The 72,089-nt window shown below is 46.6% G+C and overlaps 1 protein-coding gene across 1 annotated transcript; it reads left to right on the forward strand.

Annotated features, from left to right (window-relative positions):
- Positions 1-24,948: 24,948 nt before the first annotated feature.
- CUNH5orf15 (chromosome unknown C5orf15 homolog) lies at positions 24,949-52,728 on the forward strand. The gene is made up of 3 exons (XM_088478331.1): positions 24,949-25,145; positions 45,679-46,301; positions 49,220-52,728. The coding sequence occupies exons 1-3, from the start codon at positions 25,025-25,027 to the stop codon at positions 49,349-49,351; spliced, it is 876 nt and encodes a 291-aa protein (XP_088334457.1). The 5' UTR covers positions 24,949-25,024; the 3' UTR covers positions 49,352-52,728.
- Positions 52,729-72,089: the final 19,361 nt, after the last annotated feature.

Below are 72,089 nucleotides of genomic sequence, written 5' to 3' on the forward strand. Positions count from 1 at the left end.
TCATTCACTTTTTCAAGGGAAAATTTTAATGAAAATCGTTAACGAAAAATCGTTGGTTACTAACATTGTTACGTGTGTATGCAACTTTACTCTGTGATATGCTCTATTCATACAAAGAACACGGATATATCTTGACATTACTAATATGCTATCAATGGCTTGGTATGTGCTCAAGAATCTATGTCAGGGGTATTCGACATGCAGCCCTCCAGCTGCTGTGGAACTACACATCCCAGCAGCGGCGGGTTTAAGGGAGGAGTCGGCCGTGTGGTGCAGTAGACTGGCATTGTGCCAGAGTTATATATATATATATATATACAGTATATTTTAAACTTTCTATCGTCTGAGGGGTACCCCGTGCATACACCATATAATAAAATACATTCTTAAATAAACCATATGAAATAAAGACTCGGAGACATGAGATTTGGCATGATAATTTGTTTGCTTTTTATTAAAATGATATAATGAATATTAAATTGATCTTCACTGATAGAAAGTATGGTGGCAAAGAAAGGACTGCAAAAATCGGCCTATTCCAACCTTGCAGAGCACAGACATACATAGCCAGCGGACTAGTGTGCAGGGGTATAGACGGTGGTAGAGCAGAGCCTGGCACTTTAAATAATTTAGAAGTGTGACTGGCTCCTCCCACTCTATGCCCCATCAGCCCCAGTTTAAGAACTGAGCCCGAGAGGAGACAGAGGACAACAGAAAAATGAGGAAAAGGAGAAGGCCACAGAACGGAACAAGACCAACTGAAGGAGAACAGAGGAACCCACTGCAGGGAACACATGCAGTCACACAACCATAGAAGATGTTAGATTATACATATAAAAACGGTCTGCTAGTGTAAGTATCCTTACATAAATATTTATAATGCTGAAGTGCGTATTATGACCACCAATCTAATACAACCCAGGCCTGACCCTGCCTATATCGACGGGTGGCCCTAGGCCTTCATGATATGAATTGTACGTAAGGGCCCTTTAGAGGCTCATTTTATTGAGATATGCGACAATAATATGGAGTACCGGAATCGATACTGAGAAGGGTACCTGTACTTAGACATAGAACGCGTTGGCCATCCCAAGTAAAGAAGGGTGATATCAGTAGTGATAACCCCAGTTAGGGTTAAACAAAAAAACTGTTTTTTTCCAATTATTATGAAATATTCATACAAGGAATGGGTGTCTAATAAGTTTGCTACAAAGTGCACCACTGTAAATGATAATAGGTCCCCCGAAACGGAGCGCCATAGATATAGACTGAGGGGAACCGAACTATAACCCCAGGAGGGTGTAAGTACATATCTTTATATACATGTGTGGACATACAAGAAGGCCCCAGAACATGTATAGGGTCCATGCTAGAAGCAATGCCTTAGGGAATTGTGACTATCCCTATGTAAGCTGCAGCACATGACTGTAGTTTATAGAGCAACCATATAATATATATGGACATAGCCTACAGCTTATGGTAATCCCAAGCGACTTCCCATCCGTAGAATTATAGGTAAACATAATGATTGTGGAAGTATAGGCATCCTACACATATATACTGCATATATATATATATATATATATATATTTATATATATACACACACACACAAACCCAATCCCCGGGGAGAGATAGTGTAAAGTGGAGTTATTGTACCAACTACCGCATCAGCAGAGTTGAGCCTCCAATCGCAAGGTGCACAGCAACCAAGAACTAAACAACTGTCAACAATAGGTATCCATTCAACCCTCTAACATGATTACCTAGGGAGATGACGCTGTCCCCGGCAGGGTGATCCAGCGAACTGACAAGTCAACGAAGGTGAGTGCACCCAAAGACTATAATACTAAAAACTGAAACAAATTTGCACCCTAAGTGACGACCTGCCGTTCTTTCCCGCCAAAGCGAGAGTCTGGTTAAGGAACCAACACACCACCACCATACCACCACTAAAGCACAGAAGAAATAACCTGGAACAAATCCTCAACAAAAAGCAACAGCCCCTCCTCCATCAAATGAACACCATCTGTCTTATAAAGATTGGAATAACGGAAACGGATCCTGGCATGCCCAACCACAGTACCACCAATGGCCAACACATGTTTCGCAACTGCTGCATTCACCTTCTTTCTGGCTTCATCAATCGCCATTATGCTGGACACCACGCCAAACCAGCCGAGGCACAATAAATGACCATATGATCTAGAAGGCCAAGCTGACAAAATCCTAGCAATATCGTCTACAATGGAGCTCCTCAATTCCAAACCAGTCATTTTACCAAGATCATTACCACCTAAATGAATAACTATGGCCTCGGGAGTACCAAAATGTTTGGCAGCATCCAAAAGCTTAGGGCACAAAGCCTGCCACGACATCCCTCTCACACCAATCCACCGCACACATTAGACCACTGAAATGAAGGAGCACCACTGGAAGCCATGAACTTAGCAGCCCAAAAAACATATGAGTGGTCAACAACCCATACTTTAAAAGCGTCAAGCTTGACACCTAAGGAGGGAGAAAAAGAATAAAAGTATTAAATGAACTTGCAATTAAACTTAATGAAAAAAAGGATCTGCCAAAAAGAACAATATTTGTGTAACCAGCTGCCAGGCTGAAATTAGACAAGCTGCAGTGTCAATTTGAAGCAACATAAAGAGGATGAGGGAGTAAGCAGGGAAACACAAATGACTCAGCCGGAGGTAAAACCAAAAAAACCTGCTGAGGGTCATATGAATTATAATTATTGCTGCCAGTAAGCCGAATTAGATCCGTCAGTTCAGGCAAAAAAACAACAGCGACAAGTAGCTATCCCCGAGTAGGGTACACAAGACACACAAGACCACAAATTTAAGGTAAACAACGAAAAAACAGACAAATAACACCAAAGGCAAACATTGTTAACTCAATCAATGCAGAGGCCGAATGTAGCTCTTGTAACTGGATGATTGCCACCGGCATAAAGCCTTGATTTCAGATACGGAGAATCCAGCCGAAGCGGCCAAAGTTGAAGCCCAGATCCAAAACGAATGCGTACCGAAATCCTGGGGAGAGAGGCTGACATAAGAGACACAGAGTTTCAAAACCCATCCAAACTGGTATTTCGTCAAAGAAGAGCTATCACTATGTAAAAGCCAGGAGCCCAAAGTAGCAGGCCTGATTTCCAAATAATGTTTGGCCAGGGCAATGGGGCAAATTTGCAAGTCCTCGGAAGGCACCAGAGAAATTCAATGGCCCCTACCAAGCTGATCAGTTTTGGAGCGCCTAAGCCTACAAAGCAATGGCCTCTCTCCCACCAGGACATCCGTCCAAAGTAGAGCGGCATCGGCCCATTTGGAAGCTGCCACCAACTCCGAAATACAAAAAGCCCCAAGAAAAGCCATCGAAAAAGCTAATTTAAACAAAATAGTCTCAAATATGAATCTGTCACAGCCGCGAGGATTAAAGGAAGGAGGGAAACATCAATAGGACGCCTCTTGTCAGGTGCAACCAGAACCACACGACCCCAACCTTTCAAGGTCTTCTGAATCAGAAAACTCTTACAGAAAAACGAAATGCCAGCTAAAAAACGAGATACCACAGCTCTGGATCTGCCAGAGACATAGAGATGCCAAAAAAAAGAAAGCATCAACTGATGCCTGCTCTTACCTCCATGACTGTGGCTACGGGAATATTCTTCCCACTCTTCCCAAGCTTGGCGTTAAACTCTCAGAGTGCCCGGGGCAGGAGACCTCTCTGCTAAGCCCTTCATGCCGGCAGGGCCAGCAACAGAAATCTTGGGGCCCAGTACACTCATGTTTTTGGGACCCTCTATTTCCTCTCCTAGCCCTTATCCTAGTCCGTCACACCTCCCCCTCTTCCCCAGCACTTGTGTCGGTCATACACACCTCTTCCCCAGCCCGTGTCTGTCACACACACCCTCTTCCGCAGCCCCTGTGTCTATCACCCCCTCTTCCCCCAGCCCGTGTCTGTCACACCCACCCTCTTCCCCAGCCCGTGTCTGTCACACACACCCTCTTCCCCAGCACCTGTTCTGTATCACTTCCCCTCCCCCAGCACCTGTGTCTGTAACCTCCTCCTCTTCCTCAGCCCGTCTGTAACCCCCCTCTTCCCCAGCACCTGTGTCTGTCACACCTCCCCCTCTTCCCCAGCACCTGTGTCTGCCCCCCCCCCCCTCTTCCCCAGCCCTGGCCAACACTCACCTCCTGCGTTGTCTGTGTTCTTCAGACTTCCCCGGCGGGCGGCTCCTCTCTGATTCAGCGGAGCGATGTCATGCACGCTGCGCCGGCCTGGCCTCCCTGTCACTGCCGGGACTTGGGAGGCTCTAGCCGCAAGCCTGCAATTGTCCTGCTGGGTGCCCTGCTTACACAGCAGGTGGCAGAGGCAAGGGAGGGTTCAGGGCCCCTTGGAATCTTGGGGCCCGGTACAAGTGTCCTCTTTGCAGCCCCCTGATGCCGGGCCTGCATGCCGGGTTGATGACCTGACAAACATAAGAGGGGTATAGCACACCAGTAGCATCAGCCTCAAGGGCCAAAGACAGAAATCTAGGCCACTGAATCCGAAACAACGCATCAGTTATTCGTTCTCTACCCCGGGAACATGCTGCGCCCTAAATGAAATTTTGCAGCGAGAAGGGGGGCCTGGCTGGACACAGAAGAGGGCCTGGCTGGATACACAGAGAAGGGGGGCTGGTTGGACATACAAGGGGGGCCTTGCTGGACATACACATAAGGGGGCTGGCCGGACACATAAAGGGGGTTGGCTGGACACACAGATAAGGGGACCTGGCTGGACACCCAAGAGGACCTGGCTGGACACACAGAAGGGGGGCTGGTTGGACACACATAAGGGAGGCTGGTTGGACACATAAGGGGGGCTGGCTAGACACATAAGGGGGCCTGGATGGACACATAAGGGGGGCTGGCTAGACACATAAGGGGGGCTGGATGGATGCACATAAGGGGGGCTGGTTGGACAGACAAGGGGAGGGGCTGGCTGGACACAGGAGAGGGCAGGCTTGATATTTTCTGGTCAAATTTTTTCCCGTAGGAATAAGGTAGCAGGGAAGGGGGAAGTGGCTGCCGATTTTGTCAGTCCTGGGCCCCACAATTTCTGATGGCAGCCCTGGGTGTACACACCCGCTGATGCACTCATAATGTATCTAACTAATGATTTATTGACAAGTGTTTACCCACTGCCCAGCATAAGCACATAAATACAATTTCATCTACTATGCCACCTCTGGTGAAAAAAATAAGGTGGACCATTACTGTGGGCACTATATAAGAGGCACTACTGGGGGCACTGTATAAGGGGAACTACTGGGGAGCTGCATAAGGGGGGCCACTACTGGGGCCAATGCATAGGTAGGACTGTATAAGGTTCACTGCATCAAGGTGCATTTTGAGTGACCACGCCCCTTTTTCGCATGGCGGGCTCAATTTTTCAATTTGCCCTGGGCTCCAACTACACTAGTTACGCCACTGGCGTGTAGTGGCCATTTCGTGGGGCGTGTCACCACCTGCGTCTGCGATCCGTATGCAAGAAAAATGTCTAACGACCGTAGGGTTACTCAGAACTGCGATAGCCGAATAATCTGCAACCGATGCTGCGGCTTTGTAGACAGATGCATGGATTTGCAAGGCCCCAGGTGGGCGTCTCTGTACATTCCTCGTCGTCTGCGACATTTGAATATTTTCACACTTCCAGTACGTACGCAGCATTGGCGGCACTAGCATACAACTCCTTATTAGGCCCTTAGTCTCATTATCTGTATGCTACATATAAAGGTTTTGTATCTGTATAATGCATATAAAGGCTCTGTATGTATCTGTGTCATATTTGCCTGGTCAAGTCTCCCGGCCGGCTTCCCCTCCCCCTAACCATCCACTTGCCCCCCGCAGGCGCCCACTTTTAGAATATAAGTGGGCAGTCTGGGGGAAGCCGATGATTTGCGCTGAATTGTGTTATAGTGGCTCCACCCCTCCTGCAGGGGCGGGGCTGCGGACACGCAGTCACATTCCCACTCTGCCCCGAACTAGCATCACGTTCCCTTGCCAAGCCCCCCACTGTGCCGACCTGGCCGCTTTCTCCCAGAAAGGGCAGCCAAATTGTCGCCAAGTATGACCTGTAGGCTGCATATTAAGACTGTGTATATATATATATATATATACACTGCATATAAAGGCTCTGTATACTACATGTAAAGGCACTGTATCTGTATACTGCAAATAAAGACTCTGACCCTCATTCAGAGGCGGTCGCAAGAAGCGACCGCACGTTCTGAACGAGAGCGGCCGCTTGTATTTTTTAGTGCGGCCTCCTGGTCGCTAGCTAAGCTGTGGGTTACCATCGGGGCTTGCGACGAGACCCTAAGGTTGGGCCTCGGCAACCGCAAGCCCCAGGGAGCTTCCTGCTCTGATCGAGCAGGAAGCTCCCCACTGACATCACTGCTGATGTCAGTGCGGCCACCCACAAAATGGCAGGCGTTCCGTTTGTGTAGCCACCCCCCCGTCCCGACTACAAAACGGGGCGAGCTGTCGATCAACATCGACAGCCGCCCCTTTTGTAGTGAGCTCTGGAGCGAGAGAATTTCTCTCTCGCTCCGGGGATTGCGACCGGGTCTGAATGAGACCCTCTGTATCTATATACTGCATATACAGTCTTTGTATCTGTAAACTACAGGCCTGAATGTGACCAAGCTTCTGTACCAAGTGAAATACGTGTAATTCAAGCTGACCCCGCATTTGGAGTCAGACGCCTCACACTACCCACTCTATTACGCGCGCTACCAAGGACTAACCGGGATGGGGGACAGAGGCCTTGCTGGTGATCACAAGTACGTTTTAAAGCAGACGGCTCTAGGATCATACAGTGAAATCATGCCTAACACCTGGGGCCAGACTTCCCACAACCCCACCAACGGACACTACACCAATTTCTATAGGTATATATTCTTCTCACCACTAAAACGCGCTACCCCCTGCAATGCTTACAGCAACAAGGCAGAGGCTGGAACATTAGCAAACAGCAGAAGCGTCTCTTTTCTTCTCTCATCAGCCATCCTCTGCACTAGCAAACACCTGAGAGCTAATGACATCCTTGTTTAGCAAGTTCTGCAAGTAATAATATCAGTTCACTCTTTGGAGAAACATCCACGTACTTTATGTGTACAGAACCTCTGTGCTCACATGATAATGTCATTCATTGCTCTTGGTGATGCTTGCTAAATATGAATCCTACCATATTACTAATTTTTCATTGTTGCATGTTTTTCTGCTTAGCGCGGCTCTAACAGCCACGCGCCCGGCACTTTGGTCAGAGAATGCCGGTTACCGAACCTAAACACCCTTGTGCATTCACCGACCACACAGCGCACTGAATTGAATAGCTCCAGGAGCTCCCTCCCGGCGCTATTCAATTTGCATTGAATTGAATCACCCCCATAGTGTTCACTGTAGGTCCAGCCCCGGACAGGGAGCTGGACCTAGAGAAAGTGTCAAATCTATCACATATTGTGTATAGTGTTCACTGTAGGCCCAGCGCCGAATAGGGAGTTGTGTACTCCTGCGCGAGCCGAAGGGGGCGTGACCATGAGAAAAGTTACGGACATGCCGGGCTGCCCACAAGCGCTGCTGCCTTTGTGAATAGTTGCTGGGCGCATCCATTCACCATCTGTGACTGATGCACCGGTATTTTTCCCACCCGTGAGACCCTGCGGCCTGCGGATGGGGACGGCACCCAGCCGCTAAAATAGCCTGGCGGGAACATTATATGTATATATAATCTAGAGTTGCAGGGGCAGGGCGTCTGTTAATGAAAAGTGGCGTGTCCACTCAACAGGGGGCATGGTTTGAGACACTCTCCCCTTTTCATTTTCCACAGCGCTTTACAGATAATATTTGGCCATTCAGATCAGTCCCTGTCCCAGTGGAGCTCACAATCTATATTCCCTACCACATGCACAGAGACGTAGGGAGGGTGGAGCAACTGGAGCTTGAGCTCCGGGCACTTGCTGGGGTGGAGGGCGCTGCCTGGCAGGGCTGTATTATCCAGAAAGTGGAACTTAGATTCCACCAGACTGACAGTCAGAGGGTGTGTGGTGATAAGCACTGTTCTAGAAGGATAGTGAGGGTATGGGTGGAGTTAGAGCTTAGGGCAGCAATAGTGTCAGGGACAGGACCGGCTCCAGGGGTTGGAGCACCCTGTGCCGGCTGTTAATAGCGACCGAAAATGGAGGCGTGGCCTAATCACCATAGACCACATCCCCTAAGTGACGTTATTTGGAGGCGTGCCCGCATCAGGCTGGGGGTAAGCCCAGCACTCCGTCACCAGCTGGGCTTGCCCCAGCCCTCTCCCGCCACTGAATGGATGCCGCGCGAATGCGCGTAGCATCCATTCAGCTACTCCGGGATCTGACACAGCTGCGGTGGTGGGGGTCCCCGACCTCGCGATTTGACCACCCGCGGGCCACTTCGGCCCATGGGTGGAACAGCGGGACAGTACTGAAATCGGGATGTTGGGGAGGGGAGCACCCTCTATGGGGTGGTGCACCTGTTTGACCGCACTGGTCGAACACCCCAAGAGTCGGTACTGGTCAGGAAGTAGAAGGGAAGCTGGCTGCTGCTGGTCCCCGGAGATTTTTCCGTGCTGATACCTAAGATACAGGCCGAGTGGCGCAGAGGGGGAGGAGTGAGGCACTGAACGATGCAGCGGCGCAGAGGGAGAGGAGTGAGGCACTGAACGATGCACAACAGGGGTGGGGACTCTGAAAAGGCTGCTGTTGCTGCACTACTAATTATATATATATATATACATATATATATAGAGAGAGAGAGAGAGATATATAGATATATATATATATCTATATATCAAAGAATGCTCTTCAATTTGCGCTAAATGCAATATTGCGGTTGAATTAGAGCAAAAATTAATAATATTTTAGAGCGCCCTCTCTTTCTTTGTTTCTATAATATATATATATATATATATATATATATATATACAGAAAATAGAATAGAACTATGGCGCGGCCCCTTAAGTTCTTCAACCACACGGGGCAGTGATACGGTTCAGGAAGTCTGTTTCCTCCTTAGATGTTACGTCACACTGTACTATTTTTTCCAAATAAGTGGCTGCTTCATCCTTGAGAGAACCGATTGGTAGATCAGATAAATCTAAGAAAAAAGGGGGGACAAAGACCAGCAGTAATTGGTTAAACCATGAAAATTCATAAAGTGATATTCATATGCCCGTACCGTGTATATACTTGTATATTAAGCACCCTCTGCTCTGTTGGAATTCTATTAGGAAATATATATTCACTTATATTTATGCTGTTTAAAAGTTGCACTAGTCCGGTCGGTGAATTCCTGGACTTTGTGGGGAGGAGAGCTAAAAGCTGAAGGCTACGTCCAGTGTGGGATCCTATGACTGCTATCTAAAGAGTGTTGTGATATGCTTAATATACATACGGTACGTATACATACGGTAGTATACATACGGTATGCGCATATATATATATATATATATATTAGGGATGTGCAGGCTCGGTTCTACTCGGTTCCGTTCGGTTCTTTTTACCGGATCTTATTGGGTTTCAGCTGTCACGAGTTTTGGATAGCCAATAAGATTCGGTAAAAAGAACCGAACGGAACCGAGTAGAACCGAGCCTGCACATCCCTAATATATATATATATATATATATATATATTAGGGGTGAGCGGGTTCGGATTTCTGAAATCCGAACCCCCCCGAGCCCCCCCGATCCGAGGCCGATCCGAGTCAGGCTCGACTTTTCCCGCCTGATTCGGATCTGAAATCGAGGCAAAACATCATCATCCCGCCTTCCAGGTCTCGCGGGTTTTGGATCCTATATAAGGTACCCGCGTCGGCGCCATTTTCTCACTCGGCTGTGGACAGTAAAGAGGGAGGGTGGGAGTTAGGGCTGGCTGGGCTGTGTAGTGTAGTGTAGTGTTGTAGTGTAGTGTAGTGTAGTGTAGTGTAGTGTAGTGCAGTGTAGTGTTGTGCTGTGCTGTGCTGCGCTGTGCTGCTGTTGTCCATAGGGGCTGTGTCCACTACTTCAAAGTCCATAGGGGCTGGCTGGACTGTGTTGTGCAGTCAGTTGTCCATAGGGGCTGTGTCCACTCCAAAGTACTGTGCAGTGTCCCAGTCCTAAAGGGGTGCTGTAGTGTTGTCCAGGGGGTGCTCTGTCCGTCAGGGGTGCTCCCCCCAAGTGCTAAAAAGAAAAATATTTTTTCTGTGTTTGTGAATTGTGTGTACTGTGGCTGCACGTGCATCAACAAAGGAGCAGCGCCAAGCCTGCGCCTGTGTCCCATAAGTAAAAGGTCGGCTGGCTTGTCCGTTAAAGGGTGCTGTAACCCCCAAAGGGCACTCCAAACAAAATAAAAAAATATATTTTTTTGTGTTTGTGAATTGTGTGCGCAGTAGCCGCACGTGCATCAACAAATTAGTGCCAAGCGTGCGCCTGTGTCCCATAAATAAAGGGCCGGCTGGATTGACCGCTAAAGGGTGCCGTAACCCCCAAAGGGCACGCCAAACAAAATAAAAAAATATATTTTTTTGTGTTTGTGAATTGTGTGCGCAGTAGCCGCACGTGCATGAACAAAGTAGTGCCAAGCGTGCGCCTGTGTCCCATAAATAAAGGGCCGGCTGGCTCATTTCTTAAAGGGTGGTGTAACCCACAAAGTGCACTACTCTCCAGCAAAAATAAAAAAATATTTTCTGTGTTTGTGTGTGCCTTAGCCGCATGTATATATCAATATAACATAAATGGAGGACCAAACTTTCTCCGATAAAAATAAAATAGGGAAAGATCAAGAACCACTTCCTCCTAGTGCTGTTGCTGCTGCTGGGAGTTGTTCATCATCCCAGAGAGGAAGTAGGAACACCACTACTTTTACTAAACAATTGACCCAACAGTCCCTAGCGAGGAGGATGAAGTACGACAGCAGTCATCCTGAAGCAAAACATATAACTGAGGCCCTGACTGCTATGTTGGTGTTAGACGTGCGTACGGTATCCGCCATTAGTGCAGTGGGATTTAGACAATTGATGGAGGTAGTGTGTCCCCGGTTCTATATCCCGTCTAGATTCCACCTACATCCTCAAAGCAGCAGCGACAAGCGTGCGTCTGTCTGTTTAAGGGTGGTGTAACACTCAAAGTGCGCTCCACAAACAATAAAAAAAGTCTTCTTTTTTTTTCTGTCTTTGTGAAATGTGTGGGCTGTAGCCGCATCTGCATCCTTAAAGTAGCAGCGACAAGCGTGCGTCTGTCTGTTAAAGGGTGGTGTAACCCTCAAAGTGCGCTCCACAAACAATAAAAAAATTCTTCTTTTTTTTCTGTCTTTGTGAAATGAGTGGGCTGTAGCCGCACCTGCATCCTTAAAGCAGCAGCGACAAGCGTGCGTCTGTCTGTTAAAGGGTGGTGTAACCCTCAAAGTGCGCTCCACAAACAATAAGAAAATTCTTCTTTTTTTTCTGTCTTTGTGAATTGTGTGGGCTGTAGCCGCACCTGCATCCTCAAAGCAGCAGCGACAAGCGTGCGTCTGTCTGTTAAAGGGTGGTGTAACCCTCAAAGTGCGCTCCACAAACAGTAAAAAAATTCTTCTTTTTTTTTCTGTCTTTGTGAATTGTGTGGGCTGTAGCCGCACCTGCATCCTCAAAGCAGCAGCGACAAGCATGCGTCTGTCTGTTAAAGGGTGGTGTAACCCTCAAAGTGCGCTCCACAAACAATAAAAAATTCTTTTTTTTCTGTCTTTGTGAATTGTGTGGGCTGGAGCCGCACCAGCATCCTCAAAGCAGCAGCGACAAGTGTGCGTCTGTCTGTTAAAGGGTGGTGTTACCCCCAAAGTGCGCTCCAACAAAATAAAATAATCTTATTTTTTTCTGTGTTTGTGTGTGAAATGTATGCGCAGTAGCCGCACCTGCATCCTCAAAGCAGCAGCAACAAGCGTGCGTCTGTCTGTTAAAGGGTGGTGTAACCCTCAAAGTGCGCTCCACAAAAAATAAAAAATTCTTCTTTTTTTTCTCTTTGTGAATTGTGTGGGCTGTAGCCGCACCTGCATCCTCAAAGCAGCAGCGACAAGCATGCGTCTGTCTGTTAAAGGATTACATCAGTGACAGCATCCAAGTAGGCATGTCAGACAGTCCGTACCTGTACTGGCAGGAAAAAGAGGCAATTTGGAGGTCCCTGTACAAACTGGCTCTATTTTACCTGAGTTGCCCCCCCTCCAGTGTGTACTCCGAAAGAGTGTTTAGTGCAGCCGGGAACCTTGTCAGCGAAAGGCGTAGGAGGTTGCTTCCACAAAATGTGGAGAAGATGATGTTCATAAAATGAATTATCAACTCTTCCAGGGAGACCAGCCTCCAGAATGTACAGAGGGACCTGTGGTTGTGGATTCCAGTGGGGAAAAATTAATACTCTGTGAGGATGAGGATGTACACAACACTGAAGAGGGTGAGGAATCGGTGGATGAGGAGGATGAGGACGACATCTTGCCTCCGTAGAGCCAGTTTGTGCAGGGACAGATTAATTGCCAGCTTGTTTTGTGGGGGCCCAAACGAACCAATCATTTCAGCCACAGTCGTGTGGCAGACCCTGGCGCTGAAATGTTTGGTTTGTTAAAGTGTGCATATCCTGTTTATACAACATTTCCCAAGGACAATTCCATCTTGCACCTCTTTTTTTTCTTTGAATTATTTACTGTTTGGGGCCTAGTTTTTCAAACTGCCATCCTGTCTGCCACTGCAGTGTCACTCCTAGATGGACCACGTGTTTGTGCCGCCCACTCGTATCTCTTAGCATAGTCATCCAGCTACCTCGGTGCAACCTTTTGGATATAAAAACACTATTGTGAGGTGTGAGGTGTTCAGAATAGACTGGAAATGAGTGGAAATTAAGGTTATTGAGGTTAATAATAGCATAGGAGCAGAAAAACACACAAATTCTGTGATTTTAGCTGTTTTTATGCTTTTTTTAAAAAAATACAGATCCAAAACACAAAACCCAGAACCCAAAACACGGAAGGGTGGTTTTGGCAAAACCAATCCAGATCCAAAACACGAAGAAAGATCCAAATCCAAACCCAAAACACAAAACACGAAAAGTGGCCGGTGCACACCCCTAATATATATATATATATATATATATATATATATATATATATATATATATATATATATATATATATATATATATATACAGGTTTAGTCTCCCATATCCAAATATTCCGAAATACGGAATTTTTGTAGCATAACTGAGAAAGTGAAATATTTATTTTTCGATGGATTAATGTACATAAACTTTTAAAATATTGTATTAAAATATTGTATTAAAATACCTTCAAACTGTGTTTATAAGGTGTATATGAAACATAAATGAATTTCATCTATGTATACAAACTTTGTTTGAGCCACAAAATTATTGAAAATATTATATAAAATTACCTGCAGGCTGTATGCATAAGGTGTATATAATACATAAATGCATCCTTGGTATAGATTTGGGTCCTATTCCCAAGATATTTAAATATAGTATGCAAATATTCCAAAATAAGGAAAATTCCGATATCCAAAATACCCCTGGTCCCAAGCATTTTGGATATGGGAGACTCAACCTGTATATATAAAATGTAGTTTTATTTGTTTACCTTAGCACATTTGCTTACCTGAGTATGTTTTGAATATTTTGAACAATAGTAATATAGTGATATTAAGTCAGCAAAACGTTAATGCAATAAAGAAACTGGGAAACAAGATGATAGAATGGATGAACAGACAGCAGACAGACATATATATATCAGTGTTCCCCCTAGAAAAAATTTCCAACCGGGTAGAATCAATAAGTAGCTGGGTGGGGGCCTTTTCACAATAATGAAATATTGAAATCTTGATCTTTCAGGCGCAACATTATGCGAGCTCTGTTATAATGTATATATTGCATACTACATTTAAAAGTTCTGTATCTGTCTAGTTAGTATATATTGTATACTAGATATAAAGCTTATGTATACTATAGTGTATATATATTGTGTACTACATATAAAGCTTATGTATAGCATATATTGTATACTACATATAAAGCTTATTTATAGTACAGCCATGGCCAAAGGTTTTGAAAATGACACAAGTATTGGTTTTCACAAAGTTTGCTGCTTCAGTGTTTTCAGACCTTTTTGTCAGATGTTAGTATGGTGTACTGAAGTCTCAAAGGCTTTTATTGGCAATATTTGCAGTGTTGACCCTTGTTTTTCAAGACCTCTGCAATTCGCCCTGGCATGCTGTCAATAAACTTCTGGGCCACATACTGACTAATGGCCGTCCATTCTTTCCTAATCAATGCTTGGAGTTTGTCAGAATTTGTGGGTTTTTGTTTGTCCACCCGCCTCTTGAGGATTGACCACAAGTTCTCAATGGGATAAAGCTATGGGGAGTTTCCTGGCCATGGACCCAAAATTTCGATGTTTTGTTCCCCGAGCCACTTAGTTATCACTTTTGCCTTATGGCAAGGTGCTCCATCATGAAGGAAAAGGCATTGTTCGTCACCAAACTGTTCTTGGATGGTTGGAAGAAGTTGCTCTTGGAGGATGTTTTGGTACCATTCTTTATTCATGGCTGTGTTCTTAGGTAAAATTGTGAGTGAGCCCACTCCCTTGGCTGAGAAACAACTCCACACATGAATGGTCTCAGGATGCTTTACTGCTGGCATGATACAGGACTGATGATAGCGCTCACCTTTCCTTAGCCGGACAAGCATTTTGTCCAGATGCCGCAAACAATCTGAAAGGAGATTCATCAGAGAAAATAACTTTACCCCAGTCCTGAGCAGTCCAATTCCTGTACCTTTTGCAGAATATCAATCTGTCCCTGATTTTTTTCCTGGAGAGAAGTGGCTTCTTTGCTGCCCTTCTTGACACCAGGCCATTCTCCAAAAGTCTTTACCTCACTGTGCATGAAGATGCACTCACACCTGCCTGCTGCCATTTCTGAGAAGCTCTGCAATGGTGGTGCCCCGATCCCTCAGCTGAATCAACTTTAGGAGACAGTCCTCACGCTTGCTGGACATTCTTGGGCGCCCTGAAGCCTTCTTCACAACTATTGAACCTCTCTCCTTGAAGTTCTTGATGATCCGATAAATGGTTGAATTAGGTGCAATCTTACTAGCAACAATATCCTTGCATGTGAAGACCTTTTTGTGCAAAGCAATGATGACTGCACGTGTTTCCTTGTAGGTAACCATGGTTAACAGAGGAAGAACAATGATTTCAAGCTCCACCCTCCTTTTAAAGATTCCAGTCTGTTATTCTAACTCAATCAGCATGACAGAGTGATCTCCAGCCTTGTCCTCATCAACACAATCACCTGCGTTAATGAATCACTGACATGATGTCAGCTGGTCCTTTTGTGGCAGGGCTGAAATGCAGTGGAAATGTTTTTGGGATTAAGTCATGGCAAAGAGGGACTTTGCAATTAATTGCAATTCATCTGATCACTCTTCATGACATTCTGGAGCAGGGGCGGGCTGGGCCGGGGGGCAGGGTGTCACCTGCCCCCCGGGCCGGTACAACTGTGCAGCATTAGGGCCGCCCGGTCCTCTGCCGGGCTCCCTGTCTGGCCGACTCACATCAGCCGGCAGGACAGGCTCACATCTGCGGCTGTGCGCTTCCAGGATTTGCATTCCAACCGGAAGCTGTGGTATGCTCCGAATAGCGGGCACTTCAGATGCCAGAAGGAACCACCGGGGACAGCTGCAGCGGCTGCCGGGCGGTACTAGTGGTCATGATATGGCAAGTCAGTGCCAATGACCGGACTGTTATGTACCTTCCCAGTAGTACTGTGCGCACCTTGTCGCTGCGGAGCTACTGGGTCTCGCGAGTGTATCTATCTCCGGGTGACAGGCCTGGAATGAACAGGCAGAGTGGGACTGGCCGGGTGATCTTCCAGTTCAGTGAAGGCTTGTCCGTTCGGTACAAGGGAAGAGCACACTGAGTGAGTAACAAAGTCATTGTTGTGATAAATTCTATATATACATACTTCCCCATAGTGTGTACATGCTGATAACCCATATACCCAAGACTGATATATTTACAGTAGATATATATTATATATGTGTGTATGCATAACTATATATAGTGTGTGTATATATATATATATATATATATATATATATAGATGTATAGATATATTTACTTACAGTATATATACAGTATAAATCTCTATATAATTCAGTGTTCTCCCCATGCTTAATTCCCCTACTGCCCGGCACTTTGAAACATCACAGTGTGCTGAAATTTCATATAGAAACATCAGCACAACTTATTGGTCGTGTCAGTGGCCTCATCATAGCTCCCGGAAGGCATTAAATTGGAGGGCAGAGCAGATCCCTCCTCCAGTGGGCAACATTGTTAAAGTAAACAATGAAGAGGAAAGCAACTAGATCCCCTTCCGTAGATTTGACAATTACGTCATCAGCCAGTGTCCAACATTATGCCCTACCATCCAAGTGGGCACAGAGGGGGAATATAGCGAGCGTAGCGAGCCACCGTACCCGAAGCGCGGCTAGCGAAGCAAGCCCGCGAGGGGTTAACTTTCTTTTTTTGGTGGACTGTGTGGGCACGAAACTACACTTCCGCCCTCAGGGTCTCATTCAGACCCGCTCGCGAGCGCTGTACGCTCACAAGCGGGTCGATGTTACCCAAATGCGCACGACGGAGGCGCCTCCGTCGTGCGCATGCGCGAGACCCGGCGAGCGACGGGGGAGCCATCGCTCGGGGTCTCGCACCAAAGGGGGCGTGCTGTCGATGGTGTCGATGGTGAGTGACAGCACGCCCCCTTTGGTGGGCATGCCGGGGGCGTGGCTGCCCAGACGGAGGCGTTCCCATGGGAACGCCTACCGTCTGGGTCCGGCCCCACTGACATCACTAGTGATGTCAGTGGGAGTGTTTTTGGCTCTGATAGAGCCAAAAGCACTCCGGGCTTGCGGCAGACGAGACCCTACCACAAGGGTCTCGTCGCAAGCCCGATGGTCGCGATGGTCTTGACCATCGCGACCATCTTTTTGGCCGCTCGCATAAGCTGTGGGTGGTCACCCACAGCGATGCGAGCGGCCAGGAGGCCGCTCCATTTTAAGCTAGGCCGGCCCTGATTCAGAGCGAGCGCTCTGGTCAGAGCATCCGGCTGTGAATCAGGCCCTCAGTCCACGTCACTTCCAGGTACAGAATCTGAAGTGGAAATAGTCTCTATCCAATGAAGAGAGTGGATAGACAGCCTGCGTCCACTCTCTTCATTTTAGTGGACACGTGTTGCATGTTACTGAGTATGTGTGGCCAGTAAGTGGTGCATATTTCTGGCCGCTGTTAAAAAATGTATTTGTGTCCAAAAAAACATTGGGCAATACCTGGGGCATTCTTAAAAAAAAAAAGTATTTGTGTAAACAGCGAGTGAGCAGTATCTTGTCAGCTCTTAAAAAATATATTTGTGTCCAAAAAAGGTTGGAGAGAGATAAAATTAGAGATAAATAGCACCAACTAAATTAGCTCCTAAGTGTCATTTTTCAAACACAGCCTGTAAAGTGACAGTTAGGAGCTGATTGGTTGGTGCTATTTATCTCCAATTTTCTCTCTCTCCAAGCTTTATTAAATCTCCCCCTAAGAGACTTTTCTACACTAAAATGAATTAAAACCTGTTTTAAGTAATGACATGAAGAAGAGCACACTATATAATCTAGATAGTGTATAGATCCCCTTCTGTAAATATACATGGAAGTGATGTTGAGTGAGGGCAGAAGTGCGGTTCCATGCCCATAAAGGCCACTTGCCACGCTTCGGGCATGGTGGCTTGTTTCGCTTGCTACAGGTTTATATCCCCCCTCTATGTGCACGTGGATAGTAACTAATGACGTTGGACAGTAACTGATTGTCACAAGCCGTGGCAGCGGCTTGTTTCCCACCGGCTCGGGACCTACACTGACTCAGAATCCGGTTCCGCTGATTACCAAGCACCGGGGATGCTGCAGAGAGTGACTCATACTCCATATGCTGCTGATTGGCTGCTCCTCCTATTTGTAGCTTCCAGATTCATTCCCCCTCGCTGGTTATAGAGTTTCCTCCTACAGCTCGGTCTGGTTGTTCCAGCTATCCTCCGTGATTGTCTACACTTCAGCCGCTGCTTCTATTTACCACTTTACATCTCCCTCCACGCTGCCTTCCAGGCTTCAGCAGGTAGCTCAATTATTCAAGACTGTTGTTCCACTCTGCTCTGAATGCTGTTAGCTTGCTGTCTGTTTTCACCATCCACGTGCTCTGCTCAGTGTATGCAGGCCCAAGCCTTTGGGTCCGTGCTTCCTCTGTATAATCAGCAGCTACAGCTTTCTCAGCCCTACTGTGTGTAATCAAACTGTACATTTACACCTGAACTATTCACCATCCACATGCTGTGCTCAGTGTATGCAGGCCGAAGCCTTTGGGTCCATGCTTCCTCTGTATAATCAGCAGCTGCAGTTTTCTCAGCCCTACTGTGAGTAATCAAACTGTACATTTACACCTGAACTATTTTCAGCCTGTGTTATCCTGCCCTCCTGGTAGTCAACTCATCTAGCCAAGAAATCCTGCCCTCCTGGCAGGCAACTCATCTAGCCAAGAAATCCTGCCCTCCTGGCAGGCAACTCATCTAGCCAAGAAATCCTGCCCTCCTGGCAGGCAACTCATCTAGCCAAGAAATCCTGCCCTCCCGGCAGGCAACTCATCTAGCCAAGTAATCCTGCTCTCCCGGCAGGCAACTCATCTAGCCAAGAAATCCTGCCCTCCCGGCAGGCAACTCATCTAGCCAAGAAATCCTGCCCTCCTGGCAGGCAACTCATCTAGCCAAGAAATCCTGCCCTCCTGGCAGGCAACTCATCTAGCCAAGAAATCCTGCCCTCCTGGCAGGCAACTCATCTAGCCAAGAAATCCTGCCCTCCTGGCAGGCAACTCATCTAACCAAGTTATCCTGCCCTCCTCGCAGGCTACTCTACAAATCAAGTTTTCCTTCCTTATCTGGTGAGACACTTTTCCATAACATTATAACCGGCCAACTTTGTATTTAAGTCTGTGCATTCCGTGTCCTTCATTATGGAGCAGGCTCAAAACCCTGCACAAATCCTTGCCGCACAGATCCAAGTGTTTACCCAAAAAGTTCAGGAGCTCTCTATAAGATTTGAGGATGTTCGGGCATCCACTCCTGGAGCCGTTCCCAAGGAATCTAAAATGAATCTCCCTGATATGTTTTCTGGAGACCGTACTCAGTTCCTGAACTTCCGTGAGAGTTGTAAACTCTATTTTCGTCTCCGACCTTTATCTTCTGGATCCGAGACTCAGCGGGTAGGATTTGTGATCTCGCTCTTACAAGGAGATCCACAGACTTGGGCATTTCGTCTCGCTTCAACACATTCTGCGCTTTTATCAGTAGATGTCTTTTTTAATGCTCTTGGATTATTATATGCAGATCCTGACCGTAGCTCTTTGGCCGAATCCAAGCTGCGGGCTCTTCGGCAGGGAAAGAATCCCGCAGAGGATTATTCCTCAGAGTTTCGGAGATGGGCAGTGGATTCAGGATGGAACGACCCGGCATTGCGTAGCCAATTCCGCTTGGGTCTTTCGGATGCCATCAAGGACATTTTGGTCCAAGATCCATCACCTGAGTCCCTTGACGACTTAGTCTCTTCAGCCATCCGTATTGACCGTCGCCTCCGAGAACACAAACGAGAACGCAGTCTTTCTGTACAGTCGCCTCAGTCACCTTCCTGGCTGCTGGCGGAGGACTCTGAGGAACCCATGCAACTGGGAGCTTTCTGGCTATCGCCCAGGGAGAGACAAAGGCGACGATCTCAAGGCCTCTGCCTATATTGTGGAGCTAGAGGTCATCCGCTGAAATCTTGCCCACATAGGCCAGTAAAAGATCGGGTCTGAATGTAAAAGAGGAGTTACATTTAGGCCTGGCATCTGTTTCCTCCAAAAATTTGTTGCTAGTTCCTGCGGTGGTACATTTGTCGCAATCCGTCCATTCCGTATCGGCATTTGTGGACAGCGGTGCTGCTGGGAACTTCATGGACTTATCATTTTTTCATTCCTTAGTTTTAGCTGCAGTTCCTTCACCTCAAGAGGTTCCTATTTGTGGGTTAGATGGTGGTCTGGTGGCTAATGGTCTTATCAAATTCAAGACACCACCTCTTCGTCTCTCAGTTGGAATTTTGCATTCGGAGATGAATTCTTTTTTGCTACTCCAGTGTCCTTTTGCTCCCGTCATTTTGGGGTTTCCATGGTTAATGACCCATAATCCTGTCATTGATTGGATTACGGGGGATATTGTCAAATGGAGTCCAGCATGTCAAAATTGCTGTTTATCTACACCCACCCGGATGGCTATCTCTGCTGTATCAGAGTCTCTTCCAGGACTTCCTGCTCAATATCATCTTTTTGCAGATGTTTTTTCTAAATCAAAGGCCAATTCTCTACCACCTCATCATCCGTATGATTGCGCCATACAGCTGTTACCAGGAGCCAAGTTACCCAAGGGTCGTCTCTATTCTCTTTCTATACCTGAGAATAAGGCCATGGAGGAGTATATTGCGGATGCCTTGGCTAAAGGATTCATCCGTCCTTCTAAATCTCCGGTTGGGGCTGGTTTCTTCTTCGTCCAGAAGAAGGATGGGTCATTACGTCCTTGCATTGACTTTAGGGCATTGAACGAAATCACCATCAAAAACTCGTACCCTTTGCCCTTGATCTCGGTACTTTTTGATCAGCTCCGGCAAGCTTCCATTTTTTCCAAAATTGATCTCCGTGGAGCTTATAATTTGATCCGGATCAAGACCGGAGATGAATGGAAAACGGTGTTCAATACGCATACGGGGCACTATGAAAATGTAGATATGCCGTTTGGATTGGCTAATGCTCCAGCAGTCTTTCAAGACTTTATCAACGATGTACTCAGGGAGTTTCTTGGCATTTTTGTGGTTGTTTATCTCGATGACATCCTCATTTACTCACACTCCATGCACCAGCATGTCCAGCATGTCAGGCAACTCATCTAGCCAAGAAATCCTGCCCTCCTGGCAGGCAACTCATCTGGCCAAGAAATCCTGCCCTCCCGGCAGGCAACTCATCTAGCCAAGTAATCCTGCCCTCCCGGCAGGCAACTCATCTAGCCAAGAAATCCTGCCCTCCCGGCAGGCAACTCATCTAGCCAAGAAATCCTGCCCTCCTGGCATTCTGCTGCTTCGCGTTGCTAGGTAACGCCACCTTCAGGTGGCGTTACCCAATAGAAGCCTGCTTAATACATAAGGGGAATGCGGTAAAACCCCCAAAAACTGCATTTTCGGGGGTTTTACCGCATTTTCGCCGATGATACATCCCCCCGTGTCTCTATTTGGGAGGGGGAGGAGGAGTGATTGCTGCCCAACACTGCTGGTGACACCAGGTACTCACCTCCCACCTCAGTGCCTTATACCTCCCACATGACTGCCTTACACCTTACACCTGGTTGCCTCACACCTAACCCCCTGCTCACTGCACCTAGGGTCCAATTTATTCTCCCACGCTGCCTTTACCTGTTTATATACAGTGTTTGTGTGTATATATATATATATATATATATATATAGATGCAATGATGGCGGCACTCAGCAGACTGGATGTTAGTAAGTATAAAAGTCCCTGTAACGGTGCCGCTGTCGGACGGCGGCGTCCAGGTGAGTCCAATGATTATGTCTTTGTTGTCATGTGATTTATGCTATATATGTGTTTGATTTTTACTTGAATGTTTGTACTGTCTGTCCCTGAAGACGGGGGATTAACCCCGAAATGGCGTTGGAATAAAGGACTTTTATACTTACTATCATCCAGTCTGCTGAGTCCCACCATCATTGCATCTCTATTTTCGGGTGTCATCACCCTGGGAGAGCACCGCAGCATTACTATATTCGCCTTGGAGTGCCGGGCTTCTTCTATGTTGTGTGTGTGTGTATGTATATATATATATATACACTGTAAATGTGCATATAGGTGTTTATATATGTGTGTGTATATATATATATATATATATATATATATAAATATATATATATATGTGTGTGTGAATATATATATATATAAAATATATATATATGATTGTGTATATGTATATACACCTTACGCCTGGTTGCCTCACACCTAACCCCCTGCTCACTGCACCTAGGGGCCCATTTCACCACACTGCCTTTACCTGTTTATATACAGTACATGTATATACATGTGTGTGTGTGTGTGTGTGTGTGTATATATATATATATATATATATATATATATATATATTTATATACATACAATCAAAGGTATACACAATGTACAACCACAGCTCCAAGAACTGGCTGTACATTGTGTATACCTTTGATTGTTGCTACTGTTGATATATGCTGTTGGCTTGAAAAAGGTCTGGATATGAACGTCGCCATTTCGGCCTCTGATATAACACTGGAATAAATAATTTTGGCTACATCTGACTGGTGAGTGCCTCTATTGTGACTGATATAGTTGCCTGCTATCTGATATACGGACCGGTGTGGCTGGAGTGCACACCTACGCTGGAGACTAATGTAGGTGTGAGTGCAGGACTTGGAGAAATATATATATATATATATATATATATATACTTGTTCCCTCGCAGGCTCACTTCTCGCACCACACCACAGGATTATATTCCCCCTCGATGTCCAAGTGGGTAGTAGGGAATGACATTGGACAGTAACTGAAGACGTCAGGGTACAGCTACGGAGGAGGATCTATCCGCTACTCTTGTCCTATCTGCCCCTTTGTCTTTCTCCTTCACCCACTCTCCTCTCTATCCTTCTGTCAATGTCCCTCCTTTTCCTTGCTCCTGTATTACCCCCTTCCTACCTCCCCCTTTCCCTTCAATCCTATCTCTTCCCTGCCACATCTATTCCCCCACTACACATTTTCCACCTCCGCCCTACAAATCCCTTCCTCCACCCCACACATGCTCCCTCCTCTCCACTACACCTTTACTCTTCTCCCCACTACAAATCCACCTTCTTCCTCCCTACACCTCCTCCCCCATACACATCCATTCTTCACGTTCAGCACCACAAAACTGAACCTAAGGATGGCAGGTCTATTACTAAGGGGTCTATTCATGAAGCAGTGAATAGAATGGAGAAGTTGCCCATGGCAACCAATCAGCTTTGAGGTTTAATTTATCAAGTACATTCTGTAAAATAATAGGTAGGAGCTGATTGGTTGCCATGGGCAACTTCTCCACTGGCTTACTTCTCCACTCTTTTCACTGCTTCATGAATAGACCCCTGAGAGACTTATTTATCACAATACATATTCGCAATGTGTTCATATTTTCAAGCAAATTTACTAAAATCTTCTTGCCAGGAGGTGGGCTCCGATAAGTCCTGCCCTGAGGTAGAGCTGGAAGCAGTGCGATAGTGTAACGCCATCACACTGCTTTCTGGTTCAGGTCCTCAGCACACACTGTGCATGAGCGGCTCTCAAGGGCCAAAAGAGAGGGATCCGGAGCACCCCTCTCCAGAAGAATAGTAGCCCATAGGCTACTATAGGGTAACACCATCTGCAGATGGTGTTACCCTATTGGGGCCAAGCTCCACAATGTGCTGGTAGAAAAGCCAGGGCCACTTGCTTGTGTTTGACCCCCAGGCTAAAAGGTGCCAGCCAGCCCCTGTTCTGGAGTATATGCTTGGCCTCATAAAAACTGAAGCAGCAGGCTTTGTGAAAACCAATACTTGTGTAATTCTCAGAACTTTTGGCCATGGCTGTATTTAGTGTGTATATTGCATACTACATATAAAGCTTATGTATACAATATATAGTGTATATATTGTATACTGCATATAAAGCTTATTTATAGTATATATTGTATACTACATAAGCTTATGTATAGTATATATAGTATACTACATATAAAGCTTATGTATAGTATATATAGTATACTACATATAAAGCTTATGTATAGTATAGTGTATATATTGTATACTACATATAAAGCTTATGTATAGTATATAGTCTATATATTGTATACTAGATATAAAGCTTATGTATACAATATATAGTGTATAGATATTGTATACTACATATAAAGCTTATGTATAGTATAGTGTATATATTGTATACTAGATATAAAGCTTATTTATACATTAGTGTATTTATATTGTATACTACATATAAAGCTTATGTATACAATATTTAGTGTATATATATTGCATACTAGATATAAAGCTTATGCATAATATATAATGTATATATTGTACAATGTATACTAGATACACAGCTTATGTATACAATATAATGTATATATAGTATACTACATATAAAGCGTATGTATAGTATAGTGTATATATTGTATACTAAAGATAAAGCTTATTTATACAATAGTGTATATATATATTGTATACTACATATAAAGCGTATGTATAGTAGTGTATATATTGTATACTAGATATAAAGCTTATTTATACAATAGTGTATATATTGTATACTATATATAAAGCTTATGTATAGTATAGTGTATATATTGTATACTAGCTATAAAGGTTATTTATACAATAGTGTATATATATTGTATACTACATACAATATTTAGTGTATATTAGTGCATACTAGTGTATATATTGTATACTACATGTAAAGCTTATGTATAGCATATATAGTGTAACTAGACTACATAAAAGTCCTGTATCTGCATAGTACATAATAAGGTGAGCACTGTGTGACTAAGCGCCCAGGGGCGGGGTCTGGCCACCACACAGCTTCCCCTGAGAAGGGCAGATTCCTTTATTGCGCGCTGTGATTGGTGTAAAGTCGCTAAAGGGGTGGGGTCGAGGTTATAAATAAATGCAGCAACACTATTCCCATTCATTCCGTTACAGTACACGCACGCTGACAGCTGCACGGCGGAGTCCCGTGACGTCACACATCCTGGTATCTGCCAGCACCTCCCTTCCCTGACATGGCCGCCTGCGAGACAAGGAGGAAGCCCCGGAGCGCCGGGCTGCTGCTTCTCCTCCTCCCGCTGCTGCTGATCGCGTCCCCCGGGAGAGCGGACGACGAGGTATCACCGAAAACTGAAGGTATACACAGCACACGGGGGCACCGCACACTCCCGGGGAGCAGTACTACGTCTCAGTGACACAGTGATTCCTGGGGCGGGGCCCTGTAGGTGGGAGGAAACTGTGACCGGACTACATTTCCCATCATGCCTGGAATACCCCCAGCTGAGTCTGAACTTGTAAAACGTCCAGTAGTAAAGGTCGCTTTCGATGTAAATCGGCCGATCTAAATTGTGTCCTTCCCTTTCAATTAGTTATTTGGGTGAACCTGATATACGAGTCCCTGTAAAGCTGTGACTTATGGGCTGTTTAAAGAACTTTTGTTGCATTCATGTAGCGATCTGTAGTGCTACATTTGGTGCTAGTCAGGGAAAATACATTGGGCGGGTAGATGTTCCATTCTGATCTGCGTTTGCTCTGTACCAGCCTACCTGTGTAGTGTACTGAGATGTTTTACTCATTGCTGTCGCTTAATGGTTAGAGCAAAACCACAAATGTACCCAAATAGGTTAATGGAATCTGTATTTCTGCCGGTAGAAGAGCCGACAACAATTGTTAGCTCTTCTGCTTAGTGCAGAGGTTCCGAAACCCCGTCCTCAAGACACCCTGATGGTCCAGGTTGTAAGGATAACCATGCTTAGGCACAGGTGACTTATACCCCTTTCACACTGCCAGCAAATAATAATTGCACATGAACGTGCAGCAACCCGGGTTACTGCGCAGTGTGAAAGGGCCCAGTTGAAATAACCCGGGTTGAGCAACCTGGCATTTTAACTCTAAGAACATGAAGGGTAGAACACGAGTCGAGGCGACCCGGGTCCCGTTCACTGCATAGGGAGAGTCGGCGCTCGGAAATGAGAGAATCTCCAAATGCCGGTTCAGCAGTGATGGCGGTGACGTCATTGCTCTTTCATTATTGTCAATTAGTCCCTCCCTCAGGCCCCCATTTGACAACGAAGCATAACCCCTTTATCGCTAGCTAATCTGGTTATGCCACCTTTCTGGATTTGACAAATAGTTGTAATCTAACATTACTGCTGTTTGTCAAGCATTGATTTCACCATCTTTTAGATGGCAAGAGCGATGCGCTCCCCATTGCTGGCAATGGAGACCCGGCGGTGCCTTTCTGGCTTCAGCGAAGCCTTCCAGGCACTGCTGGATCCCCCTCTCGTGCACAGATGGACCGGCGCGTATGCGCATTACACCGGTGTTGGCAGCGTTGGGCTGTCAGCAGGTGAGCGGAGGACCCTGCTGACGAGGAGGACTTCGCCGGAGGGGTAAGTATTGATAAATACTAGTGGCATTTTCGTTTGTATCACAGTGATGCTCAATGAAAATTGCCGCTGATATTTTCATTTGGTTATAAATGGGGCTCTCAGTCTTTTGATTTAAAAATCTGTGCTCAACCATGGATATCCTTTAAACCCTGGGCCATCAAGGTACTTGAGAACCGAGTTTGGGAACCTCTGGCTTAGAGGCTTATGCATGTATCTGCTGCAGGCGCCATGTTACGTTTATTCATTGTATATCATTGGCATTACAAGGTGCCGCGAAGCTCTGGAGCACTGGACAGCCGGTATAGCACATCATATAAAAATTAAAATCCTTCATAGAACCAGAACAAGGGCATGAAACTTTAATGCAGAAGGTGGAGACATGAGATGGGGTGATTTCTCACTGTCCATAGTATCAGTTCTGCAAAATCTTCTCACATTGTAATCAGTTTCGTGTTTTTCCTTTTGTTTACTGTTAAATAAATAAATTGGATATGCATCTGTTTGTTCTAATTAGTTTACAGCAGCTTCTGATAATCTTGCAGTGCTGCTAAATATTTTTGTAAATTACCTTGCAGAGTGTATTCATTCAATGATCACCTATTGAGGTCAGCAGTAGTTGATTTCCCTGTTATGCTAAATACGTTCTGACTAATAGAAAAGTAAACGTCTCACCTAGGGGGTAGCAGACATGTAATGTCATTAAATACTTGGTGACCTGATGCCCAGGCTAAATTTAGTTTCTTTTGAATTGTACTCAAATTAATTCATTTTCTCCTAGCTCATTGTAATAATCTATTTGAAGGCTTATTTGCAGTTCACTCTGTATATGAGTGGAGGTTTAGAAATAGTAAATACAAATAATCTAAGAAAACATAAGTGTTCTGTGAGTTACGGTTTTCAGTCTAGGTCCTGAAATTTACACCATCATCTGCCAAATTCTCGTACATAGAGGAAAGCCAGCTACACACTGGAACCATGTCGGGATGATATGCAGTTTCATAACGACATATCGCCTATATCGCTCGGTGTGTATGCATGATTGCACGCTTTCGCGGTTGCTAGCGATGGTCGCCAGGTTTGATGTGCTGCACATAAAGCGAGCAATATCGCTAGCGGCCAGTGTATTGTTAATGACGTAACTGTGATCGTTCCGTTGTCCAGTGGGGACGCACAATCGCTATTCACGAGCATTCGTTCCGATGTCTGAACGAATGCCTGTCGCTTCAGTGTGTACCCAGCCTAAGAATATTTACTTTGCTTCAAATAATTATGAGGCCAAGCACAAGCTACTGTTTTACATGTTCTCTTTCCTCCTGCATGATATTGTAACCAGATCCAAAGGACCTTTGTACAACATTTTTAAGCTGGGTAGCTAAGGCAATGTGGGTAGGGGGTGAAACATTGGTAGAAGGGGGCGGCGTTGTGGTGGGGATAGGATTTTTTTTTTGTTTAAGGTACTATACTGTACATACTGTGACATTTGTTCATTAACAATTTTTTTTTTTATGGTACACACATTGTCATTCATACCAGAAGAGCTTATGGTGCATACACACGGTCAGATTTCCATGGTCGATTTGACCGATAATGATATCTCGTTATCAGCCAAATCGACCAGTTTCTGGCCCCTTCAAATGATGGTCAATGCGCGGGCAGGGATGGCCGATATCGACCATCGCCCGTGCATGCAGGCCATTACAATCTATATTCCCTATCACATGTACACACATACACGTATGTTAATTTTTGTTTAAAGCCAAGTAACCTACCTAGTCTGTATTTGGAGTGTGTGAGGAAACCGGGGCACCCTAAAGGCTCTGGTTCTCAGGCTCGTCCTGTGCATACTCAGTCGGCTGTCAGAACCCGTGGTTTAAGTTGATGGAGGCTGGTGATAAAGGTACTATAGGCTATTGCCTGATTTTGTTTTAGAGCTGGTCACCTCTGTGACAATTCACACCAACCACATTAATAAACTGGCCAAATCAGAAATGGTGAGACGGACAGATGGAGGCTGAGCTCCTCGGTGGAAGGGACAGGCACCTGTTTTTATCAATGTCCTTTGTCAATCAAAATCTCTACTACCTAAAGTTACATATTGGCTACTGTAAATCAGCCGGCAGCAATAACGCAGCCGTTAGAAACTGGTATTTGGCGGTGCGAAGGCTGATATATACGATACAAGTCACAGTTGGAACAGAGTAAACTTGTTTATTATGGAACAATACACAACCTGATTAAAGTCCAGGAGAATTCTGTGACAGGTTTTCTGACTGATGCAGTGACGATGCTTTTACAACTGTAAAATATGTATACACGCCTTTTCTCACCTTTATCCTGTCTTAGCCTTACCATGTTTTTCCAGTTAGCTTGTTCTGTTATTGTGCTGTACTTTGTCCAATCCATCCAGGCTGTTAACTGGGATACCTGCTACAATTACATCCGTGTAGACACAACGGCCCGGACGCCAAATAGTACAGTACACAAACAAAAGACTTATTTGCACCATAATAGCAACCACACCTGTCACTTTTAGAAATTGTACAGCGGACGTAAGATACACACACAATAACACAATACAAGTAATGTTAAACACTGAGTTGGACGAGAAGGAGTGCCCAGCTGGCTAAACGCCTATTTAACATTTACCATAACAAAAATATATATATTGGATACATTTGCATTCTTGTGTTTTTTTTTTGTTTTTTTTATTATTGGATAACAGGCTCTTGTCTTGTCAGCTTTTTAATTTTTAGTTACTTTGCATAAATGTTCTGATACAGTGCTCAGCTGCGTATAGGGAAAAACAGTAGAGAAAAAAATAAAATTACAGTATCCAATTTTGAACAATAACTGTTAAAGACAATAAAAGTATTATAACAGGGTAACGTAGGTTTCCACCTGGGAGACTATGGAAAAGTGTTTATGTGGAAAGTTGCCCTCGGTTAGAAGGGTGGAGGGCTTATTCCCGTGTAAGGTGAGGTGTGAGACATCTGGAGTTGGGGGGTTGTTGAAGTCAGGTCGGTTTACGTTAAGCTGTTGGAGCCGGTAGTTTGGGTCTATGTAGCCAGGTAGCCCAGGCCAGAATTCATTTGTGTTCCTTATCATGTAGATGGTAAGTCGCCTTCCTCCTAATGTGGGCGATTTACTATATATTGTATGAGGGACGAATGCCTTAACATTTCCAGGATTTGGCGATCAAGCACTTGGCCGCTGCTAAGATGTGGGCGGCGAGCTTAGTCAAGTGTTGGTCAGTCTCGACAAGGGGGTAGCATAAGAGGAAAATCCAGGGGTCTTCAAGCGCAGGACATGGGAGGAGTGCGGTCAGGAGATTCCGTACACCATCCCAGAATGGTGTAAGTTTTGTATGAGCCCACCAAATGCGGAGGAATGTGCCTCTTTTGCCAACTGGCAGTTGGGGTTGGTTGAGGCAAACATGGCGGAGATCGTACCTAACGTAGTAGTACCATCTGAGCGTATTTTGTTTTTAATTGGGATGGAAATTGAGCAGGTAGCAGCTGTTTCTCTGATTGCCTCCCAGTAGTCTTCCGCAGGAGGAGGGCTGAAGTCTATTTCCCATTCCCTCTTTGTATCTTCTCTGGGACCTCAAGACTCCGTCCCACAGTGTCATATAATGTGGAAGCTATCCATATTCTTAAGGGAGCAGATAGCCACGGCTTTTTAAATTCAGAGGCATTTTGGAAGCCTCGTCCACTGGGAGGGAGAGAGTCTGAGCTGTAGGAAGGTAGAAAGTTTGTGACATTTCAGAGAAATTGCTTAGAAATGCATGAAAGGAGAGCCAAGGTCATCTGTCAGCGATGTTATTCTCCGACCTAGAGAGTCTTTGCTGTAGATTTACACAGAGGAAGTCATGCTGTGGTTATTACATGGGATCTGTGGCGTAACGCACACACATTGCAGCACGAGGTCTATGTATTTCATTAGTAGTGTATCTAAGGTAGATTATGCAATGTCTAATGTAAACTGGATTCAAATGTTTTAAATAATCGAATTATAAAGTCAGTAATCTGAATATTGATGTGGGTGTATAGTTGAATATGGAAGGGGTTTGCGATATGGGATGTAGTCGGCATCCCGGAGTGCCCGATACCGACGTTATCAATACCGGCGCCGAAATCCTGACAGGTCAGGTGCCCGGCACCAGTATCCCGACCACTGGCATCCCGAAGTTAAATATTGGGAGGTTAGGCATTAGGGGGGGAGGGTTAGGATTAGGGTGCGAGGAGGGTGAGTTTAGGTTTAAGCACTAGGGGGTGGGAGGTTAGGGTTTGGCACCGGGGAGGGTTAGGGTAGGAGTTAGAAAAATACTCACCGCTGTTCTCTATGGGTGTCGGGATTCTGATCAGCGGCACCCGACAGCCGGGATTTCATACCCAACCCTGTGATATACCCTGTCAGGGTTTTATTTAAATAGATCTATCTTCACTAAAACTGTCACATGGACCTTTGTACGTGTTGGGTATGAGATCCCGGCTGTCGGGATGCCACTGATCAGAACACAGACAGTTAGAATCCCGACACCCATAAGGGAACTAAGGTAAGACTAACCCTTACCCCTAACCCTCCCTCCCCGGTGCCTAACCCTAACCTCCCCCTCCCCGCACCCTAAACCTAACACTCCCACCCCGGTGCCTAACCCTAACCTCCCATTAGTGCCTAAACCTAACCTCCCCCTCCCTGCATCCTAAAGCTAACCCTCCCCCCTAGTGCCTAACCCTCCCCCTAATAGCTAACTCTAACCCCGCACCCTAACCCACCCCCTAACTCCCAATACTTACCTTCTGGATGCCGGCGGTCGGATTCTGGTTACGGGATCCCGACGCTGCCGAGATTTCGGTGCAGGTATGCTGACTACATACCCTTTTGTACAGCTTCATAGTACGCAATTAAAAAAGTAATTTGTATACAATAACTGGATGGCCGGATAAAGGAAAAAAAATATATATGACTTTATTTATAGCTGTATAGCTTTATTAAATCATATATAAATATGCACAATTAATCCAGGTTATTAAATTATAAAACCTTGAAAAGCAATGCTCCAAATAGATGGCTTCTATGACCAATTTTTGTCATGTTACTTTAGTGTTTGTCATACGACAACATGTAGCCCCTCAAAATTCATACGGATGGACAAAATTTGTTGAGTACCGCAAAACCAAAAAACATTGCAGCCCAGTTTGCTTTCAGTTTTTGAAAAATCTGTTTTCAGGTGACCTTTGACCCCATACCATGACATTGGAATTGATCAGTCCACAGAAAGTATTTATTACGTAACAGACCGATATCTGATTACATTGTTCTCGGGAGCTCTCAGTGCTGTGTGAACAGTCCTTCCTCTATTTTCCGATTGTGTTTAAAGACTAATTGCATTTTAAAAGCATTTTGGTAATAAAGAGAATATATATGCATATATAAACTGAGGCAGCCTTTACAGTTGTGGGCCTGTTTCAGAGATGGACAGTAATGCGATCGCAGCTGCAAATTTGCATGGAACGCCGCTGCGAAAATATGCTAATCTGTGCCAAAGCACAGACAGCATAAAGACGTCCACCGCTGCCTTCCCGCATGCGTACGACATCGCTTTCCTGCATAAATTTCAGTAACCTCTACGCACATCGGACAACCATTTTGCCTTTGCGGCAGGTCTGACCTGTGGCAGACTTGGCCGCTCTCCTGACACGCAGAGCCGCGTGGTGTAATGATGCCCGCCCATGTAACTGCATTTAAACAGTGACACGCCTGCGTTTTTATGACCACTCTCAATCACAACCCCCCAAACGCTGATTACCGGTCGCTCGCCTTGTGATGGATTCCTCTGTGCGTCCGTAATTGCAGTGCGGCTAATACGCATGAGCAAAAGGCAAACAATCGCTTGATCTGTGTGCGTAGTCACCATTGCGGCCATCTTTGAACCAGGCAGAGTCACAATAGCAGAAAGTCACATCTAGTGCCCTGCTTTGTAAATTCCCAAGCTGCTGGAACCTGCTAGAGCCGGCAATGGTTTTATTGCTGGTTACAGTAGGATCGTAATGCATAATGATGTGTACGAGGCAGACAGAGCGGATTAATAGTGGTCCGTTACTCGATGCTGCCATTTTTTTTAACATTTATTTTTATTTAAACCTCTTAATTTTAGCCGGAGCTGTGAGACTGACCATGAAGCAGCCCCCTGGGTTCTGGCGATGCGTCGGAGCGTATAATGTAAATGGTCCGCCCCCTCCCAGGGTGGTGGTACAGCTCTACGCTCTAGTGTTACAATGGTGAAAAAGTTGCTGATGAAATATGTCTGTACCTGGATTGTTCCACAGATAAAACTGCACCTTGCTCTGAAAAGCTCTTGATAACTATGTTTCAACGCCTGTAAGCATTTATTCTACGTCCAAAAATACATACATACATACATACATGTCTAGCTGTGTGTTTCCTTCCTCTTCAAATCACCCACCTCCCTGAAAACGTAACTCTGGAACGTCTCTAACCACATTACGTTCCTGCACGGTGAATTCAAACGACACTATATAGCTGTACATATTTCAGTGCAAAATGTCTTTCAAACGTTTTGGTAACTGGTTTCCTGAAAGACCTGTGCTGATATTCCAGTCTACTTGATACCCATCAGCCACAGCATAAATAGCAGATGGCGAATTAGTCCCTGGGCAACTAGCAAAAAACCTCAGGGGCTGCCTGCATACAGGGGAGCCCCACCTTCATTCAGTACAGTATCAATACACAAAATAATGCAGCTCCCCCTTTGTGTAATTATTATTATTACTACCAGTTATTTATATAGCGCACACATATTCCACAGCGCTTTACAGATAATATTTGGCCATTCACATCAATCCCTACCCCAGTGGATGTTACAATCTATATTCCCTATCACATGCTCACACACATACACACTAGGGTTAATTTTTTGTTAGGAGCCAATTAACCTACCAGTATATTTTTGTAGTGTGGGAGGAAACCGGAGTACCTGGAGGAAACCCACGCTAGCACAGGGAGAATATACAAACTCCGCACAGTTAGGGCCGTGGTGGGAATCGAACCCATGACCTCAGTGCTGTGAGGCAGTAATGCTCACAGCATCGCTGGATGTTGGCGGCATATGCCGTCTGTGCTGCGTTCTTCTAGGAATCCCAAAGATCTAGAACTGTACTACAATCTATAGTAATTGAAATGCGAAATAACCGGAATGTCACTTTATATAATGTCCAATCTTTTTTCAATTAACTTGTTAGATGGTAATTAAAAGCTGATGAAATCCTCTTCCTAATGTCTAAAACCAGTCATAGTATGTGAAAGTCTAAAGGCGCCTATCCACTACACGATATAAACGAACAACATCGTTATCGTTCATGGGCCGCAATTTTGTGCAGTGGATATGCCGCCAACATCCTGAATCCTTAATGTCACAATTTAAAAAAATCCATAAATTAATTCTCACAGGTCCAGAGTAGATTAATTGTTGGGGGTATATGTACTAAAGTGCAGGTTTTTAGAAATGGAGATGTTGCCCATAGCAACTAATCGGATTGTAGCTATTATCTTAATGTTCAGCAGAAGTTGATTGATTTCTATGGGCAACATCTCCACTTCTAAAAACCTGCACTTTAGTAAATATACCCCTTATATTGCGCAATTGATTTCCAGCAATAAAACAATCATCCTTCGTACCAAAACGCAGCACCTCATAAAAAAAACCTCTAATTTAATTGCAAGTGCACAGATTTCTGCTCGCTCCCTCCTGAGGTGACGAGCAGAAATCATCAAAAAGTCCCAGATTAGGGCGCCCAAACCAGGACGACCTATTTAGCCACTTTATGTGGCTAAACCTGGTCTATTCGGGCGTGAAAAGCCACGGGTGCCTAATAGCGCCCCCCGATCTCCCATCTCTTTAGACTTTGTGTGCTAAAAAAACAATTCAATACCACCCATTGTGTCGTTTTGAACCTGATATTATCGTTGCCCTTTTTTATGAGGTACTGTGTTTTGGTGTGAAGAATGAACTTTGCATAAAGGTAGGCTCAATTGTGCAGTAAGAAGAATTGATCATATACTCTGGACCTGTGAGAATGAACTTATGGATTTTTGCAATTGTGACATTAAAGGGGGGGATTCAATTGTTTTTAGCACGCCTGTTATTAATGGGCGCCCGACGGAGCAATTCTATTTTTGCTTCAGTTGGGAGCGAGTGCCACGCTCGCCCAGATTAATGCTCTCACCCTGCGGCAGTGGCAAGCAGAAATCTGCGAAACGTCCGGATTTTGGGTGCTCTGAGCAGGACCTTAGAGAAGTAATGGGCACCCGTGGCACTCACACCCGATCTAAGTAACAAATGAATTGCTCCTTTGGGCCCCCATTACTTGTAGACGTGCAAAAAATAATTGAATCGACCCCTAATAATTCAGGATTTTAGACTTTCACATACGGTGACGGTTTTTGGTCATTAGCAAGAGGAGGATTTCATCATCTTTTGATTAAACTTTAATACGTTAATTGGAAAAGGTGTGGACATTCTAGCAGTGACAATCCGGTTATTTCACATTTTAATTCCCTATATTACAATAGAATGTAATAGCTATAAATATATGAACAATATGTGAGATTTATTTAAGAACACATTACCGGAAGGGAGAGCTGCATTATTTTGTTTGACAACGTAATTAGACTTAGGTCACCATGTATGGTTGGCGTTGATGTTTTTGGCAGTAATTTTTTTCCATAGCCAAACATTTCTGCACTGCAGAAAGCAGAACGGGTACATTTCTCCTAAACATGCCAGGCATTAGGGTTGTACTGCCGTGTGTTTCCATCATCTTTTGCCCCGCAGCTGCATCCCAAAAATAAGGAAAAGGGCATATATATTATTTTGTATCTAATGGGGATCTTCACTTTTGCGCAATGTGGCGCCGGGCATCACCGCGAAGCCCGTCTGTTTCTATATTGATCAGTTATGGTAGTGCTGACATTGCAAGATTTCCCTCGCACCTCAACAGGGTGTGAAAGAAAATTTGCTATAGTGATGGCACATCAAGTCGATGCTGGGTAATTGAATCCCCCCCTAAGTGTACTAAAATGTGAACACACGTGCATTAACTGCAGGTTGTCTCTTCAAGCTAACCTGTAATTAACTTTATAGGGGTTTTATAATTCTATACTTTTTTTTTTTTTATATGCAAATGTTCTCTAGTAGGAGAAGATCTCGAGTAGCTCCTATCATCACTGTAGCAGTAATTCGGGTGTTCAGGAATATGAGCAGAGACTGCATGATAAAGCTACTAAGCAGCACTCCTGTTACATGCCAGTGGCTAAGTGAATCCAGATGTTCCCATATATGTTTGGTGCCTCATAAAAATACCAGACACGGGATGTCTTCTGGTACTTTAAATGTCCATACAAAGCTCATAATGCGGCCCCTTTTATGTTCCCTACAGGGATAGTTTTATGGATGCAAGTAGCAATTCAGTACACGGCGCTCAGTGGGCCTGATTCAGAGCCGGATGCTTTGACCAGAGCGCTCGCTCTGAATCAGGGCCCTCCTACCTAAACTTGGAGCGGCCTCCTGGCCGCTTGCATAGCTGTGGGTGACCACCCACAGCATATGCGAGCGGCCAAAAAGATGGTGGCGATGGTCAAGACCATCACGACCATCGGGCTTGCGACGAGACCCTGCGGTAGGGTCTCGGTGACCGCAAGCCCTGGAGTGATTTTGGCTCTATCAGAGCCAAAATCACTCCCACTGACATCACTAGTGATGTCAGTGGGGCCGGACCCAGACGGTAGACGTTCCCATGGGAATGCCTCCGTCTGGCACCTACGCCCCCGGCACGCCCACCAAAGGGGGCGTGCTGTCAATCAACATCGACAGCACGCCCCCTTTGGTGCGAGACTCCTAACGACGGCTACCCCGTCGTTATTTGGGTCTGGCGCATGTGCACGACGGCGCTTCCTATGCGCACTAGGGCACCTTCGATCCGCTTGCGAGCACTCAGCGTTCGCGAGCGGGTCAGAATCAGGCCCTGTGTTCATTCCACAATGGAAGCGTTGTTTCCTATACATACGTTGCTATGATATTGCACCAGATCTAGTTGATGTAGTATTGTAGTAATTTTTTTTGGGGGGGGGGGGGGATTCAATAGTTTTTTTGCGCTGTATTCAGTAATGGGTGCCCAACGGAGCAATTAATTTGTTACTCCGATTGGGTACAACTGCTTTGGTGCCCATATTTCTACTCGCAGTCTCCTGAGGTGGGGAGCAGAAATTGAGCTGTGGCTTTTGGGGCGCCCAAATGGCGGCTGGGCGGGTTTAGCCGCTTCGAGGCTAATCCCAGTACATTTGGGCGTGATTAGTAATGGCCGCCTGCGGCACTCTCGCCCTATTTGAGCATCAATTGAATTGCTCCATCGGTCACCCGTTACTTATAGGTGTGCAAAAATCAATTGAGTTCTCTCCAATTGTGTTAAAATAAATCATTCAGATAATGAACCGCCTCAACCCTTTCACCTTTTACCTTCCATTTAGCCAGTAGCTGGTTAAACTTGTTATGTTGGGTTAAAAGGCGATGTTACTAAGTACATATATAATGACACATGACCTGCATTTTTCCATCGCCCTCCAGCTCAGCACAGCATTAGGTTTTCTGTAAATCTACTAGTTCTGAAGTGCGGCACAGGTGGCTGATGTCTGTGTATGGTTCGTACCTGGTAATGCTCTGATTTAAAATGGCATTAATGGATAACTGGATAAATCTGGTTGGAAGATGTGGCGGCCTTATTGGGCCCACATGTGTGAGCCTGCAAGTTGCTGGAACCGTTGTGATTTCGGTGATTTAGCCGGTAGATCTATCAAGCCTTCTAAAATGGATGAGTGGAGAAGTTAGCAAAGCAACCAAATAGCTTCTAGCTAGCATTTAACAAGTAGTTTCCATAAAATGACAGCTAAAAGCTGATTGGTTGCTATGGGGGACTTCTCCACCTGTTTTCCTTAGTAGGTTTGATCCATCTTCCCGTAAAGCAACGATAATTGTTCAAATTCGCCCGACGTACAACACTTCTCACTGAATTATCGTTCAGAGTATGTACATGAATGAAAAGTAATTGCTCAACACTGAAAAATCGTAAAAATAGCCGTTAGTGATCGTTTGATTTTTAAACCTGTTTTATTTTTGACCGCGGTTCTTCTGCCGATTGCAATCAGCGTACTATACACCGTGCCCATACATCGTTCAGTGTATGGAGGAAACTCTAAATCATTCATCGATCAGCCTTTTGGATGGCGTGCTTACTCATTTAGTGTATGGCCGTCATTCCAGGCACTAGTGACGTCTGGCAACATTGGGCTTACTGTACCAATGTGCTGAACGGCAGAACTGGGCCCTTGTGTTGCTGGCGTAAGTCTAGTTTTCCGTATTGTATCCAGAACTAATTGAAAACATTTACAAAACAAAACCGCATACTGCACAAGAAGATGGGTACATATATTAAAGCCCTTATTTCTGCTAATTGGCAGGTGCTCTTAGCTGACAACATGGAATTATTAATGTTAAGTTCCGCTATATGACCACTAAAGTATTTTAAGGGTTTATATATATTTTTTAATTGGTATATTACTTGACTTTGATCCTAGGGAATGTAAAGTCCATCTGTGCGTGCGGCAGGAAGGGGTATGGTGTGTTACACGAATATGCCCACGTGATAGACTGTCGACCTAACGTCCCTTGTAGCCCAGAGGTCACTTAGACCTTTTTCAGAGTGAAATCCCAGGGCCGGGTTGGCCCTGTTTACACTGGGTGCAGTGTTTTCTGTTCTGCCTTCACATGTAGTCTTGTGATGGGACATGGGTTGGATGACCCGGGTCACTAGTTCACACTGCCTCCTAACCCGGGTCGTTTCAGTGTCCAACCGTGCTCGCTACCCAGGTTGGATTGGCAGGGCACTTGACCCGGGTTATTTTTCAAAGATACTTTCACACCGAGCTGGGTCGAAGCGGCGGTGTGAAAGGGGTATTACCCTAGTCCTGATGGCTTCAGTGCGGCTCCTGGGTCTCGACGATCATGTGACCGTCACTTCTGGCGCAGACAACCGATGCGGTGGTGGTTTGAGTGGGTATTTTTTGCCTATCCCTACTTCCAACCTTAACACTCCTTGTGCCTAACGCCGGCATTCTGAGTATGTGGACTTGGTGCGACATATTGAACCATGTCGACATGGTAACTGGACAATGTGATTGGATCCCAGCAGGAATTGTGAACGAACAAAGTAGGTTGGGGAATGTCCCAATAAAGTTCCACTTTTCTGTGTCAGCTTGAAGCTTGGCATCTGACTCACGGCATATCTTATAGGCTGGCCTAATGATCCTTTGTTTTCCTTGACCCAGAATATAATGAATTTATTCTACCAGCAAGATCAGACTTGACTGCAGAACAGGTAATCGCTAGAGTCTTTCAATGTGCTCGGTTGTCCACTTAACTTGTTTTCAGAATGTGCTTCCTAGTGGGACTCATAACAATTAGTGCAAGCCATGGTCTTCTGTGAGAGACCCCCATATTGTAACATTGTCGAAGCAAAAGGCACGCATAAAGGGGGATTCACTATTCTTAAGTTGTAACAGTTGTTTTGTTGACTGTCTGGCTTTGTCCCCAAAATTTTTTATTTTCTCATGTTTTCGTTTGTAGCACAAAAGCTTTTAAAAACCGTCTCATCACACTAATGTCTGTCTGTTACCAGCTTACACTAATGGAGTTTACCTTTACGCTCTGCTGGCGATTTTAAGCAAACCATACACCCATAAGCTAAAACATCATGGGGCTTATTCAGAGGTGGACGCCGATGCGGCTGCGTCTATTGGCGGTCACCTGTCTGCAACTTTATGCAGATGCCATTACAGCACTTGCAGTGAGTCTGAACGAATGCCTGTCCTCTTGTTGTAAAATTGCCCTCTTGGTATAATATATCACACAGTTGGGTCTGTATCAAATAGAAGAATGTGAAGTTGCAAAAGATTTTCATTCCCATATAAACACACCTTTGACGGTAACTGGTTGGGGCTCCACTGGTCATGCTCCATGCTTTACTGACTCTCTAAGTGAATTATTATGCCGGCGGACGGATTGCCGGCAGTCGAAATACCAACGCCGCAATCTCACTGTGCGGGCATAATGCCGCCGCCGATATCCCGATGGACATCTGGATACCAGTGTCGGCATCTCGACCGCCGGAATCCCGAACCTCAAGATGGTGGGAAAGTATGAAGGTAAGCCAGGCGTGGTTGGGATTAGGCACCCCCGGGGGTACTTAGGGTTAGGCAGCCCCCCGGGAGTGTTAGAGTGTTGAGAGGGCGGCTTAGATACCCCAGGGGGGAGGTTAGGGTTGGGCACCCCCCCGGGAGACTTAGGTTTAGGTTGCCGGAAGGGGGGGTTAGGGTTACGCACCACTGGGGAGGATTTAGGGTTAGGCAACCCCCAGGAAGGTTAGGTTTAGGTGGGGTAGGGTGAGATTACTTAGTCACGTCGGGATCTCTTTCTGTCGGGCTTCCGGAGGTGGTATTTGAACCAGCGGCTAAACAGCCGTCTGTATTTCAATACCATTCCCTCTACAACTCCCAAATCTCAGCATGGCTTATTTCTGCACGTTTTAATGCACAATTAGTGTTTAATTGAAAAACATGGAATCTAGCATATGTAGTCGTTTTGCCAGCCTGCAGTCAGTACTACCTTGACAGAGATCACTGCTTTAGGATGCTTCCATTAGGGTGCCAGTAGTCTTTGGGCATCAGATCAATTAGGGGTGCATTGTGGATAGATGCATGCGATCTGTCGCTGGAACGCCAGCAACGGGACCCTAAATCTCGCTGGTTTTACCTCTGAATGTGCATGATATTTTGCAACCCCACGGTGGTGTGTATTTAAATATGCAATATAGGGGCTATAGTATGTGCGGCATAGGAGCGCACTAAATCACTGAGATCGCTCCTAATTGAATCTACCCCTTTGTTTGGAGATCTTTCCCCAGGTACCCACTGCAGGATTCCACTAGCTCAGAGGTTCTTAGGGTGTCTTGCATGTACTGTATGCTTGAAACCTCCTTACCATTGGCCATCCCGTTTTACTCTCTTTATTGCCTTGTACTTCATGATTGACGTCTGAGCAATGTTTAGGATTGTTGGTTTTCTGGAAGACCCAATTTTTCTCATGTTCGGTTTCTTCATGGACATTAGCGGATAGGATTGGGGTTGGCCATTTACAATCGCTGGTTAGCAATCATCGACGGTCTGGTGATGGTGAATGTTTTCACCATCGATGGGAGCTGCTGATCCCTGATGGTGAGTGCCGGACGTGCTATACGCAAACACAGGCGTCGTATGTGCATAGGGAAACCATTGATGGTTAATTGCCTATGGTGGAAGAACATCCCTGGCAGAGCTGTCAATTTTCATTACTAGATAGAATGTGCTGATATTTCTTTGAGTTTCCCGTGTTGCTGGCTGCCAAGGACCCCAGTGCCTAAAAGTTCTAACCACCAAGTTGATTGATTGGTGTGGCATACTCAAACATGTCTCTTGTGTTTAGTTTCATCGTACTGCAGGAATTTATTCCAACACTTCTCTGGCTATTCAAAGTATTGTTTTGTATATAGTACAGATGTTGACTTTAGTTAGGAGACAGTAGATGTTTCCTACCAGGACCAAGCTACACCAGCTGTCTCACATTGACGCTACCCGCCTACTCGGCACACCAATCTCCAGCTGAAACCAGAGCCAACACCGTGAAAGCCAAACCCACCTGTCCCTGGAGCTGGAAGTTAGGGTTAAGAGGAACGCTGAACATCACGTTTCCAGCCTGTCACCAGCACACAGTGAGGAACACGCAGACGCATGGGTATCTACATCGGCTAGAGAGCCGCAGGATTGCCCCCCAAGAAGGGTCCTGACCCACCGCCAAGACGTCAAAAGGTACCTGCTACGGTAACCACCACCCAGTCCACACCACCGGCAAGGTGATGCCGCGCACCAGTACGAGTGAGACAAACAATCCGTGAAACACCCACACTCGTGATCCTACCTTGAGAAGCCAGGCCCGCACGGGCACCACAGCACAATGCCCCTGGTCCAACACTAGTGCACCCAAGCGACAAGGACACGAGGCTCCTGCTGGACCCCTGCCCCACCCACCACACTTGCCGGTAAGCGATAGTCTGTGGGACGCCACTCTAGCACTGGAACACCCCGGACTGTGCATCCATGGAGCCAGCCAGACTACCCCCACCTTGGAGCTATTCAAACCCCCCTCTCTCACCAAAAGGGTATGGACTTCTCCCCTAGGACTCTAACGAGCTTCATCCGGTTCTGAGCCCAGGAGGGTCAAGTACTTCGAGCACTGTCTCTTATTTGTCCACTGCAATAAACACCTGTTCACCCTGTATTTACTGTCCAGTATTTATTCCAGCCAGCATCACACACCACCCCACACCAGTATAGCTTACCCTCCCCCCCAGTTACCACCATCCCCCACCTATACCTATTACCTGTGCAGCGCTGCCCTTGCAAACCATCAGATACCCATTTAGAGACCGGACACCTCTTAGGGAAGCTGCGCACAGACTACCTCCTTGCTCCCCTCAGCCACCATTATACCCCACACCCTCCCTCGTGCAACCCCCTCCTCCCCCCGCTCCAACCAGAGCGCAGTATTTAACCATTGTTATATAGAGGTTTGCTCCCAACTAAGTGACCTATGGACTTATACACTTGAGCTGCATACACACACAACGATGTTACTAACCAACGACTTTCGTTCAGATTTTCCCTTGAAAAAGTGAATGAAAATCGTTCATTAAAAATTGTTGGTTACTAAATTACTGAACGATTTTCATGAACGATTTTTTAATCATGCATACAGTGAATGGAAATCATTCATCGTTTATCGTTCATTCTGTACAACATGAATGATTTTCGTTGGATAGTCAGAATGGACGATCACTAAGGTGAACGATCATCGTTCACCTTAAAAAGATGAACGATTTTACAAACGATATAACAATAACGACATCGTTTATAGTCAAATCGTTCAAAAAATCGTGTGTACACACCTTCGGTATCCACTAAACCTTTACTGCATGTCATTAGTGATTTATGGCTTTTTCGGACCAGGTTTATGAGCAATTTCATCCAAAGATTCTTCACGGCCTTCCAAAACTTGCCTTAATTTCAACAGTTACCTCCTAACTTCCATTTCTTCATAGTACAGACAATTCCATGCTTCAAAACCGAGTTTATTTATTATCAGTTACTTCCATTATGGCTCATTATCCGTATCTGGTTCAATTATGCATTTTCTTTTTAAAAAGCAGGTTGGGCGACTGTCAGCCTTTCTTAGTTTTCTAACCACTATGGAATAACAACTAATATGTACTGGAACTTGTTTCTTAAAGCACACAAACCGTGCAATGATGCACCTCTATTCCTGCACAGATTAATCAAGTGATGTCACTGTTAGGGATTGTAACCCCTATCACCGCTGACGCTGACTGTCATTGCTCGTGTGCAAACTTCACATGTTGCTTCTGAAAGTTTATCCCATTACTGATTTTTAATTTTTTCGTGTGTGTGTATGTATGTATGTATGTGTATATATATATATGTATGTATATATATATTCATATTCCGAATAAGGAGGCACTCAGGAGTCTTCACATCACACAATAAAACTGTCCTTTAGAGACACGGCGGCACTCACAGATTTCAACGTTTCGCTATTACAACCTTCGTCAGGAATACAGTACATATAAAAATCTTACCTTAAATACATAACATCCACCCCGTCTGTGCACGCTGGATCCGAGGCAAAACTGACGTCAGCAACTCGCATCATCAAGCGGAAGTGACACCGGCAGCCGGGGACCGTAACCATAGTGATTAACAAACAAAAACCACCACCTATATAATGCAGATACGATATCATCTCTCAGGCTCATCGTAAAACCAGGGAATTTTAAATGCCTTGGATGCATAACATGTAGTTTTTTAGAAACCGGTGATTTTTTTTACTCAGCGTTGAAATTGCAGAATATATATATATTTATTTGATTCAAGCAGCAGGAAATCGATAATGAGCTTCTCAGGTTTAGGAAGGTCCAGGATAGCACAGATTTGAGCCGTGGTCTATGGCTGATTTGCTGTAATTCTGTATGAGCGAGAGTATAAAAGCTTGTTCACATCGTCTTAATGTAAGGGAGCCTAGTATTCAAGTTAGGAAACTTTTTCCAGTATCCTTTTTATGAAATGTATTATTCATATGCAACCAACGGACGCTGGACCTGACTGTATGTCTGAGCAAATGTTACGCTGGGTACACACTAGACGACGTGCGTACCCAAAGATGTGACCTCCCCCACCCCATCAACGGACCGACGTATCGGGCAGCCCGTACAGACTGGATGATCAGGTGCCCGACCGCATCCCGCTGCATGTATTCGTCGGCCGCATGTAGGGCAGACCTGACAATGCGACTGAAGACCCCACGGGAGCGCACACCGCATGTAGTGCAGACCTGACAATGCGACTGAAGACCCCACGGGAGCGCACACCACATGTAGTGCAGACCTGACAATGCGACTGACGACCCCACGGGACATAGTGGGTACACGCTAGATGATTTAAAAAAATCGTCTAGTGTGTAGGGGCCTCTAGTCTGTACAGATGTGCCATTTTTTACTGTGGCTTCGGTCGTGCCAAATAACCCCATTCGGCGCACCAGGTTCCATGCAAATCGGTTGTGCGCAAGCGTTTGTTTTGCTCAAAATGTGCGTCTTTGCATAAGTAAAACTGGGAGCGACACATCTTGTGTACGACTGAGTCTATGTATAAAGGGCTCCGATGTGAGCAGCTTTGGCTTTTCTCCACGCCATTGTGTTTGTACTTGTGTAAAGCCAATTCCTGTGCGGATACAGTCACAGCCCAGCATCTCTGGTACACTGTGAGTGGATTTTCGCAAAAAGCAAAATACCGTATGTTATAACTCTGAGCATCTCAGTCACAGGGGGCGGCTTGTGCCGTATGGCGTAAAGCCGCCCAGTGTATGACACATCTGTAAGTCTGATGGCAGGGGGACAATTTAGTAACTGTCTCTTATAGAAATGAATTCTGGTCTCTTACTTGATGAGCATCAATTGACAATCCATGTTTGGCCCAGTTGTTAGTGCCTAGTATTATATTTTCCCATGTAACCATCTCTGCAGGTTCTGAACTTTTATAAATGAGTTCCCTGTTCGTTGTGGCAATATACAGCCCCTATTGATTATTAAGCACATTTTTCTTGCCCACGGCGTCTGGTTATGCATTTAGCATGTGAGGATCTTTGAAGAAAGTGAATGTTTGCTTAGTAATGTAAGTGTGCTCAACACACAGCTTTAAAGCTACGTGGCAGCTATATATATATATATATATATATATAATTAGCTGAAGTACCCGGCGTTGCCCAGGTTTATATCTTCAAGTTATTAAGTTGGGTATCCCAAATCCATCCAGTGGAAGGCTCAGGACAGGCTCCCCGAGTCAAAGTTCTTCCCAGCGTGCGCCAGGACCCTAATCCCCCCTAAAACCTGGCCAGGATCCATCTGGACCACCTTGCGTTGATTTCATCCCAATCTGTGCAGGTCTGTCCGAATGCATAAACGGACAGACAAACAGACCAATTAATTTTACGTATAAGATTGCAAGATCGTGCGCTGCTGGGTATTTATAACAGCCTGATATAGTGTGTGTTGGAAGGGATTTGTGTTGTATTTACATCACATCAGATTACTGTACATGCAGCGCTTTGCATTCAGTTCTTACTGACTGACTCAATATAGTGATAATTTGACTTGCACAGTAAAATCGTGTTTTCTGTCTGCTTCAATATAACTTTTGGGAAGCTCTTGGGATGTGTATGAAGGTTTGCGTTTGTAGTATGTCTGTAGTACACCTCTAGAACAGAGGTTCTCAATTGGCTTCCAAACCTGTTTTAAATGCAAACTTACAGTGCAGGAGAACGGGTCCTGCGCCAGGCCCCGCCACGCGCCCGCCACACTGGAGGCCGGGTTTCGCGCGCCCACCCCCGGAGGATGTTATTTAATGCTAGATTAATTTACATTTCTAATGCTTACTGTTCACCATTTATAATATGGAACCAACTAGTGCAATGGCTTGTTACCCAGCAAAAAAAAAAATACATTAAATGCTAATGTGGTATTTTGATTTCTCCTCTCCCCTTGTAGGCACCCCAGCGGCCACCACAGAATCTTTGAAAACTCCTGATAAAGCTTTAACAAACTCTGTAATCCTAAAAAATATCACCAGTTTGCTGACTGTCAAAAAAGACATTCATGAAATGCAAGATAACAGCAGCACAACATCTGTAACAACTCCTAAAAAGGCGACCTCAGTACAAAATAACACCTCATTACAAAATAACGGCACGACCCGGGTGACAGTCAAGCAACTCAATTCTGTTACGTCATCTTCTTCCCTCGTAAAAATTAAAACCTCCACTGATCCTGAACTATCCGAAGAGCCGAGTATTGAAGACGGCCTCCTGTTTGATAAGGATACACTGATTACAACTCTCCAGACCAGCAAGGAAACTGAGTCGGACGATGAAGTCTATGCACCTGGGGATGAGGATTACGAGGGGGTACAGAGAAGCCAGGAGTCCATAACAAGCGATGACCGGCAGGACAAGGACCCTAGTGACTCGGATTATGACGAAGATGGAAATGACTATGTGATTAAAACCAGTAATGACTCTGATGCTGATGGAGACAGTCACTTCTTCTTATACATGGTTGTAATAGGATTTATAGTCGCTGTAGTGTACATTTCCTATCACAACAAACGCAAGGTATGTATCCTTTACATTATGGTTTACAGAATTCAAGTAGGATAGAGTGAAACTCCAGCACTGGTAAATTGACTGTCACTTATGGCTGAACGGCTATTTAGGTTTGTTAAGCTGACCGATGGTGAGACCCAGCGATGTAACGATACACCACGCACGTCGTTCACACTGCACGATCTGGCATACCACGGTGCAATGCGTAGGCCCAGCTGCCGCGCAGGACAGCAGATGAGGGACGATGCAGTGAATGGCCGATGGGAGCGACAGATCGGGTGTACACACTATAGGATGTGTACGCTATATTGTTCCGATCCTTTTCGGCACGATATATATGGCACAATATATCGTATAGTGTGTACTCGGCATTAGACCCGCAAAACAAGTCGGTTATCAGGTGAGGGGTTACCGTTTCCTGCGCACAATGGGACACCCTTGCACCCAGTAATTACAGGCTTCAACAGCAGACCTATGTGTAAGGTACTTCGCTCACACCCGCCCTGTAGTCAGCTGTCTGTGGCATCCTAAAGGTACCTGACCGAATACTTATTGGGGTTTGTGTGCTAAGCCTTGGAGAGAAAGTGGATAGCAATAAAGTGCCAACCAATCAGCTCCTGTCATTTTTCAAACACAGCCTGTAAAGGGACAGTCAGGAGCTGATTGGTTGGTACTTTATCTCTGTCTACTTTCTCTCGCTCAAAGTCTTTGTACATAGACCCCTAAGTGTATTATATTATATCAACTAACCAATATACTGTAACCTCTGTTTGGGAACCACTACCAAGAAGAGAGACTGCAATGAAGGTTCTTCGTTTATGGGTATATCTACAGTTGGGTGCATAAATATTGGGACATTGACAGAATTTTCATATTTTGGCCTCTATTCACCACCACAATGGCTTTGAAATGAAACAAACAAGATGTGCTTTAACTGCAGACTTTCAGATTTAATTTGAGGGTAAATACATCCAAATCAGGTGAACGGTGTAGGAATTACAACGGTTTCTATATGTGCCTCCCACTGTTTAAGGGGCCAAAAATAATGGGACAAACTAAACAATGCTAAATCTAACTTTCATTTTTTAATACTTTGTTGCAAATCCTTTGCAGGCAATTACAGCCTGAAGTCTGGAATGCATAGACATCACCAGACGCTGGGTTTCATCCCTGTTGATGCTCTGCCAGGCCTCTACTGCAAATGTCTTCAGTTCCTGCTTGTTCTTGGGGCATTTTCCCTTCAGTTTTGTCTTCATCAAGTGAAATGCATGCTCAATCGGATTCAGGTCAGGGGATTGACTTGGCCATTGCATAACATTCCACTTTTTAGCCTTAAACTCAAATTAAATCTGAAAGTCTGCAGTTAAAGCACATCGTTTGTTTCATTTCAAAGCCATTGTAGTGAATAGAGGCCAAAATCTGAAAATTCTGTCAATGTCCCAATATTTATGCACCTGACTGTATATTTTCAATGTACAGACCTAACTGCAACACGCAGATATAATATTAATACGTATACATTACAGTAGGGAGATTAATCTGTAAAATCTGCTAAAGTCTGTCCAACATGTCTGCCCAATGGGAACCAGGAAATGCTGCTTGTTCAATGGCTCCTACTGCTAGGGAGCACACCTACCCAGAGAGGAGGAGGGGCTGCTTGTAACGGGGTGTGTGGGGAGGGGCAGGACAGAGCAGAAGTTAGCTGGGGGGCGGAGCCGTAGATGGAGGGGGCTGAGGAGAAACTAAGGTGACCTGGTCCCTTTATTAGTCTACTTATAAATCTCACCTATTTCGGCACTTTTCAGTTGTGGCCATATTGCACAGAGTTATTCTCTCATTGCTGTTCATTGCCCTACAGGCAAACAGCTAGCAGCAGAAGAGAGAAAGTGTGTGTGTGTGTGTGTGTATATATGTATGTATGTATGTATGTATGTATGTATATATATATATATATATATATTTTTTTTTTTTTTTTAATATACGGGATTGGTGTTAGTACATTTCTCCGTTCACTGCCTTATGGGTACACAGTGAGCAGCAGAATCTGAACACACATTTTCCCCCTCCTACTGATTTTTCCATCTATTCTCTCTGGGATTTCCGTACCAGTCACCTACCTGCCATAACTACACTGGTTTCTACACCACTTAATGATTAATTTAAGCCTAATATTGATGGTATTAACCCATTTGTTTTGTCTAGGTACATTTTAACATTATATGTTTGACTATTGACACCTTCTCGTTGTGATTTCCATTACTATATTTTGTTGCTTAGGGGGACGTCTCTGCGAGTTATAATTTATACTCCTAAGGCGAACAACCACCTTCACTCATATTAATAATATTATGAGAAGTAAAGCTCTACATCCATTTTGTTTTATGAACGTTTGGCGGGCTCTCTGGTATTACGCATTAATCATTTGATTAACATTTACGGCGTTTAGAAATACTGTCGTAACACTGCAGTCGTCATGGCAACTACTAAGGGCCCTAATAAAATGTAATGGGAGATCAAAGCAAATCACTTTTACAGGCCGGATTTAAGTTGATCACACAGACAAATAACCTGCCTCCCCACTATTCACCATTCAGCAATGTAATAGCAGCTTTATCATCTCTGTAAGTAACTTCTTGACGGTTGTGCTTGAAACCTATATGTCATTTTTACCAGTATAACTGAGGCACCATTACATCTGGGATGTTGCGGAAACTGGTATTTCCTTAGGAAAGAGAACTCTGACTACGCCAATTGCGCAATGAGATGCCAACGAGCTCACGGGGTGAATGAACTCTGCGTCTGTTTATCCAAGCTCCTGATGTTTGGCGATTTGGTTAAATAGACCGAAAGTGAATATACAACTCTGTACCTCCGATACGGTGCCCAGAGACCTAGGCGAGATGTTAACCTGCTGTTCTTTCTTTCAGATCTTCCTATTGATACAGAAGAGAAGGTGGCGGGACAGTCTTTGCTCTAAGAACACAGGCTATCGCCGCCTGGATCAGAACGTGAACGAAGCCATGCCCTCCCTGAAAATGACCAATAATTATGTTTTTTGAAGGACATTAAGCAGTAATACTATCTTATTTGCCTTTTTTAGGCCACATTGCCATTTATATTTTGAATGATTGAATAGCTCAGATTATTTTTTATTTAATTTTTTCTTAAATAATATTTTAAGTTTACTAAAATGATAGGACAATTCTGTACCTGCTATTCAGACGTGACAATCCTTATGTTTTCAGGCGGTGAATGTTTTCATTTGATGTTTTTTTTGTTGTTTTCTTTTCCAGTTATTATTAAGGTAATAACCGTTTGTATGTACGTAGCTGTGTAAGGGCCTGATTCAGAGCTGTACGCAAACCCCATGGCTTGCGTGCAACTGCGATGGCCGGAGATCTGCGCATGCGTAGGTCTATTTCTGCATTTGGGGAAGAGGAACGGGCGGCATCGGCCGGGGTTCCGGAAAACAGGGAGGAGGCGGGTTGGCCACGTTTTCTGGGAGTAGCCAGTGTTTGTCTTCCGACGGAGCTGAGACGGCCATTCCGAGTAGCCTTAGGCTCAGTCTCAGATGGCCGATGCCGCGACCGATGGTCACGATGGTGGTCCGGTGCAGCGCTTGGATCTGTGATGCCCGCAGTGGGAGTCTTCTGTCCACACACACCTTCTGCATTAGCATATTTTCGCATCGCTGCTGTGTCCAAGAATGCCGCCACAGCGTAAATAGAATGCCGCTGCAACGTAAATAGCCTCCATCTCTGAATCAGGCCCTAAATGTTCTCCTCTATTGGTTTTGATTACACCAATAGGATAATTTGCACAAAGCCTGTAACTGGAACGGACATGTTGTTGTTTGTAATTAATAATGGAAATGTGTGTGTATGACCCACGCGATATACCTCTCTTGAAAGAACAGTTCTGTGCTAAACACATCATTTGCTTCTATATAGAGCATGTATATGGTTTAACAAAATACAAAAGTGAGGCTTTATAATAGGATAAGACTTATATACTTGATCCCACAGTCTTTGGGCCCCTAATACTTAGTTTAATTTTCTTTTATGCACTCCTATGCACTCCTCCCCAGCAAAGTCTTCATTAATGTTGTTTTGTATGAGCGGAGCGTTAAGGAAAAGACTGAGTCAATATGGCATTAATATTTATAGATTACCTTCTATTTCCAGATGAAGCAAATTGCAGTAATTTTTTTTTTTTTTTTTTTTACATTTTGTGCAAGAGTAATAGTTGAAAACACAAAGCCCTTAAGTTCGTCATTATAGTCATTCTTTGCTTTCTTTTGAGATTCTCGCTCAATTGCTATTTTAAATTATATAATGCAACGCCAGTTTAAAGCGCAGCTTAGCTATAACTGGCTGTTTTCACAATATGAATAACTGATTTTTTTTTTTTCTCTAATTGGGGACTTTAGGCTGGTGATTCACGTTGCAGTTAGTTGAAATTGAATGGAAAGAATTCTAATCGGTGATCATCACAAGCTGCTACAGTGCGGTTTATACACCATGGGCGGGATTCCATTGTTTTAGCGTGCATTCTCCCATCTGAAGTGACAGGAGATTGCTGGGCACTATTCAATTGATGCCGTTTGGGTGCCCAAACAGGTAACTTTTTGCCCCTTTCAGCTCGCACCCCCCGGGAGGTGCGAGCTGAAATGGTGCACCGGCAGCTGATTGAGCCCGACAGGAGCAACAATTTAATAGCTCCTGTCGGGCGCATGGAGGTGGGTGAAACAATTGAATTCCGCCCTGTGTGCACAAACAATATAAAGTTTAAGCTCCACTACATAGCAAATGCAAATGCCTTTTGATACTGTGTATCTCAGATTCTATCAGGTTTTTCCATAGGGATCTGTGAGTGTTATTAGTAACCTCTTTATGCTGAGCTGTCCGGTACAGCTGCACAGCCAGATGGCCCGGACCTCTGTGGTTTATACCATACCCAAGCAAAGATGGTTTGGTTGGAACATCGAGGTCTAAACTTCATTAGTGTGGTTAGGTGATTACTGCATGCTTGGCCAGCTGAGGTCGTTGTCCAATCACTTCTACCCTGCTCACATTGTGACATCTGATGGGGATCAGCTGACTCTTTGCACTCATATTGCATTTTGCGGCCAGTCTAATTTTCTTTATGAAATTGCGGCAAGCGCGGACCCCTTTAGACAGCTTGTCTTTTGGGTTTATTGGTAGATTCATCAGAGTGCAGTTTTGAATGTTGCTATTATAAAGCCCCCCCCTACGCACCTCCATGGCTGGTGAATGTAATCTTGAGTTGCTGTCTTAAGGGCGGTACACACTAGACGACCTCGATAGTGACTGAACCTGGCTTACACACTCGCTGATGTTGGCTGCGATGGCGGGGGGGGCCTTGCTGCTTTCGTGGGCCATGTGCCTGATATGTAGCTCCGATCCGCCGGATCGGACAGCATATCGTCTAGTGTGTAGTACCCAGCTTTACCTTTAGTACCCTGGGTATCTGTCCCCAACTATATTTTTATAAGTCTCTTATTTTTGTGAATTAACGAAGGTACAGTTAAAAACAAATGAAAAAAAAACCTTGCTGATACTTTGGTAATGTGAGTACATTCTCATGGGTAAAGTGAAATAACTTTAGAAGTCATTTAAAGCGCCTCCTAGCGACCAATTAGTTTTCCCTTCACGTTTAAAGTGTTCTCATAAGTGACCAATCACTCCATCACCCCAGCTGGGTTATTGGAATGTGAACACTTAAGATGTTCATGGCCTTCAGCTCTCCTTATGTCAGACTCTGGGTTGGCATCGGAAGCCGATGAGTAGCAACCATCATTGTTCTCGGCTCAATGAAAGTAGCTTTTTCATTCAACGCCAGGATCGCGATGACTGCCGACCATCATGTCTCCTTCCGATGGCCATCCGATACTGCTCGTCTTCATTGCAGTTGCGAACAACCGGAAAAGGTGTCTGCAGTACAGTAACTTTTGCACATGCGCACCACATAACCATCGATGGTTACCTTGCGATGGCCACTTGCCATGGCGCAGTCACTGCCACTATTCGGTGGCCATTGCAAGATGGCTTTCCCTCTGCAAGGAGGCTTTTCATCTCCCATTTAGTCATAGATTCCATGTGTCTTCAAATCCAGAGTGCACTTTTTATTAATCTCTTTCCATGCACCTTTAATAGTGAAACACTTTGGATTTAGAGACTGTTGTGTCTATTGTCGCATCTACAGACTTTTGTGTCTATTTTCCCCACCGACTGTTTAATGTGCATAGGAGAGGCAGGAACTTATTTTTGGCAACTGGAAATACTGGTTCGGACCAGCACAATGCTCCAACTGTGTTATGTTTGCGTTTTGTTTTATGTTTTATACTTGTTTTTTTGTTTTTCATCCTGAATCAACTGTTTGTATGACATTTTGTTATTAAATTGGTAAGATTATACATTGTCTTTTGGTTTGTGTTAATATTGTGCCGAAGAATTAGTGACGTAACATAAAATATTAAGGGCCTGATTCATTACGGATCGCAGATGCGATTACGCACGCCGTTTCACTGCGAAAATATGCTAAAGATTGCTATCGCTATGTCGTCGCAGCCTAACATAAGGACGCCCACTTCACCTTACACACATCCGTAATACCTTGCAAGTCTGTGAAACCGTCGGTAACATCGAGTACCATCGCAGCCTCACGCACAATGGCACAAGGTCTGACCTTACTCGGAAATTGTTAACCTCATCGCTGTGTATGGCTAATTTATGCACGCCTGTAACGGCATTCAAACGCACTGACACGCCTGCGCTTCTCCCGACTACCACCCCCCTGTCAACACCCCCGAATGCGCACTTCCTGTCAATCACTCTGCGATGGGTCTGCCTAGTCTCTGCAATCACAGTGAGACCCGCGCGCACTGCGATGCATTGGCAGAACACAACAATTGCCCGCCTGCGTGCGTAATCGCATATGCGATCGGTAATCAATCAGGCCCTAAGTAATGTGTTTTAACGGTCTGACCCAAATATTGATTTACAGGAAGTAGAAATTTCATTAAGATGTTTTTATTTCATGTCAAAAATTGTATTTGACTGGGGAAAAAAACCCATCCGTCTTGTTACCACTGCACAGGTCTGAAAAGCAGCTGGCACGCTGATCACTGAAACGGGCAGAGCTCTCTGTCACCATCCCCACTACCGACTGTACATTACCACTACAGACCAGTAAGGAGTACTGGTGTATAGTGGTGGGAGGTAGAGGGATGGTGCTGACCACACAGCAATTGCAACACCTTTTTTTGCGCCCATCACCAGCGGTGCTCCTACTGTATTCTTTATGGTCTCTTGTCACCACCTAGTTACATAACTCTTGTCCCAACGTCCTCTTTTAAGCAAAGATATATTGTGTACCAGTAAAGGTCCTTTAAATACAGGATTGCTTTTTGTGTGCTTGACATAGGTACTAATAGTACATGTATTGCTTCCAGCAGTCTTTCACCTGGTAATTGTATTTTCTACTTCAGGGTCCATAGGGTATCCACAGGATACCTTGGGGTATAGGTGTGACGTCAGTCGCAGGGCACCAAAGAGTTAAGCTTTCAGCCTCCCAGGATGCACTAGGTCCCCCTCCTATACCCCGCCCCCGAGCCAAGGCACCTCAGTTTAGTTTGGTGCCCGGCCGGAGTCGGGTGCACCTGTTGGAGTGGGGGCTAGAAGAGCCCCTGAAGCTTATTCTTCATGCAGCTGTGGCTGCACAACTGGATGAACAGCATGGACAGTCAGTCCTGACGTCCATGCTGTCTTCCCTACACCCCGCCGGTACCAGAACGCCGGTACTGATCCGGGGATGCTGGTGGGCGTCTGGGGTCACAGCTAGCGGTGACCCCAGATGCTCCGGACCATGGCCGGATTCAAGGGGGACAGAGGTAAGCAGCGGGGTCCCGCGGTGGGTCCCCGCTGATCACATGGTCCTAAGTCCCCAGGCAGGGGGCTCCCTGGGGACTGGCTGCAGCGTGGAGCCAGGCGACCAACCTGCGCTTCCACTACCCCCTGGGACAGCGGACCGCAGCAGAGCGGTAGCGCTGCGGCGTCCCAGGGGTTAAATGCATGCCAGGGGAGCGCGCCTTCCCTGTCTCACAGCCGGCGCCTCCCCCGCTGCACACAGCCCTCTCTGCATGCTGCCGACTGGTCCTGTGGCAGCGCTCCTCCCCCAGGCCAGCCTCCTCTCTGCTCCTCGGCGGCCATCTTCTCCAGAACGCATGGTGAACGCTGCTGGAAGCGCTGGAAGGAAGCATCGTGGTCTGGGTCCCCCCGCATACCTCTCCTCCGCTGTGGTCAGGTCTGTGTATGCAGCGCTGTGTCCTACCAGGCCCTGTGTCTGTGTAGTTGAGTGATCAGCGCTGTTAGTGCAGGAATTATTTTTCTGCATTGTATGTGACTGTGCTAGCGCTGCTGCCTGTAATCTTTTCTCTCTAAACTGTCAGCTTTATTACTGTCCCTGTTCTTTCTGCTAAAGCCCTTGCGGTGCGGTGCTGCAGGGTGGTCTCTCGCCTATTTAATACTTAATTGGTGAGAGAGGTCACATACGTGGTGCCATCATGTCTGAAAGTGATTTTCCCCTCCGGCTACAGTGTACCACGTGCAAAGTACCGTTAGCGGAGGGGGAGGGTAGCGCGGAGGGCCTTTGCCGGCAGTGTTTGTCCATGGCGCGGCCTATTACGGTTACAGCACCGGTACAGGAGCCGCCCTGGGCTTGTTTCGCTCAGGCGTTAACAGCTTTAGTGGGCCAGTTAGCTCCGCAGCCCGCGTTTACTCCGATGGGTTTGTCCCAGCAGTCTGTGGTGTCGTCACCCATGCAGGGGTTCCCACGACAATTGGTGGTACCCCACAGTCTCCCTATTTCCCCGCTCCCGGGTTCTCAGGAGCCAGCGTGGGTTAACTCCCTGACGAGTTCTGTACAGCACTTGTCGGATGTGTTGCAAGGGGAGTCTGTGATGCGGTCTCATAAAAGGCCGGTGGCGTCTCTGTCCGCTCCTTATGAGGATGACGAAGGGACGTCTGATGATGGGGAGATTCTAGATCCTTACGATCAGGAACCTCTCCATACTAAGGACGCTGATGCTAAGTCCAAAGTATATATTCCTGGACTTATTCGGGCGGTCCGCACAGCCTTGGTGATTGAGGACGAAGTTCCCCCAGCGGCTAAATCTAAGTATGCCTTTTTCAAAGATGTGAAGGGCGATGCCACAGTCTTTCCTCTTTCGGGTCAGTTGGTGGACCATTTAGAGGAGGCGTGGAAACAACCTGGCAAAAGATACCAGCCGCAGAGACGCCTGGCGGTGGCTTATCCGTTCGCGGATAATTATTTTGCGAAGTGGGAATCCCCTCCACAGGTGGATTCTCACGTGACCCGTCTTGTCCGTAGTGCCACATTGCCGATGCCATCCATGTCCTCCCTTAAGGATGCTACGGACCGCAAGGTAGAAATCTGCCTGAAGTCCGCTTATTCCCTTGCAGGGGGGGCAGCACGGCCGGCTATGGCCATTTGCTGGGTTGCCAGAGCGATGGAGCGCTGGGCGGATTCATTAGAGGCTTCTTTTGAATCCGACTGTCCGGCCGATCAGGCGGAGTTGATTGGCAATCTCCGTGATTCGGCCACCTACATCAACGAGGCGGCTCTAGACATTAGTACTCTGGTGTCTAGAATTTCTTCAGCAGCGGTAGCTGCTCGTCGCACCTTGTGGCTGCGATCCTGGAAGGCGGACGCAGATTCCAAGAAAGGTCTGGAAGCGTTGCCGTTTACCGGAGAAGTTCTCTTCGGTCCGGATCTGGATAAGATTGTGGCCACGCTGGCGGCAGCCAAATCTGCCTGTCTCCCGTCGGCCGCTGCTCCTTCTGGTTCGGGACCATCGTCCTTTCGGTCATCTAGGGCCCAGGGCAGGCCCAAACCACAGTCGTTTCCTCGACAGGCTGGCCCTAAGAAATCGGTCAAGCCCCGGAAGCAGGCATGGAGTACCAGACGTCCGGCCCCCAAGCCAGATGGCAAGCCTGCGGCCTGACGGTCCGGGCCTCCCTTTGGGGGATCCCAGGGTGGGAGGCCGCCTGCTACAGTTCGCCCAGTGTTGGTCGACTACTACGACAGACACTTGGGTTCTGGAGGTGGTTTCCCACGGATACGCCCTCTCCTTCCGGCACAGACCCCCGGCTCGCTTCTTCACCACGGGTCTCCCATCAGACCGGAACAAGGCTACGGAGCTGCGGAAGGTATTGCACACTATGCTCCAGGCTGGAGTTATAGTGGCGGTTCCATTCTCCCAGAGGGGCCAGGGTTTCTATTCAAATCTATTTTTGGTACAGAAACCCAATGGGTCATATCGTCCGATTCTCAACCTCAAAGCACTCAACAAGTCTTTGCGGGTCCCGAAGTTTCGGATGGAGACCCCACGGTCCATCATTCTGGCGCTGGAACCTGGGGACTACTTGGTGTCATTGGACATACAGGACGCTTACCTGCATGTCCCTATTCTTTGGCGCCATCAACAGTTCCTCAGGTTTGCAATCAGCAGCGACCACTTCCAGTTTCGGGCGTTACCTTTTGGCCTGGCAACAGCACCACGTGTTTTCACCAAGGTGATGGCGGTCATGGCGGCTTCTCTGCGGCTGCAGGGAGTCCGCATGTTGCCGTATTTGGACGACCTGTTATTGGTGGCAGGATATCCAGAGCTCCTGTTACGCCACTTGGACCTGACCATTGCACTGCTGCAACGGCACGGCTGGCTAATCAACTGGCAGAAGTCCACTCTAATCCCGTCTCGGAGGATTCTGCATCTTGGAGCCTTATTGGACTCGGGACAGCAAAGGATCTTCGTGACGGAGGACAAGATCTCTGCTTTACAGTCAAGGGTGCGCAGTTGTCTGCTCAGCCGCCGGGTGTCCTTACACTCGGCGATGAGGTTACTGGGCTCCATGGTGTCGGTGTTCGACATGGTGGAATACGCCCAGTTTCACTCCAGACCTCTGCAGCACCTGATCCTGTCCAAGTGGAACGGGCTGACTCAGTCTCTGAAGTCCCAGACGATTGTGCTCACCCAGGAGGTTCGCCTGTCCCTTACGTGGTGGTTACAGACGACCCACCTCAACAAGGGACGTCCGTTCTGGGTTCCAAATTGGGTCCTGTTGACAACGGACGCCAGTCTTCGGGGCTGGGGAGCAGTTTCGGGTCCACACTTGTTCCAGGGCAGGTGGACGCCGACAGAAGCGGAGCTTCCAATAAATATCTTGGAACTCCGTGCGGTCTTCAATGCTCTCCAGCAGGCACAGCGGTTTCTCCAGGGTCGCCCGGTGCAGGTCCAGTCGGACAACGCTACCACCGTGGCCTACATAAACAGGCAAGGAGGAACTCGCAGTCGGGCGGCTCTCGTAGAGGTCTCTCGGATCCTGGTTTGGGCGGAGCGCAATCTTCCGGCCATATCAGCGGTTTTCATCCCGGGAGTGCTCAATTGGGAGGCGGACTTTCTAAGTCGCCAGGACGTTCATCCGGGGGAATGGTCCCTGCACCCGGACGTTTTTCAACTACTGGTGGACAGGTGGGGTCTTCCAGAAATCGACCTCATGGCGTCCCGGCACAACAACAAGTTGCCGGTGTACGGGTCTCGCACAAGAGACGAAGGGGCGTCTCTGGTGGATGCTCTGTCCGTCCGGTGGACGTTCCGGTTCGCATACCTGTTCCCTCCGGTCTCCCTTCTTCCACGGGTAATCCGGAAATTCAAACAGGAAGGAGGGACGCTCCTGTTGATAGCTCCCGCGTGGCCCAGACGGCACTGGTTCTCAGACCTTCAGGGTCTGTCCGTGGACATTCCTCTGCGGTTGCCGCTACGACCGGACCTTCTGTCTCAGGGTCCTTGCCTTCACCCGGACCTAACTCGGCTGTCTTTGACGGCGTGGCTGTTGAGACGGCCATGCTGAGGTCCCGGGGGTTTTCCAGCTCTGTGGTGCGTACCATGTTACGAGCTCGGAAACCGTCTTCCGCGAGGATATACCATCGCGTGTGGCATACGTTCTTCCAGTGGTGTCGACCGAGAGGTTATGCACCGCGGGAGTTTCGTCTGTCTCGGATTCTCGCCTTCCTGCAAGCGGGACTAGATCATGGGCTTCGCCTTGCTTCTTTGAAGGTACAGGTTTCGGCCCTATCTGTCTGGTTTCACCGTAGGATTGCTACAATCCCGGATGTGCGCACCTTTATGCAGGGTGTTCTCCGCATTCAGCCGCCCTTTGTTCCACCTGTGGCGCCTTGGGATTTGGCTGTGGTCCTGAGGGCTCTCCAAGGACCGCCGTTTGAACCACTGGGCTCAGTGGATCTTAAATGGCTAACAGCTAAGACTGTTTTCCTTCTGGCCATTGCTTCGGCCAGACGTGTTTCTGAGTTAGGAGCTCTTTCTTGTAGACCCCCTTTCTTGGTTTTTTATGGGAACAGGGCAGTGCTCCGCACTCGGCCCGAGTTTCTTCCCAAAGTTGTTTCCCAGTTTCATATTAACGAGGAAATAGTTGTTCCGGCCTTTAACTCACCGGGTCTTTCCGTGGGTGAGGCCTCTTTGGATGTTGTGCGGGCCTTAAGGACTTATGTTGACCGCACTTCTTCGTTTAGGAAGTCGGACGCTTTGTTTGTCCTCTTTGGCTTCCGTAAAAAGGGTTGGCCTGCTTCAAAGCAAACTTTGGCAGCCTGGATCCGTATGGCTATTTCTGAAGCTTATCTTCATGAAGGCCTACCGGTCCCTCCTTCTCTGAAGGCTCATTCCACTAGGTCTGTGGGTCCTTCGTGGGCAGCTCGACGTGGTGCCTCGGCAGTTCAGATCTGCAAGGCTGCTACGTGGTCTTCTGTCCATACCTTCGTGAGGTATTACAGGTTTGACACCTTCGCCTCTCAGGATGCTTCCTTCGGGCGGCGGATTCTCCTTTCTGCACAGGAGCGTCCCCACCCTTAAAGGATACTGCTTTGGGACATCCCCAAGGTATCCTGTGGATACCCTATGGACCCTGAAGTAGAAAATATGAGATATGGTAAGAACTTACCCTTGTTATCTCTATTTCTACGAAGTCCATAGGGTTCCACAGGACTCCCGCCCTGTCGCACCTGTGCTGCAGATGGGCTTTGCTCTGGTCACCGGTTTTCCGTCTCCCTCTGGTGAGAATGTGATTCTTGTATGTGTCCAGATCTTTGTTCTCTCTCTTCCTTCTCCTCCTCCGGCCTATGGCTTGGTAACTAACTGAGGTGCCTTGGCTCGGGGGCGGGGTATAGGAGGGGGACCTAGTGCATCCTGGGAGGCTGAAAGCTTAACTCTTTGGTGCCCTGCGACTGACGTCACACCTATACCCCAAGGTATCCTGTGGAACCCTATGGACTTCGTAGAAATAGAGATAACAAGGGTAAGTTCTTACCATATCTCATATTTTTCTTTATATTGCCCATTAATCTGTAGTCCATTCAGATTCAGTCTGTGGTTATGCTTTGTTTAAACAAAACTCTCTTATTCTTTATCTAAATAATCACTTAAATATTTGTTTATGCCCAAACTCTTTTCATATTGTGATAAGTTTTTATGTCAATTTCTGAGGAGACAGTTTGTCCACAAACTCTATTGGAGCCATCGTTGGTTAAAGCCTGTCTTCCTCGTACACCCCTCGAGAGGACCGGATAATGCCGACTGGGACTGTTAAGTATCATCCTATAGCCCCCTGCCAAATGATTATAATCCTGGGTATTTTTGGGACTCAAAAACATTGTGGGTCCCGGGATTGGCTTTACTATACACATGGTGTGGAAGCGGCCTGTACTGCTTCCCGCTTAGTGGCGTCTCACATAATCACCATATAAAATGTAAGTGCCATGTGTCGTTGTTGTTAGATGTGTTATTAGGTCCAAAAATATTGTATAATCAATTTACAGGTGTAAGTGTCAATCCTAGAGAATTTGTTGCTAGTGTCTGCAGTTTAAACCTACAGATGTGTCCTCATACATCTAGCCTCAATATGCCATGCAGAGCGATTTGCCTGGCGCGAGCGAGCCGCCAGGTCCTGTGCCACTCTCCTAGCCTTGGGTGTCCTTTTGTGTCGAAAGTGTGTCTGTCGCAATGCGACTAGGACGCACCACCAGACTGTGCTGATTAATGTGATATGTGACACTTGCAGGGGAGTAAGTTCATCCCAGTCACTCGGAGACAAGTTAGATCATGGTGCCAAAAAAAAGGAAAACAAATATTGTGTGTATGTATGTGTGTATGTGTGCAATCACACTTAAATGGAATATATGAATATGATTCTATGGGGTCTATATGATCATTTACATATCCGGTATAATTGTATATGAGCATTTGAACCTGATTCGGAGCTGCTACGCCTCGGGGTCCTGCAGTATCAGGACCCAGGGATAGTTATCCTAAAGGTTAGTCCATAGATGCAAACAGATATACTGTATGTAATATTCACAATATGTGCATGAGGCATCAGACACACAGCAGGACAACGATGTGCGTTTCGCTGTGGCTTTTACAAGGTTAGCCTTGGCAGTGCCAACTTAGGCACAGATGCTCATATACAGTTATGCCTGATATGTAAATTAGTTCCAGGGCTCCAGGTACGCTGTGTGACAGCGGCTGGTGGGTCAGAGTCCTACAGACTCACCGAATTTCAGCAGCATATGCTGGTGAGCCGCCGTTTGTTGTGATGCAGAATCAGAGGTTACCGGCGGGGGGCTCTCTGTACTGGTGGTCCCTGGGATAGGAGATCAGACAGGTGTTTCGGGTTCTAGCTCCCTCTAGCAGCAGTGGTGAGTGCTCCATCACTTGCTGCAGTGCACGCTGAGGGGTATCGTTCCTGTCCCCTATTGCAAGTGTTAGCGGGGCTCCCGGGGCAGAGCAGTTGAACGCTGTAGCATCACCAGGTGCAGAGCTGCAGTGGAAGATCAGCGGTCACACTCCTTTCTACATCAGGGTCCATAGGGTATCCACAGGATGCCTTGGGGTATAGGTGATGACGTCAGGTATCGGGCACCATAGAGTTAAAGTTTTCAGCCTCCCAGGATGCACTAGGGTCCCTCTCCTATACTCCGCCCCCGAGCCAAAGGCATCTCAGTTTCGTTTGGTGCCCGGCCGGAGTCGGATGCACCTGTTTAGAGGGGGGCTAAGGATAGCCCCTGAAGTTTTCTTCAAAGCAGCTGTGGCTGCACATCTGGGAGTACAGCATGGACAGTCAGTGCTGACGTCCATGCTGTCTTCCCTACACCCCCGCCGGTACTGATCCGGGGATGCTGGTAAGCATCTGGGGTCACAGCTAGCGGTGACCCCAGATGTTTGGGACCATGGCCGGATTCAAGGGGGCAGCAGGTAAGCAGTGGGTCCCCGCTGAAACATGGTCCAGAGTCCCCAGGCAGGGAGCTCCCTGGGGACTGGCTGCAGCGTGGAGCCAGGTAACTAACCTGCGCTTCCACTAGCCCCCTGGGACGCCGCAGCGCTACCGCTCAGCCGCAGTCCGCTGTCCCAGGGGGCTAGTGGAAGCGCAGGTTAGTTAGTTAATTGCATGCCAGGGGAGCGCATGCCAGGGGAGCGCGCCTTCCCTGTAACACAGCCGGCGACTCCCCCACTGCACACAGCCCTCTCTGCTCTGCTGACTGGCCCTGTGGCAGCGCTCCTCCCCCAGACCGGCCTCCTCTCTGCTCCTCGGTGGCCATCTTTTGCTGGAAGCATGGTGAGCGCTGCTGGACGCTGAAGACGGTGGCATCGCGGTCTGGGTCCCCCGGCATACCTCTCCTCCGTTGGTAACAGGTCTGTGTATGCAGCGCTGTGTCCTACCAGGCTCTGTGTCTGCGTGGTTGATAATCAGCGCTGGTAGTGCAGGAATTGATTTCTTTGCATTGTATGTGACTTCTGCTAGCGCTGCTGCCTGTACTTTCATTTTCTACTGTCAGCCATTTCACTGTCCCTGCTCTTCTGCTAAAGCCCTTGCGGTGCGGTGATTGCAGGGTGGTCTCACACTATACTGACAAGTATCAGTGAGAGGGGTCACATACTTATCATCATGTCTGAGAGTGACTTTCCTCTCCAGCTTATGTGTACTACCTGTAAGGTACCAATAGCGGAGGGGGAGGGTAACGCGGAGGGGCTATGTCGACAGGGTTATTTATTGGCGGGCCAATTACTGTCACGGCTCTGGTACAGGAACCGCCCTGGGCTTGTTTCGCCAAAGCGCTTACAACCTTGGTGGGCCAGTTAGCTCCGCAGCCTGCATTCTCACAGATGGGATTGTCCCAGCAGTCAGTGGTGTCGTCACCCATGCAGGGTTTCCCGAGACAATTGATGGTACCCCACAGTCTCCCTATTTCCCCTCCCCAGGTCTCTCAGGAGCCTGCGTGGGTTAATTCACTGACAAGTTCTGTACAGCACTTGTCAGACGTGTTACAAGGGGAGTCTATGTTGAGGCCACATAAGAGGCCGGTGGCGTCTCTGTCCACTCCTTATGAGGATGACGACGTGACGTCTGATGATGGGGAGATTCTGGATATTTCTGACCAGGAACCTCTCCGTATAAAGAGTCGGACGCTAGGTCCAAGGTTTATATTCCTGGACCTATTCGGGCAGTCCGCACAGCTTTAGTGATTGAGGATGAAGATCCTCCGGTGTCCAAATCTAAATATGCCTTTTTTAAGGATTTTAAGGGTGACGCCACAGTGTTTCCTCTTTCGGGTCAGTTAGTGGACCATTTAGAGGAGGCATGGAAACATCCTGGCAAACGGTATCAGCCTCAGAGACTCTTGGCGGTGGCTTATCAGTTTGCGGATAATTATTTTTCTAAGTTGGAATCCCCTCCACAGGTGGATTCTCATGTGACACGCCTAGTACGAAGTGCCACATTGCCCATGTCTTCCTTGAAGGATGCTACGGACCGTAAGGTGGAGATCTGCCTAAAGTCCGTTTATTCCCTTGCGGGGGGGGCAGCTAGGCCGACTATGGCCATTTGTTGGGTAGCCAGAGCTATGGAGCGCTGGGCTGATAGTTTGGAGGCGTCTTTCGATTCCGACTGTTCGGCTGAACAGACCGAGTTGATAGGCAATCTCCGGGATTCGGCCACTTATATCAATGAAGCGGCCTTGGATATCAGTACCCTGGCGTCTCGGATTTCTTCGGCAGCTGTAGCTGCTCCTCGCACCTTATGGTTGCGATCTTGGAAGGCGGATGCTGATTCCAAGGAGGGCTTGGAAGCTTTGCCTTTTAATGGAGAAGTCCTATTTGGTCCGGATCTGGACAAAATCGTAGCCACGCTGGCGGCAGCCAAATAGGCATGTCTTCCGTCTGCTGCGGTTCCTTCCAGTTCAGGTACGTTGGCCTTACAGGGCCCAGGGTAGGCCTAAGACAGTCTTTTCCCAGACAGGCTGGCCCCAAAAAAATGGGCAAGCCCCGGAAACAGGCCTGGAGTACCAGACGTCCGGCCCATAAGCCAGATGACAAGCCTGCGGCCTGATGGTCCGGGCCTCCCTTTGGGGGATCCCAAGGTGGGAGGCCACCTGCTGCAGTTCGCCCAGTGTTGGTCGGTTACCACGACAGACACTTGGGTTCACGAGGTGGTTTCTCACGGGTACGCCCTCTCCTTTCGGCACAGGCCCCCGTCCCGATTCTTCACCACGGGTCTTCCATCAGACCGGAACAAAGCCATGGAACTGCGGAAGGTTTTGCACGCTATGCTCCAGGCTGGAGTTATAGTGCCTGTTCCATTCTCCCAGAGGGGCCAGGGTTTCTATTCCAATCTGTTTTTGGTGCAGAAACCCAATGGGTCGTATCGTCCGATCCTCAACCTCAAAGCACTCAACAAGTCTTTGCGGGTGCCGAGGTTTCGGATGGAGACCCTACAGTCCATCATTCTGGCGCTGGAACCTGGGGATTACATGGTGTTGTTGGACATACAGGATGCTTACCTGCATGTCCCTATTCTTTTACGCCATCAACAGTTCCTCAGGTTTGCAATCCGCAACGATCAGTTCCAGTTCCGGGCGTTACCTTTTGGGCTGGCGACAGCACCACGTGTATTCACCAAGGTCATGGCGGCTTCCCTGTGGCTGCAGGGAGTCCGCATGTTACCGTACTTGGATGAACTTTTGTTGGTGGCAGGATCTCCAGAGCTCCTTCTACGCCACTTGGACCTGACAATTGCGGTACTGCAACGGCACGGCTGGTTGATAAACTGGCAGAAGTCCACCCTGATCCCGTCTCAGAGGATTCTGCACCTCGGAGCCTTATTGCGCTCCGGACAGCAACGGATCTTTGTGACGGGGGAAAAGATCTCTGCCTTGCATTTGAGGGTGCGCAGTTGTCTGCAGACTCGCCGTGTGTCTCTGCACTCGGCGATGAGGTTACTGGGCTCCATGGTGTCAGTATTCGACATGGTGGAATATGCCCAGTTTCACTCCAGACCTCTGCAGCAATTGATCCTGTCCAAATGGAATGGACTGCCTCAGTCTAAAATCCTAGACAATGGTGCTCACTCCGGAGGTTCGCCTGTCCCTAGCCTGGTGGTTGCAGACGACCCATCTCAACAAGGGTCGTCCATTCTGGGTGGCGAATTGGGTCCTGTTGACAACGGACGCCAGTCTTCGGGGCTGGGGAGCAGTCTCGGGTCCACACTTGTTCCAGGGCAGGTGGACTCAGGCGGAAGCAGTGCTTCCAATAAACATCTTGGAGCTCCGCGCGGTTTTCAATGTTCTCCAGCAGACACATCGTGTTCTCCAAGGTCACCCCGTGCAGGTCCAGTCGGACAACGCCACCACTGTGGCCTACATAAATCGACAAGGAGGAACCCGAAGTCGGGCGGCTCTCGTAGAGGTTTCCCGAATCCTGGTTTGGGCGGAGCGCAATCTCCCGGCCATATCAGCAGTATTCATCCCAGGAGTCCTAAACTGGGAGGCGGACTTTCTCAGTCGCCAGGACGTTCATCCGGGGGAATGGTCTCTGCACCAGGACGTCTTCCAACTTCTGGTGGACAGGTGGGGTCTTCCAGAGATTGACCTCATGGCGTCACGGCACAACAACAAGTTGCCGGTGTACGGGTCTCGCACAAGAGACGAAAAGGCGTCTCTGGTGGATGCTCTGTCCGTCCGGTGGGCGTTCCGGTTGGCTTATCTGTTTCCTCCGTTTTCCCTTCTTCCACGGGTAATCCGGAAGTTCAAACAGGAAGGAGGGACACTCCTGTTGATAGCTTCTGCGTGGCCCCGGAGGCACTGGTTCTCAGACCTCCAGGGACTGTCCGTGGACAATCCTCTGCAGTTGCCGTTACGACCGGACCTCCTGTCACAGGGTCCTTGTCTTCACCCGGACCTGACTCGGCTGTCTTTGACGGCGTGGCTGTTGAGATGGCCATGTTAAGGTCCAGGGGGTTTTCCAGCTCTGTAGTGCAAACAATGCTAAGGGCTCGGAAACCATCCTCTGCAAGGATATACCATCGTGTGTGGCATACGTTCTTCCAGTGGTGTCGGCCGAGAGGTTATGCTCCTCGTGAGTTCCGTCTGTCTAGAGTGTTAGCTTTCCTACAGGCGGGACTGGACCATGGGCTTCGCCTTGCGTCTCTGAAGGTGCAGGTGTCTGCCCTGTCCGTCTGGTTCCATCGTAAGATTGCTACAATCCCTGATGTGCGCACCTTTATGCAAGGTGTTCTCAGAATTCAGCCACCTTTTGTTCCACCGGTGGCGGCTTGGGATTTAGCTGTGGTCCTGAGGGCTCTCCAGGGACCGCCGTTTGAACCACTGGGCTCAGTGGACCTCAAATGGCTGACGGCTAAAACAATTTTCCTTCTGGCCATTGCTTCGGCCAGACGTGTTTCTGACTTAGGGGCTCTCTCCTGTAAGACCCCCTTTTCTGATTTTTCATAGGAACAGTGCGGTGCTGCGCACTTGTCCTGGTTTCCTTCCTAAAGTTGTTTCCAGTTTTCACATCAACGAGGAAATCGTTGTGCCAGCTTTTAACTCACCTGATCTTTCAGTGGGTGGGGCCACTTTGGACGTTGTGCGGGCCTTAAGGATTTATGTTGGCTGCACTTCTTCGTTTAGGAAGCCGGACGCCTTGTTTGTCCTCTATGGCTTCCGTAAAAAGGGTTGGCCTGCTTCAAAGCAGACTTTGGCAGGCTGGATTCGTATGGCCATTTCAGAAGCTTATCTTCATTAAGGCCTTCCGGTTCCTTCCTCTGTGAGGGCTCATTCCACTAGGTCTGTGGGTCCTTCGTGGGCTGCTCGATGTGGTGCCTCTGCAGTCCAGATCTGCAAGGCTGCCACATGGTCCTCTGTCCATACCTTTGTGAGGTATTACGCGTTTGACACCTTTACTTCCCGGGGGGGGGGGGGGGGGCTGTGTACGGGCGGTCTCCCGACCACCCATACACACCTGCCGATGGACAGATGTGTCTGCAGACATATCCGTCCATCGGCTGTGCAGCACAGCCAATGTGATAATGTCGGTGTTCGCCGACATATCACGGGTACACAATGCCTGACGGGCAGCAGATACATTGGCTGATCAATTGATCGGCCAATATATCGGTCAGTGTGTACCCAGCTTTACCCCCTGGACACTTGCATATCTGTGTGCACCTGAGTCTGTATATGAACCACAGCGCAACTTGCAGTGAAAAGAAAGAAAGAAATGCGGCCGCTACATTGTAGCACTTTGTATACAGCTTCAGAGACTCAGTCACACACAGATATACAAGTAGACACCTATCAAATTAATCAGCGCAGTGCTGATGTGACGCATTTTGTTACAGAAAAGACTCTCGGCGCTTGCAGAGTCTCACGGGATCTGGCGCACAGAGAGGGGCTTTTTAGCGTGGCTGCAGCAAAGATGTATAAGGACGCCGCTGTAGACTGCTTAATTATATATATTTTTTTTAATCTGAGAACACATTCCATCTAATCTACTAAACCAGAGGTTCCCAAACTCCGCCATTACAGTCCAGGTTTTAAGAATCGCCATGCTTGAGTCCAGATGGTTAAATCAAATTGACTGAGGTACTAATTAATGCACCTGTGCTGAAGCTTGGCTATCATTAAAACATGGACAGTAATGGCGGCGTTTGGGGGACACTGTACTAAGCAATTTCTGCCAGATAGCCAACAAGCCAGTGTCGTGTACCACTGGGGAAGCGACAGTGCCCCCCCCCCCCCCTCAGCCTTGCACCCTAGTTAGCAGCACTGGTCGCATACCCCCCTTCCTTCGCCCTGCGAGAGCATTCTGCGCAGGGTAAAACAGATGGGATATGGATGATATCATCTTTATAATTCAATTGAATTGCTGAACCATTTACATCCCATATTTGTTTTTTGTATTTTTTTCATTTGGACACCTAAGATTATAAGAAGGTTAAAAAAAAAAAAAAAAAAGTATAAGATGGGAAGAAGGGGATCTCCATAGGCAAAAATACAATGCGAGTCCACACCAATTCCTGAAACCACCGGTTATATCCACCCCCGTGCCGAAATCCTCATGTAACGCCTAAAAAAAAAATATGGATGTGAGCCTCCATAATTCATCCTATGCTTTTACTGGGGGATTATGGTATTTGTTTTTTGTTGTGGGGCGCCCTCAAAGCATAATTTGAGTTTCAATGTTTTTTTTCAGCCCATCGTCCGTATGTAATGTCGGGTACACACTGGACAGATATATTGGTCGATCAATTGATCTGCCAATATATCTGGGGCCCGATGGCCAGTGTGTGCCAGCGATAGGTTTGTGAACGACGTCGATCAGACATAACGTGTCGGCTCTGCTGCACAGCCGATGGAGAGATATATCTGCCCATCAGCAAGTGTGTACGGGCGATCAGCCAATCGCCCGTAGACATGCAGCCGAGGGGAGGGGAGCTGACTCGCCCCCCACGCAGCAATACCTGCGGCTGCCTGGAAGATGATGGTTGTTCAGTATATATGAACGAACATCATCTACATATACAGTCAGGTGCATAAATATTGGGACATTGACAGAATTTTCATATTTTAGCCTCTATTCACCACCACAATGGCTTTGAAATGAAACAAACAAGATGTGCTTTAACTGCAGACTTTCAGATTTAATTTGAGGGTAATTACATCCAAATCAGGTGAACGGTGTAGGAATTACAACGGTTTCTATATGTGCCTCCCACTTTTTAAGGGGCCAAAAGTAATGGGACAAACTAAACAATCCTAAATCAAACTTTCACTTTTTAATACTTTGTTGCAAATCCTTTGCAGGCAATTACAGCCTGAAGCCTGGAACGCATAGACATCACCAGACGCTGGGTTTCATCCCTGGTGATGCTCTGCCAGGCCTCTACTGCAAATGTCTTCAGTTCCTGCTTGTTCTTGGGGCATTTTCCCTTCAGTTTTGTCTTCATCAAGTGAAATGCATGCTCAACCGGATTCAGGTCAGGGGATTGACTTGGCCATTGCATAACATTCCACTTTTTAGCCTTAAAAAACTCTTTGGTTGCTTTTGCAGTATGCTTCGGGTCACTGTCCATCTGCACTGTGAAGCGCCGTCCAATGAGTTCTGAAGCATTTGACTGAATATGAGCACATAGTATTGCCCGAAACACTTCAGAATTCATTCTGCTGCTTTTGTCAGCAGTCACATCATCAATAAATACAAGTGAACCAGTTCCATTGGCAGCCATACATGCCCACACCATGACACTACCACCACCATGCTTCACTGATGAGGTGGTATGTTTTGGATCAAGAGCAGTTCCTTTCCTTCTCCATACTCTTCTCTTCCAATCACTCTGGTACAAGTTGATCTTTGTCTCATCTGGCCATAGGATGTTGTTCCAGAACTGTAATGGCTGTTTTAGATGTTGTTTGGCAAACTCTAATCTGGTCTTCCTGTTTTTGTGGCTCACCAATTGTTTACATCTTGTGGTGAACCCTCTATATTCACTCTTGTGATGTCTTCTCTTGATTGTTGACTTTGACACATATACACTTATCTCCTGAAGAGTGTTCTTGATTTGGCCAACTGTTGTGAAGGGGTTTTTCTTCACCAGGGAAATAATTCTTCTGTCATCCACCACAGTTGTTTTCCGTGGTCTTCTGGGTCTTTTGGTGTTGCTGAGCTCTCCGGTGCGTTCTTTCTTCTTAAGAATGTTCCAAACAGTTGATTTGGCCACACCTAATGTTTTTGCTATCTCTCTGATGGGTTTGTTTTGATTTTTCAGCCTAATGATGGCTTGCGTCACTGATAGTGACAGCTCTTTGGATCTCATATTGAGAGTCGACAGCAACTGATTCCAAATGCAAATGTCACACCTAGAATCAGCTCCAGACCTTTTACCTGCTTAATTGATAATGAAATAATGAGGGAATAGCCCACACCTGTCCATGAAATAGCTTTTGAGTTGATAGTTCCATTACTTTTGGCCTCTTAAAAAGTGGGAGGCACATATAGAAACCGCTGTAATTCCTACACCGTTCACCTGATTTGGATGTAATTACCCTCAAATTAAATCTGAAAGTCTGCAGTTAAAGCACATCTTGGTTGTTTCATTTCAAAGCCATTGTGGTGGTGAATAGAGTCCAAAATATGAAAATTCTGTTAATGTCCCAAAATTTATGCACCTGACTGTATATCTGCTAGGTATGTACCCACCTTAACTCTAAGGCAGGTGCTGTGGAACTGCACATCCCAGCATGCACTGCCACCTTTTTGATATAACAGCATGCTAAAACTATGTGCAGTGCATGCTGGGATGTGTAGTTCCACAGCATCTGGAGGGCCAAGTTTGAAGACCCCTGCGTCTAAGGTATGGCATGGCTTCATAAAAAGGGAATTAAATTAGCTGGAGGAAATCAAAAGTTTAAAAAAAATAAAAAAGACAAATATTGTAACCTGAAGTATACCCATAGTGCATTAGTCAATTACATAACTGTAGCTGGACATGAAATATTCAGGCTTTGGGCATTAGTGCTAGACTGAAAATCTCTGTAACTCTTACTTATATTACAGTTTGGGATAAAAACGTCAAAGGAAAGAGTCTGCAAATACAGTAACTTTATGTATAATCCTAGTATTTCCCAGTGTGCCATGTCCTGGTTTTCCTCTGAGCCGTGCTACAAAAGGTAGCAATGCTAAAACAGTCATGTCACACTGCAGACAGCCTCAAATAGTATCAGACCTATAGAGGCTCACCTTAAGGTGAGCAATATGACACACACAGGGGTATATTTACTAAAGTTTGGGTTTTTAGAGGTGGAGATGTTGCTGATAGCAGCCAATCAGGTTATACTTGCCATTTAACTAGCACCTTCTAGAAGATAATAGCTAGAAGCTGATTGGTTGCTGTGATGCAACATCTCGCAGTTATACCCCCATAAAGATGTTGGACCAAATGATGAAGTCTGAGCCAAATAACAATCCTCCCATGTCGTCACCTCCTGGTACAGAATGGAAAACCTTTGCCGTGCCTATTACTAGATGGCGGTAATCTACTTGTAAAAAAGCAATGATTTAACTCAACCTCTGTTGGGATTGTAATACAGCTGCCTGGTGTGTAGAGTCACAAGAGTACCTTAATACCATTTATAAGTCTGTCTTCTGACCTATTGTACGACCAACTCTTCAATTCATTCATTCAATCAATCGTTCTTACAGGAGATACAAATGTTTAAAATAATCTTCTCCACTTCTCTTACTAAATATGGTGAGTTTCTAGTTTTTATTTTATTTCCTCATAGTTTCTGGTTTTTCACCAAAATCACAGAGGGGAAAGATAAAGAAATCTGATCTTCATACTCCATTTTATTAATAAAATATTGATTAAACATATATAAAACACCCACAGGTTGGGCAGAGCACCAGATATAGATATTCCAGAAATAGTCGTCCACCGTGGATGACCGGATCTGGAAGCTGTCTCTCTTCTCTGCTCTCCACCAACACGTTTTGCCGTAAAGGAGCCCTGAAAGTGTTCGGTGCAGGACTGTAACTAGGGGTGTGCGGGTCCTGTAGGTGGCACCATCCGTGTCCCTACAGCAGCCTGCAGCCAGTATCACTGCAGCACTACCGCCCAGAGCATTCTTTGGACGCTCTACACACGCACCCTTCAGTCTGTACAGCTGCTTGTAGCCTCCTCAACTATCTGAACTCTTGCCAGTGGGATAACTTTATTGTAGTCTACAATGCCATGCCAGTCACTGGCAGGAACTGAGTTCAATATCCTAAAGCCCATAACCAACAAGAGCAGGGGGCATGGGTATGTCGCAATGGTGCATCTATAATGGGTGCAGGGTGTGCGGTGCATACAGGCTTCTGGGTCCAGGGGGACCCCACACCCTGCACCCATATATAGTTATACTTACCTCTCCGGAGTCCTGCTCTCCCAGCGGCCAGGCACTGCAGAGCAGCAACAAATCACAGGGAAAATGGTGTGGCGGGCATTTGTGATCTGCACATGCTCAGTAGAGATATTCCCGGTTATAAGGCGCGGGTGCCATTTTGCCAGGGAGATCTGCGCATACGGATGGATACTGGCACCCAGCCTGAATCTACTGCACTGCCAGAGAGGAGAGGGTACCCACGTGTTGTGACTGTCCACTTTGATTGGCAGGAGGGCGAACCTTGGAGTAGTTTCTTTAAAAGCGAACCAAACACCCCTAGAGGAGGGGTAGAAGCCTTCAGGCTGTGGGGCCTATTGGATATTTCCCCTGTATGCCAGTCCGACCCTGTGCAAGTTGACATAATGGTTGTCCATAGGCTGAATGCGTTGTGTTTGGCACACATTCTGTTTATCATCACACCAGGCATTAAAA

This window comes from Taudactylus pleione, unplaced genomic scaffold (genome assembly GCF_031769625.1).
Source record: "Taudactylus pleione unplaced genomic scaffold, aTauple2 ptg000212l, whole genome shotgun sequence".
In the NCBI taxonomy this organism is placed as follows: Eukaryota; Metazoa; Chordata; class Amphibia; order Anura; family Myobatrachidae; genus Taudactylus; species Taudactylus pleione.

Excerpts from the sequence above, each read along its gene's own strand:
- CUNH5orf15 (XM_088478331.1), top strand. The coding sequence starts at position 25,025 with ATGGCCGCCTGCGAGACAAGGAGGAAGCCCCGGAGCGCCGGGCTGCTG. Across the intron at positions 25,146-45,678 it reads GGTATCACCGAAAACTGAAG|GCACCCCAGCGGCCACCACA; the intron begins GTATACACAGCA and ends CTCCCCTTGTAG. Across the intron at positions 46,302-49,219 it reads CCTATCACAACAAACGCAAG|ATCTTCCTATTGATACAGAA; the intron begins GTATGTATCCTT and ends TCTTTCTTTCAG.